At 39.8% G+C, this 72,089-nt stretch overlaps 3 protein-coding genes, 1 long non-coding RNA gene and 1 pseudogene across 4 annotated transcripts in view; all 5 read right to left on the bottom strand.

Annotated features, from left to right (window-relative positions):
* Positions 1-1,115, bottom strand: part of LOC117487469 (GTPase IMAP family member 4-like) — a 1,472-nt gene extending 357 nt beyond the window's left edge. The window contains exons 1-2 of the mRNA XM_034136091.1: positions 1,055-1,115; positions 1-482 (exon numbers count right to left, since the gene is read on the bottom strand). The exon at positions 1-482 is cut by the window's left edge and continues 357 nt beyond it. Of these exons, the coding sequence (XP_033991982.1) occupies positions 1-482; positions 1,055-1,115 (543 nt within the window). The remainder of the gene's footprint in view (positions 483-1,054) is intronic.
* A 26,462-nt stretch (positions 1,116-27,577) lies between these two features.
* LOC117487468 lies at positions 27,578-51,694 on the bottom strand (annotated as a pseudogene).
* On the bottom strand, positions 28,440-34,919 carry LOC117487455. Its single transcript, XR_004556366.1, has 3 exons — positions 34,859-34,919; positions 29,281-29,382; positions 28,440-28,597 (listed from the first exon to the last, which is right to left on the bottom strand). It is a non-coding gene; the product is annotated as an uncharacterized LOC117487455 (long non-coding RNA).
* Positions 51,695-53,602: 1,908 nt separating the features above from the next.
* LOC117487448 (zinc finger protein 622-like) lies at positions 53,603-61,299 on the bottom strand. The gene is made up of 4 exons (XM_034136071.1): positions 61,137-61,299; positions 59,852-60,124; positions 59,072-59,366; positions 53,603-54,054 (listed from the first exon to the last, which is right to left on the bottom strand). Exons 2-4 carry the CDS (start codon positions 60,116-60,118, stop codon positions 53,750-53,752), a joined length of 867 nt encoding a protein of 288 aa, XP_033991962.1. The 5' UTR covers positions 60,119-60,124; positions 61,137-61,299; the 3' UTR covers positions 53,603-53,749.
* Positions 61,300-66,145: 4,846 nt separating this feature from the next.
* LOC117487467 (GTPase IMAP family member 4-like) lies at positions 66,146-70,591 on the bottom strand. The gene is made up of 3 exons (XM_034136090.1): positions 70,559-70,591; positions 69,603-69,684; positions 66,146-67,825 (listed from the first exon to the last, which is right to left on the bottom strand). Exons 1-3 carry the CDS (start codon positions 70,589-70,591, stop codon positions 66,852-66,854), a joined length of 1,089 nt encoding a protein of 362 aa, XP_033991981.1. The 3' UTR covers positions 66,146-66,851.
* Between the last annotated feature and the right edge of the window lie 1,498 nt (positions 70,592-72,089).

The following is a 72,089-nucleotide window of genomic DNA, read 5'->3' as shown; positions in this document are numbered from 1 at the left end:
GGCCCTCTCTGCCTCCTGGAACATTTCATTGGTGTAATGGCTTCCTCCGTTCTTCTCTGTTATGTTTCTGATCTTGTCGAGCAGCTCTCTGACCTGAGAACGATCCTTCACCTTATTATTGAAGACGTGGTACTGGCCGTTACATCTGTCCACAAGTTCCTGCACCGCTTCACTTTCCTTCAAGAACTCTTCGATAGTTTGGTCTTCGAGCAGATCACGGTGGGTAAAAAGGACCATGCTGTATCTGTCTGCTTCCTCTCCAAAGATTTCCTGAATCTTCTGAACCGACTGCTTTTCTTCCTCTGTGAATCTGCCCAGTCTGATGACGACCAGGAAGACATGGGGTCCAGGAGAAGCAAAAACAATGCTCTGAACAATATATTTTCTGATCTTCTTTTCTTCAGTTCTGGTGTCAAACAGACCTGGAGTGTCAATGACAGCAACTCTTTGTCCATCCACTTCACCAAAGGCCTTAGCACAGTCTTTAGTCAGAGATTTAGGAGAAAATGCTGATTTAAAGTAATTATCCGTCTTAGGTGCCTTACAAATAATGGACGTCCGCTCTCGGGAGCGTCGGAGTGGTGCGGTTACCCTAAGTGACAGACCTAAAGTATCCGGGATTCAGGCACCTTCCCTGGCTTGTACATTTTGGTGATGCGCCCTGGAGGTATCAGACTATTTTAAACAACTTTTCCCCGCTTTCAAACACTTATTCCTGGGTTTTAGCCAGTCATTTTGCACGATATCATTTAACATTGACGCTCTCCTGAAAATGCACATATTCTGTGCATTTTCAGGAGAGCGTCAATGTTAAATGATATCGTGTAAAATGACTGGCTAAAACTCTCTTCCAGACATTTAAAAATACTTTCCCCGACCATTTAAACATTATTTCTGGCTTGTAAAGTGCAGTTATGCGCCCTGGAGGTATTATACTATTTCAAACAACTTTTCCCCGCCTTTCAAACACTTATTCCTGGGTACAAGTGTTATCTTTTCCCCCTGGGTGTGTGCTAAAAGTGAAGCCGAGGTCCTAGATATTCGGCGATGGTACCGTTGGATGCGGGGTACGTGGAAATGGGGGGGCACAGAAAAGCCTGAACCAAACAGAGCATGTTATCAAAAGTTATGAATTAGTAGCAATATTTCACAATTCTCCCTGGAGCTCTCCGGGGTGCTGGAGAGTCATTTTCAGGCTTCTCTCTGCACCTATTCCTGGGTAAATCTGTTATCTTTTCCCCCTGGGTGTGTGTGTGTGTGAGACAAGTGAACTGAGTCAGCCTGCCAACAAGCAGCAGTCTGCTGTCATTTGAAACATGTTCCCCGACTTTTTAACACACTTTTACCCACGTTTTGAGCACTCATTCCTGGGTCAATGTGTCATCTCTTCACCCTGGTCCTGCATTAAAACAATTCCCCCGACTTTAAACACTAATATGCCCATGATTCAGACACTTATTCCTGGCTAAATCGGTTATCTTTCCCCCCCTGGGTGTGTGTGAGACAAGTGAACTGAGTCAGCCTGCTAACAACCACCAGTCTGCTGTCATTTTAAACAGTTCCCCCGACCTTTTAACACACTTTTACCCACGTTTTGAGCACTCATTCCTGGGTCAATGTGTCATCTCTTCACCCTGGTCCTGAATTAAAACAGTTCCCCGACTTTTTAACACACTTTTATCCACGTTTTGAGCACTTATTCCTGGGTCAATGTGTCATCTCTTCACCCTGGTCCTGAATTAAAACAGTTCCCCGACTTTTTAACACACTTTTACCCACGTTTTGAGCACTTATTCCTGGGTCAATGTGTCATCTCTTCACCCTGGTCCTGAATTAAAACAGTTCCCCGACTTTTTAACACACTTTTACCCACGTTTTGAGCACTTATTCCTGGGTCAATGTGTCATCTCTTCACCCTGGTCCTGAATTAAAACAGTTCCCCCGACTTTAAGCACTAATGTGCCCATGATTCAGACACTTATTCCTGGCTAAATGTGTTCTCTTTTCCCCCCTGGGTGTGTGTGAGACAAGTGAACTGAGTCAGCCTGCCAACAAGCAGCAGTCTGCTGTCATTTGAAACATGTTCCCCCACTTTTTAACACACTTTTACCCACGTTTTGAGCACTCTTTCCTGCGTCAATGTGTTCTCTTTCCCCCCTGGTTGTGTGTGTGAGACAAGTGAACTGAGTCAGCCTGCCAACAAGCAGCAGTCTGCTGTCATTTGAAACATGTTCCCCCACTTTTTAACACACTTTTACCCACGTTTAGAGCACTCTTTCCTGGGTCAATGTGTTCTCTTTCCCACCTGGTTGTGTGTGTGAGACAAGTGAACTGAGTCAGCCTGCCAACAAGCAGCAGTCTGCTGTAATTTGAAACATGTTCCCCCACTTTTTAACACTGTTTAAACCACTTCATGGGGTACATGTCTGAGTCAAAGCCCCGGGGGTGCAGGCTCACCCAGTCTGATATGACCCACATAATGAGAGAGGTGAAAGCCAACATGAAACACTTGAATAAGGCAGTCACTCTCCACCAGTTTAAGGTGAAGAGGGACAAACTGGATCGCCAGGCGGAGCTTCTCGCCGCCATGGCGGCCGCTGAGAAGCGCACCCCGGAGCTCCTCGACCTGATGGCCGGCAAGCCGACCTCAACCACCCAGAAGCTTCTCTATGGCTATCTCACCCTCCATTGGAGCCTCCTGTATGGCCACCGTCCGGGCGTGTACGCAAACATGAACTCCCAAAAGGGGAACTGCTGAGGGCTACATCATCCATGTGCAGGATCACAAGACCGCCAAGACATATGGCGAAGCACAGCTGGCGCTTACAGTAGAGGAGTTTAGCTGGGTCATGCGGTGGATGGAGATTAAAGAGGCATTGCTGGGTCCTCAGAATGAATTCTTCCTTTTCACAACGGGGATTTGGGCCTCCAAGAACCTGAACGCTCACTTGAAGAGGGCTAGAAACAGCCGTCACCTTCACAATCCTGCGCACTGCCCTGGCTGACAATATCAAGCATCACCAAGATCCAGAAAGCCGGTTGATTCTCGCCAGGTTTATGTGTCACGACGTAACCACGGCGGACCGGTTCTACGCAAATGCGCCTGGAATAAAGGAGGCATTGAAATTCCGCTCCATGTTCAGGGCATCATCGGTTGCGTCAGCAGCTGCATCAGCATCAGAAGGATGTCTACCGCTCTCAGATGGGGAGACCTCCGAAGAGGGCTCCGGGGCTGAGAGCAGCAGACAAGACCCCAACGATACCTCTTCTTCAGAGCACGAGCAACCTGATGGGTCATTGGAGCGGCAGCAGCAGCGGAAGCGGAAGCGGGAGGGAAAGAGGCCAATGAAGTCGGGACCGGGGCTGGTTGACACTCCTGATGATGGGGCAGGGGCCGTGGACTCAACCTGTTTGCCCTGGTGCACCGTACGAATTAGACGCCTAATATGGTCCCCGGAACCCCGCTAAACATTGTGAATATGTATACCGTGTATATAGTTTTTGTTCAAATAAATTGTTATAATTATTATTTTAATCCTGGGTATACATTTTTTAAATAGTACAATACCTCCAAGGTCATAACTGCGCTTTACAAGCCAGGGAAGGTGCCTGAATCCTGGGTATACATTTTGTTAATAGTGCAACACCTCCAGGGCGCATAACTGCACTTTACAAGCCAGGGAAGGTGCCTGAATCCTGGGGTAAACAGTGTAGTAGTACTAGTAATAGTAGTAGTGCAACGTGTAAATAGTTCATGTTTTTGGCTGTGTGTACTGTTTTTGTTCAAATAAAAAAAAAAAAAACAGTAACCTTGATGGTTCCCAGGGGCAGATAAAGTGCCACTTTCCATCAGCACCGGGGAGGAACTCTCCTTGGTGCTGAACCCTGTGATGAGCGCTCAAGTGTTGGCGGAGGAGGTGTAAGCCAGAGGAGGGTGAAAAAAAGTTAAAGTGTTTGAACCTCCAGCCCAGAAGGGGGGTGGTGGTGCCAATAAGAAGGCCGAATTTGGATGCTGATGGGCGGACATAAAAGCACCACAAAATCCACCCCCCTTTAGGGTCACCAGGGGCACGAGGTTCTGGTGGGTGTGAATACCTGGGTTTAGTCCGTGGGGGAGTGCTTAACTGCGGGGGCCCGGGGACTCACGGTGTGCAAGGTTATGGAGGTGCCACTGTTATGGGGACATGTGGGGGTCATTAGTCCGTCCTTTGGGGGTCTGTGAGCGGGCAAAGAGAGGTGATTTTCCGGTCTCTGTCCTGGAGGTCTGAAATAAACAGAGTGCCACTGTTAGGGACTCGTGCTGGAGGTCTCTAGGCCGTCCTTTGGGGGTCTGTGAGCGGGAAAAGAGAGGGGATTTCCCCCTTGTCTCTCTTGGAAGTGTGAAATAAACAGAGTCCCACTGTTAGGGACTGGTGCTGGAGGTTTCTAGGCCGTCCTTTGGGGGTCTGTGAGCGGGCAAAGAGAGGGGATTTCCCCCTTGTCTCTCCTGGAAGTATGAAATAAACAGAGTCCCACTGTTAGGGACTGGTGCTGGAGGTCTCTAGGCCGTCCTTTGGGGGTCTGTGAGCGGGCAGAGAGAGGGGACTTTCCTGTTGTCTCTCCTGGAAGTGTGAAATAAACTAAGTCCCCAGACCTCTTGTTTACCGGACCCGGGGAACCCCCCCGAGACCCCCGATGCGTCCCCCTATTTTAGAAACCCGAGTAAGGTTGTGTAACTCACCACAGTAAATGTATGTATAAATGCATAACATATACAGCCGGTGGCTGTATATTATATGCGGAGAGGGATCTGGGGGCTAACTATTGGGTAGCAGCATGACTTTCTAAACATCCCACTTCCCACCACTTCCCTTCAGCGCTGTCCGTGGTGCTGAAGTGTGAAATAAACAGAGTGCTACATTTTGTAAATAGCAGAATACCTCCATGGCGCATAACTGCACTTTACAAGCCAGGGAAGGTGCCTGAATCCTGGGTATACATTTTGTAAATAGTACAATACCTCCAGGGGGCATAACTGCACTTTACAAGCCAGGGAAGGTGACTGAATCCTGGGTCTACATTTTGTAAATAGTGCAATACCTCCAGGGCGCATAACTGCACTTTACAAGCCAGGGAAGGTGCCTGAATCCTGGGTATACATTTTGTAAATAGCAGAGGTGGGAGTAAGTCCTACATGTGCAAGTCATGAGCAAGTCTCAAGTCTTGACCTACAAGTATCAAGCAAGTCCCAAGTCACTGTGGTGAGAGTCAAGCAAGTCAAGTCAAGTCATTGCTCACGACAAGCAAGTCAAATCAAGTCATACGAAATTCTGATGAATAAGCCCAGTTTCCCCATTTAAATCAGTTAAAAGACAGTGGTTATGAAAATGGATTTAACCCACACTATGATCTTCATTACATACACAGTTAATCATTTGAAATCTAATTTAGATAGATGACAATCATATTAGATTAATATTAACCCTAGAACTGCAGACAATACAGCTAGGACTCAATCAGTCTGTTCAAAAAGGCAGAATTCCAGATAAGAAAATCATATATGGCATTTGCCATTACACATATTTAATTTAAATGTATGTTAACACTAGAACCGCCAACAGCGTCAGCACCTACATAGATATCATTTTCAAATCATTTAATTTGTTCCTCTTCATAATTTCCTTATAAACTAAGTAGGACGATTTAAAACTCAGTTAATTGGGTTAATTTAGAAATTGCTTCAGTTTATCATCATAACAGATCAAAAAGTTCAGATTCATTTTACAATAAATCAAGAAATTATGCACTTCTACAAACAAAAACAACATAATTAAAACATTTAAACAAACTACTAAAAGTAGATGAACTACATTATTCAACAGTTTACAGTAACTTCTGATAATAACACAGGGGAAATAAACGAGGCATCTCTTTTCCTCTCTCTCTCTCTCTCTCTCCCTCTCCTGACAGCCCGTCAGTATCGGGGTTAGTCAAAATGAATCCCTTGGCGGTTCTAGTGTTCATTTACCGTTTTGTCTTCTCTTTGCAATGCTTAATCGATTTTGTTGAATTATGAAATGTAATATATGAATTCTGTTTATTTAGTACTCTTATACTAATCACTTCCTGTATTCCCGTGATAAAAGGGACATGCGCAATAAAACGTGTCACTTCCGTTTGAAGCACAGCTGATGGTGTACGTGTGTATTTATTCCTCTGTCACGTTAAACTATGTTCACGGTATTCCTGCCCTAAGATCATGGCATCGCTAACAGGTTATGGGCCCAGGAGGGACCATGGAAGCCGGTGGAACCGTTTGTGTTTCGACGGAGATGAGAAGAACTACGAGTTATGGGAGACAAAGTTTTTGGGTCACCTGCGACTGCTAGGATTGAAGGCTGCCATCCTAGAGGAGCCAGGTGTAGAGGATGAGGCTGATGATGAGAAAAACGAAGAAGCCTATGCGGAATTGATCCAGGTACTGGACGATAAAAGCCTTTCACTGATCATGAGAGAAGCAGCGGACAACGGAAGAAAAGCGTTACAAATACTGAGGGACCACTACGCTGGGAAAGGGAAACCACGGGTGATCAGCCTCTACACTGAACTAACGTCGCTGCAGAAAGCCGCTAATGAGAGCGTCACTGACTATATTATTCGTGCCGAAACGGCAATTACAGCACTGAGAAATGCTGAAGAGACTCTTAGCGACGGGCTGCTGATAGCCATGATTTTAAAGGGACTGCCAATCTGTTTTAGGCCGTTTGCCATCCACATTACACAAGGGGATGAGAAGCTAACTTTTGGTGAGTTCAAAACAAAGTTGAGGAGCTATGAAAGCACAGAAAAATACAATGCCAACTTGAGTGAGGAATCTGATAATATTATGAAAGCGAGTGGCTGGGTGAAGTGGAGAGATGGCCCCAATATCACCTGCTACAACTGCGGTCAGAAAGGACACCAGGCTCGTGAGTGTCGAAGTGCGAGTAGCAGCAACAGCAAAGACCAGAGACGGTGGTGCAGTTTTTGCAAAACTTCCACACATATAGATGCAAACTGCAGACGCAAAGAGAGAGACAATGCTAAACAAGCAACTGACGTTGAGGACCACTCATTTGTTTTTAAAGTACGTGACAGTCCAGTAACCGGAGTTACACATAAAGGGCTGATGGTCGACACCGGAGCAACGTCACACATAATAACGAACATCGACAAGTTTAAAAGGTTCGATGAGACTTTTCAACCGAAAGACCACTTTGTTGAATTGGCTGACGGGACAAGAACAAGTGGTGTCGCTTTGAAGAAAGGAGAGGCGGAGGTCTGCCTGCAAGACACGGAGGGACGACGAGTGACAGCGATACTGAAGGACGCGCTCTATATACCGTCCTATCCACAAGACATTTTCTCTGTTAAAGCAGCGACAGCCAACGGAGCATCAGTGAACTTTCGTCAGGGTTGTAACCAGCTGATTCACCAGAGAGGTAAAATATTTGACATCAAGGAATATGATAGACTTTATTTTTTAAACACTGTGGACTGTGAAGCTGAGGACGATGCATGTTATGGATGTTATGACATTCAAACATGGCATGAAATACTTGGTCACTGTAACTATGATGATGTGTCACAACTGGAAAAAGTCACTGAGGGGATGAAAATTAAGGGTGGGATTGATAAATCTAACCTTAACTGTGAAGTGTGTACTCGAGGTAAATTTGCTCAGAGTAGGAACAGACAACCAGATGCAAGAGCTAAAGCAGCGCTCAATCTGCACACTGATTTAGCAGGTCCCATTGAGCCAGAGGCTAAGGAGGGATTCAGATACACATTGGCTTTTACAGATGACTTTTCAGGGGCAGTATTTGTGTATTTCCTAAAAGCTAAAAGTGATACTTTCAAAGCCACAGAGAAATTCATTGCTGATGTCGCACCTTATGGTAAAATCAAATGTATAAGGTCTGATAACGGTACAGAATTCACCGGGACAAACTTTCAATCGCTCCTTAGACAACATGCAATACGACATGAAACTTCAGCACCTTACTCACCCCATCAAAATGGGACAGCTGAGAGAAACTGGAGAACACTTTTTGAAATGGCAAGATGCATGCTTCTTGAGAGCAATTTACCAAAGAAGCTATGGACATATGCCGTCATGACTGCAGCTGTAATACGTAACAGATGTTACAACAGACGTGTAGGACAGACACCTTATTATATGCTGACAGGACGTAAGCCGAACCTCTCGAAAATGCATATATTTGGATCTGTATGCTATGCATACAAGCAGGAAAAGAAAAAGTTAGACTCGAGGTGTGAGAAGGGTATTTTTGTAGGGTATGATAAAAACAGCCCAGCATACCTAGTCTACAACCCAGACACTGGTAGTGTTCGAAAACACAGGCAAGTGAAGTTTGTCACAAAAAGTATAGTCGAGCGACATACACAGACTGATTTTGAGGCAAGTGATGACGATTTTTATGAGAAAAGGTTTGTATCCACCAAGCCAGAAACCCAGGGGACTGACTCGTGTCCAAAAGAGACACAGGAGGCTCGAACTGAGACAGATGACACAAACACTCAGACAGGAAAGGGAGCAGAAGGTCAAAATAGAAGCTATCCCCAAAGAGAAAGGAGGAGACCTCAGTATTTAGAGGACTATGAATGTAAAGTACAGTGTGACGACCAGAAGTATGTAAATATTGACTACTGCTACAGAGTAATGTGTAATATACCAAACACCTTTAAAGAGGCCATGAATTCAGCAGAGTCAAAACTCTGGACTGATGCTATGCAGGAGGAAATGAATTCTCTTAAAGAAAATGACACATTCACATTGACCACACTACCAGAGGGCAAAAATGCAGTGGGGGGTAGATGGGTCTATACAATCAAAGAAAACACAGAAAAGACTGAGATATATAAAGCCAGATATGTTGCAAAGGGATATAGTCAAGTGGCAGGAATAGACTATAAGGAGACATTTTCCCCGACTGCAAACATGACATCAGTACGAAGCTTGATGCAATTGGCAGCTCAACATGACTCACACCTACATCAGATGGATGTTAAAACTGCATATTTACACGCTCCAATTGATTGTGAGCTCTATGTACAGCAACCTGAAGGTTTTGAGGTCAAGTCAGACACAGATGAAAAGCTAGTCTGCAAGCTGAATAAATCACTGTATGGGTTAAAACAATCTGGAAGAAACTGGAATAAAATGTTGCATGATCATCTCTGTGAGAACGGTTTTGCACAAAACCCAGCTGATCACTGTGTCTACAGTAAAGGAATAGAAAATGAGAGGATCATTCTGATTATTTGGGTGGATGACTTAGTTATCGCAGCTAATGATATTCACACAATTAATACTGTGAAAGAAATGTTGAGCACAAAATTCAAAATGAAGGATCTTGGGAAACTTAAACATTTCCTAGGCATTGACTTTACTCAGGAAAAAGGAGAAATAAAGATGGGTCAAAAGAAATTCATTACAAAAATACTGGAAAAGTTTGGTATGAATGACTGTAAGCCAAGGTCCACCCCATGTGAACAGAAACACAACTTTGATGATGATGGTGAAGCTGTTGATGCAACACAATATCGTGAAGTGGTAGGCAGCTTAATATATTTAATGACATCTACATGGCCTGATCTAAGTTGGATAGTCAGTAAACTGTCACAGCATTTTTCAGAGCCAAAAGAACAACACTGGTTAACTGCTAAACATGTATTGAGGTACTTAAAGGGCACAATTAATCAGGAGCTATTGGGTTGGGCAACAGACCAAAATGACAGACGGAGTATAACAGGGTACTGTTTTAGTCTAACTAGCAATGGGCCTGTTATTTCTTGGAGATCAAAGAAACAGCAAACCGTAGCTTTGTCGACATGTGAGGCAGAGTACATGGCACTGGCTGCCACAGCACAAGAGAGTTTGTATCTTGTGCAGCTAATAGAGAGCATGGATAGTGAGGGTCAATATACTCCTGTGAAAATCTTTGAAGATAACCAGGGTGCAATTGCTCTATCCAAGAACCCAGTATGTCGTCAACGATGTAAACATGTGGATGTCAAGTATCATTTTGTTCGAACTGTACTGAGTGATAACACGATAACCATTGACTATTGCCCTACAGCTGATATGATTGCTGATATTTTCACTAAGCCTGCAACAAAGGTTAAAAGTGAGAAATTTGTAAAGTATTTGTTTGGAATGTAAATAACCCCAGAAGTTTCAAACACTGTGTTATTGTGAAGGTGTATAAGGTGTTTACATTTGAATTCATGTTGAGAAATTGTGCAGTATAAGAGTAAGTGGGGGTGTTGAATTATGAAATGTAATATATGAATTCTGTTTATTTAGTACTCTTATACTAATCACTTCCTGTATTCCCGTGATAAAAGGGACATGCGCAATAAAACGTGTCACTTCCGTTTGAAGCACAGCTGATGGTGTACGTGTGTATTTATTCCTCTGTCACGTTAAACTATGTTCACGGTATTCCTGCCCTAAGATCATGGCATCGCTAACAGATTTGAAACCAAGTCTAACGTAGCTTAAACTTAACGTTAGCTTTCTAGCTAACACAACACATTCACGCACCTTTCTCTGTGGGTTTTTTTGTAGTGACGAATGAAGTTGGATGTTGTGGTGGTCGTGTCACCGATCTTTATGCTGCAGACCCTGCATACCGCTGTTCTCTTCTTATTAGCGTAATCAACAACATAATCCTTGAATCCAAACTTCACTATTTTTGGAGTAACGCTTGCCGCTGCCATGTTAACTGACGCTCCTGCCGAGTGGGTTGCCAGGTTTGCGCGCACGGCGCTATAATCACCCAATCACATTTTTCGAAAAAACTAAACGTAATATCTCACTACAAAAACAAACGCAAATATTTCATTTTAAACAGACAAGTCCTTTCAAGTCATCCGTCTCAAGCTTAAGTCAAGTCTCATGTCATGAATACCAAGTCAAAGTCAAGTCAAGTCTTTTATCAATGTTAGTCAAGCAAGTCTCAAGTCCAAAAATACGCGACTCGAGTCTGACTCGAGTCCCCACCTCTGGTAAATAGTGCAATACCTCCAGGGCGCATAACTGCACTTTACAAGCCAGGAGACGAATGCCTGAATCCTGGGGTAAACATTGTTTAATTGTTTAAGTGTTTTTAAATGTATGGAACAGTGTTATGTCTCTTTCAAAACTCTCCCGTCATTGGCCGGATACATGGGGACGATTTTATACTGGCAGGACAGAAAGCGGCACGCCCGTTCTAAGCCGTGTCCATCACTCCTCACATCCCAAGCTGCATCCCCAAAAAGTGTATTATGTTGTTACATCGTTTCAGATGTTATGTTTCAGTTGTGCTCTTGATAAACCATTAAAACAGTAAAAACACGTTCAGTTTCCTTTTGCTTTTTGTGTCTCCTGTTCACCAAAACATACCCATCTCTGATGGATAAAGGAAGTAATCCAAAAGTAATCTAAAAGTAATCTGATTACGTTACTTTTTTAAGACACGTAACTGTAACTGTATTCGGATTACTTTCAGAGCCATGTATTCAGTAATCAGTAACTGATTACATTTACAAAGTAACCCTCCCAACCCTGTTCATATCGCAATATATTCCAGAAGTCTGAAATGCAAAACATTTCCCACATTAGGGCAATTCACCTATACTTAACCCCAAATAAAAGAACCCAATAAAAACAGTTGTTAAATAATAGTGAAGTCACGTTGTAATAACAATAACTCATCTCTCGGTTTGAGTGTTCTTTTTCTGCTTTGCCAAAAGCCACTGTGTCAAGTGTCTAGTGACTATTTCTCTTAGCGGATGCATGTCAATTTAAATCAATACATACAACTATTTTTTAAATCAATAAAACATTTTCTAAATCCATAAAAACATTTCAATTAAGATTGGGAATCATGTCGTTACTTTGTTGAGAATGTGGCCATGTAATAAGCGGGATCATTTGCAGCGACTTGGTCATTGTGGGCTACGCGTCGGGATCCTGATCGTTTTAATGAAGTTGAATACAGAATATTCATATTTGTCAGTGATTTCATGTAAATTTGGCAAACATAAACATAAATGATCGTGGTGAAGATGATGATTAAATTAGGATTAAAAATAAATCGAGAGCCGGCTGCATTTCCTCTCGTTCGTTTTTTTCGACTAAACAACATTATTTTGTTAAATAACAACATGGTGATATTTTGTAAATGATTACATGTCTTATTTAGCACAGACTATGATCCTATCCGTGACATATGGATCTTAACAAAGATCCGCTATACAGTAGTACCAGACATACTGTACATCCAGCTTACTGTATCGAAGTTGATTTCACATGAGCTCCAGTGTGGAACCTCACTGTACCCCCTGGTGGATCAATGATCCATTGCAGCTGGCTTCACAATAATTACATTTATTTATCACGGGGGTGGTCTCAAGTCAGACTGGGGGCAGGATCTTCATCACGGGCCTTTCACGGGCCATTCACGGGCCGTTCACGGGCCGACCACGACCCTCGCGTTTCAAACTGTCCTAAATAAGCTGCTACATCTGTAAAGTTCTCATGAACTATTGTGGGAAAAGTACTTGGTGTGAACGCGCCAAATGACACTTTACTGTGTTTAAGAAACAGCTGCATTTAATACATTTCCATTCATAAATCTCAATTTACTGTCAGGTCACCACAACGTTCTCAACTATGTCAGTCAGCAGTTGGAGACAGGAAGGAGGAGCCAGCAGACTGAGGGAGAGAGAAAGAAACGTTTAGTGTGAGTTCATAAAAACAACAACCTCACAGCGCATTGCAATCCTATCTAATGTTAAAAGCTGCTGATGTACTTTCATGTTGCTTTCCACTCCTTATTACTGAATCACATGCATGTTACAACACAGGACCGTTATTAAAGGCAAATACAAATATATTTTATTTTATTTATTAGTTATCTTTTTGAATAAAGAAAGTACAAATATAATGAAGGTTTAATAAGTTTTTGTATTGTTATATCAATCTTGGACCTAGTCATAGTAACTAGGTATGTTATTGAATTACAGTTTCCATAGAATCGTCTCTTTGCTAATTATTACGTTAAGTGAGCTGACGCCGAGCTCAGAGGAAATACAAAGAGGCTACATTTAGATATAATACAGTTAAGTGTTAGTTAATGAAAGAAATGTATGTGCGTTCATGTGCAGACGTATATATAGTTTGTTAATTGGATAATTCATATCCTGCAAGACTCCTAAAGAAGTCATGAGATGATGACCTTTCGACATCTGGAACATGTCCAAGTTTAGGAGAACTGACAATGTGTGTGCGTTAAACATGTTTAGGGAACATGTTCGTGTGTCATTTAGGAAACCTATATTTGCCCTGTGTTTTCTTGTGTTCGTGGGGGCATTTCTGCGATTGGTTGCTGTTGAAGCATGGTAATGTTTCCCCATTGTTGTTTGGTGGTGCGCAACTAAATAATAATGATTAATCTCAACTATTTCTGTGTTTGTGTTTCATTGATTCCTCTCTGTTTCATTCTTTCCTGTTGTGAGTACTGGATCTCCCCAACAGTATCACAGGATAATTCAATCTCAATCAAAAAATGTGTAGGACATATATTGTTGGTTATTACATTGATTGTGAATTACTGCAATGGAAATAGTTTGATGTCTGAACACAGCAAGGTGGCTATTTGTATTAGCAGAAGCAATATCATTTATTAAATCAATATTTTGAATCTAATTATTCATTTAAAAAATGGGGATAATATATAGAGTCAACCTGAATAATGACCACCTCACAGTGTATTATTCCATACAAATGCAATGTATGGATGCCATTACTGTTGACACAACTTATTTTAGGATGGGAATCTATTGTTAACTGTAAACCAATCAAATATAAGTTGATTGATTGCAAAAATACAATGAATTTGCTTACTTACACTATAGTCTGCAAGGAGTCACCAACAGTGATGGTCTGCAGTTACAAAAGGGAAAGAGAAGGGGAGGAAGTGGCTTAGATTAGGTGGTCTATTGTCAATGATATTGTTATACTTTTCTTGTCCAAAACAAAGATTTTATAAAAGTGTCAAATAACATGTAATCATATGTTAAGCGTCTTTGAGCCCCTTGAGAAGCACTATAAAAACTATTATTATTAAACACAATATCAATGAGAATAGATTAATGTTAATTAAGCAGGATCTGAAAATAGATGAAACGTGGCTGCTTATCAAAAGCACATAGAATAGTAAATATATAGTTCAGGTTCATGGGTTTCAAAACGGTTCATTCATAATTATTCTCCAAAGGACTTAACTGTGGCCCAACCAGTGGCGTCGCCTGGCCTGGGCATCCGGGGCTTTAGCCCCGAATGTTTTTTCTGTAGCCCAGACAATTCTCCCTCAATAATATAATACATTAACCGTGCTTTACGTGAACCTCATCATGACACAAGAGAGGACGGCAGCACTGTAATTTCCCGTGTTCAGTGAATGCAACAGAGGCATGACACCAGACCAATCAGAGAGTTGCATGGAAATAAACGTGTGTCATTCAAGCTCGGCTCTGTGTGTATGTGGCAATAGCGCATGTGAGAGAGAGAGAGAGGGGGAGAGAGGGAGAGAGGGGGAGAGAGGGAGAGACCGGTGTCAGCATGGACCGTGTTGTTAGCATCTGGTTAGCTAGCTGCACTAACGGACATAAGGAGCTGTTTGTTCCACAAGAAGCTGGAGGAGAGTCCTCTCCTCTCAGACTGAGAGACTCAGGTGAGCTAAAGGACTCTCTGAGTGTTTAGATAGTTAACTTTAGTCTAAGTTATCTCAGTGGGTCTCAAACGGTTTGGTCACAAATTATTCAAAAGATTATTTCCGCGGCACACCTTCATATGATCATTATAGTTATTAAAAAAAAGAGAATAAAGGAAAAACAGTTATGAAATACTATATGGCAGTAAAACAAGAATAGAGTTTAAAAGGGGAGTGATTAGTAAAATATCCATAAAGAAAAAGTACATCTGTTTACAGTTCTGCTTCATATGGGTGTTGAGAGAGGTATCCATAGATCTCTTCATTTTGCTCTCAAAGTGCACCAGATTGATGCATTTAACTTCAATATTTAAAAAATAAATCTTCCCGGGGAGCATCCCCCCGGACCCCCCACGAGGAGGTGAGCCCCCCACTCATAAAAAATACCACTTTACCCCTGCCTATATGCCGTGAGCTGATTATCGAGCCTTCATTGTAACAGTCGCGGGTGTACTGTGTGTGTGCATGTGGGGAGTGTTGCAGTAAAAAATGCCACTGAGGTGCCGCCGCCACTGTGGGCTAAGCCCCGAATGTTTTCAGGTCCAGGCGACGCCCCTGGGCCCAACAAATGTTTTCCCATTAAATCCTTGCAAACAGTTGCAATTATATACTGTATATAAGGTATCAAAGTGTAATGTATTAGTTCTGTAATATGACTTTACTGAGAAACTTTAGTATGTGTATATTCTGTTACATACAATGACTTTAATTTCAAATGCAGTCAGACCAACCTCAAATACATTTCTTAAAGCATTTAAATATAATATGGTTTATATTTAGATATTAGAATCACATATTACAGTTGGTCGTTTTATTGCAGAATGTTGTATTTATTATGTTTTTGTGTACTTACACTTCAGGTCTGCAAAGTCACCAACAGTAATAGTCTGCAGTTAGAGACAGGGAGAAGATGAGGGGGGAAAGGGATGGGGGGGAAAGGGGGGGAGGGAGAGACAGATTATAAATGTCACCTCAATAAAACAATTTTACACACCATTTGAATTATAAGTGCTTTTCAGGTGCACAGTATATTTCCTTATTTACCATCAAAGTCTTATTCAAAATGTTGAATTTCCCAGGGACTTAACTTATTCTTAAATAAATGTTAATAAATCATACAAACAATCACATAATAAATAAATCATGTGTTAATCTAGGTCTAAGATTTAAGGCAGAATATACACGTTAACCAAACCTACTTCCCCAGGGATTGATACATTCGTTATTTAGTCTTGTTTGGGGTCAAGAGGATGTATGTCAATGTCCTCATTGTCTAAAATAAATTATCGTCTGTGCGTATGTGCAAAATTTGAACAACAAAATATAACATTAGTTACATGGAGGGGAAATTGCTGTTATCTCAGCTCTCTGTGGGGGCTTGTGGCATGTATACATTTACTAATGTTACTGTATATGAATACACAAGTATTTATATTAGGAACGTGACTGACTCCCACCCCACCTACCGGTGACTTAGCAACAGCTGTAAATGCTTTTAAAACTAAGTTTAACAGTACTTTAGTTCTTCATAATAACTCTGACAACATTTTGACAAATTAAAGTTCCCACATTAGTGTCAGGAGAGTCACTTGAGATGCTGAAAAATACGTTGTTCGAAAAAACCTGTTTAGAAGTAGCTTTTTGATAATTGACCGGCAAACGTTTGTAGCTGCTATGCTAGCGTTAGCACGTAGCTAACATTAGCTCCCGTTATCAAGCAATACAAGTTTTATTGTGGTTGACCATGAAAACGTTTTCCCTCCTCGTTTAGCTGCCAACTTCAATGTTCATGTAAAACGCCACACCTGTACTTCTACTGTTAAAATGTTGCGGAACCCATTTATACTTGTATGGAATAAACGTAATGTGAAGTACACACCAGTGAAGACACGGAGCAGAGTGACGCAGCACAATTCGTCTCAAACAGAAGATCAGGTGATGCTTCAAAGGAACTCGGAAAATCGCACGTCGAGGTTCCACTGCTATAGAGATAACTAAACGCTTTATAAGCAGGACTTAGTATAACATATTTTGAAAGAGTTGAAAGTTTCCCATTATGTGCTGCAAAGGCTGAATAGTTTGATATTTGAATGGTAGGCTGAAGGAGTTAAATAAAGATATTAAATGTAAGTAGTAGTGAAGGAATGTTTACAAACACCTGTGTGTGTAAGCCCAGAGATCAAAGGTTACCATGGTGACGACGTTATCAAAACACCTGTTTACGTCTGTCTGTCTGTCTGTCTGTGGGCGTGTCTGCGGGCGTGTCTGTGGGTGTGTCTGCTCTGATTAGATGTTGTCACTCAGGTGTGTGGCTCCAATCTGCCCAGCAACACCATGGCAACCAACTGCAGCACTGAGTCCCATTAAGAATGCATTGAGGATTATATCTGACAATTTTGCCAGCTGTTCAAAAACTATGGCTCCTATAAAAAAAATACCAGAACATGAGCATCAGGGAACCCCAATGAACTGATATATGTTGTTTTTTTTTGTTTTGTGTGGTAAATGTGAAGATGGGAGCAGTGTGTATAAAGTGTACTTCTCTCTGTTCAAAAGAAAGATCCGGATTTGTTCATTTTTGAATTTTTTTTAAATTTTCCAACCTAGGGGAGGTTTTCCTACATTTTTCATGAAAATGTATGTCTCAGGAGTGTAGGGTTTGGGAATTATGGCAGGTTTAAAAAAAATGTGGGGAGAATTTCAAGCACCCCTCCACTCTGTTTTGAGATCAAAGCACTCAAGCCTGTTTTTCATGTTTCAGGCTCGAAAATGACATGCCCAAAACAAATGACTACAACTTAACTTCTAAAAGGGTTGTATGAATAATTTCTTTAATCAAAGCAAGGTTACATCTGTGGGATGTAGAAGTGTCAGAATCAATATAGATGTATTTTAAAGAAAATTCAGATTTTACATAGTAAAAAACTGTAAATTATAGTGTCCGTCCAAATATTCTTTTTTACAGATAGTGAAAACTACCCTTGGTTGATTTGTAAATACAGACAATACTAAAGAGAAAATCATACAAAATGGTTAGTTTATCTGGTTTTACTTTTTTATTATTCTTTTGATGAAACAATAAATAATAAACTGTAATCTATGAACTTCTACCAACATATCTCCCATATTTCAAGTACATTTCAAATATGGTAATTTAGACCGTTTCTTTGTAAAAGAAGGACAACTGGTCAAAATCACGAAATGATTAATAGAAAACGTGTTCATATTCAGATTTAAACAACACAAAACGTATCTTTTAACGTAGTAATAGTTTAGGAATCAATAGTTGGTGGACAATTTACATCAATGGTGGCACAAGATAACCCAGCAGCAATGATGTCTTGTGGAGAGGATGCCAACAAGCATGGAACCTCTGATTGGAAATATAATATATATTCCACCAAGATTTTGATCTCTAAACTCTGCCTAAGTTCAAACATAATAATTATGTTGTTAAGAAAAGAATATGAAAACGTTTTCTTGGCATTATTCGAGGTCTGAAACAACTGCACCCTTTTTGTTACTCGATTTCTTAATACATCTAAATGACATTTGTATAACAGAGAGAATAGTAAAGGGTTCCTTCAGTAGATCTAACAGGACATTGTTTTCTGATCCAGCTGAACTCCTTTCTGTGCCAACGTACACTTCTGTAGCAACACCTTTTGTGTTTCACTTCCTTAAAAAATAAACTGATCTGATGAATGATCCGATGATAAATCTCCTCGCCACATAATCAGAATCTGGCCCGTCAGGTTTTTGGCAGAGGAAGTAATATCATCTCTTAAAAAAATGCAAAACACTTGAAAATATTTTTTATCAAACCCACACCATGTTTAAAACAAAAGATAAATAGTTCCTAGATAACTAATCTCTTTGGATGAATGTTTTAATGCAAACAGCTTGGCAGTGTTTTCAGAAGAATTGTCATGCTACAAACAAATGTATTTACCAGATTAAGGATATAAAAAGGTTTCCAAAAGGGGGTTCAGGGGGGCCTCTAGAGCAGGGGTATTCAACTAAAATTCAACTAGGTCCAGTTAGAGAAAATGTCCCCATGCAAAGGTCCGGAACATCAAAATGTCTAAGTTGCTTTATGAATTAGTGTGATATATATTGAAGTAGCCTGTAGCTTTATCAACGTCTGCATGTAATCAACAACTGACTGCCAATCAAATAAAGAAAGTACAATTAAAAAACAACAATATTTATTGTCAATTAACATTGAACTATACAGATATACAGTAAATACTGTGGATATGTGTAATGTTCCTCTCGGGCTGCATTTAAAAATAAAATAGAGAAAATAAATAAAATAGCTTTTGAAAATATGTGCATCTTAAAAGTGCTTAATTTTAGATAAATAAAATAAAGTGTAGCAGCAGCTTGCGTTTCCCTTTTTCTTTGTTAACCGTTTCACATCATGACTTAACAGTTTCAGCCGATTATAGAACAATATCAGTCTTTACACATCATAACAATTGAACAGTTTTAAAGTTTCTCTTTCTTTCCCTCTTATATTGCAGTCCCTCACTCACTTTTTATTAATTCAGTGCGAGAATTGAGCTTGAGCTTGTCCTGCCAGGAGTTTAAATCTGGGCTGAAATGGTGTCAGGGCCATTCTCATACACACATGCAGGTGCTCATTGGTTAGCCTCGGTTAGCCTGCCCTGGAACGATATTTAGTTTTAAGTTTTATCCTGGTGGACTGATCATATTGGGCTCTGAGACTGCTTATTTTTTGTGACCTCAGTCCTGACTTGAGAGGGAATGTTTGGTCAAACACTTTGTGTTTTGTCTCATAGTGGCATTTTGGCACTTTTAATGAGCGCCACGGTCTCTGAACAAATGAGACACACTGGCTCTGTGCTCCCAGTGGGCAGGATGAACATGAATGAGTCCACTCATGGTTAAAAGCTCTGTTCTCACTTTCCTCTTCTTGGAGAGCGCCATATGTCATTATTTGTCTCTCCCTGTCTGCCGCTAACACGCCTGTTCACTCTCCTCTCCGTCTTCTCTCCCTGTATCGCTAATTATTCTCTTCACTCACTTTCCTCTCCGCTTCTCTCTGCCGCGCTCTCATCTCTTCTTCTGTGTTTCTCTCCCTGCCTGTATCGCTCACTCGTCTCTTTCGCCCCCTGTCGGCGGCAGTTAAAATAGAATCGCCCCGTCAAAATTGAAATCCCCTATTAATGTATTGATTATAGGTCCGGGTCCGTATAGGTCGGCGTCTGGGTCCGGATCCGGACCGCGGTCCGCCTGTTGCCGACCCCTGCTCGAGAGGGTTGGGGGAAATGTGAAGCATTAAGAGTACAGGAAAGGATACACAAAAAAAAAATGTACTACACAATGTTGTATATTTGTAATCCTTCTATTGGTGTAGCTCTGAATACAGCAATGATTGAGTCCACCACTGTTCCAACACACTCTCACTCCCTAAGCGTCCAGGAGCGACGCTTGGTCAGGGTCCCGTGGCGTCCAGTTGTGACGCGCCAAGGCTCCTTCAGCTTCATAAACGGGCGCAAAGAGCTTTCAACTGATTGCAATGTATTCCCATCTGCGGCGGTATTTGACGCTCATGGGAGCACGGCATTCGTTTGTGTCGGAGGCTGTTAAAGGCAATGTGAGCGTCCATTCCCATTGGATAATGGAGAATTGTACACCCGGAAGTAAGTATTCCCCTTACTGTCGATTGATTTGACAGTGATATCTCCACTACTCATCAACTCAAAGTCTATTTATAGACTGATGACAAGACTTCTAGACAAACAGGAACTGCCGCCAAAACTGAAAACTTGACGTGGATCTTAAATATATAAGCAATGAAACAACATCTTACATTTCTTTTCACACAATACGTCTCCTTGCAGTATCAACACTAATTCGGCTGACTTTTATATTTGATCCAATTGGTAGATAGGCTGTATTTACGCCATAACGGTGCACAGCTGATAGAAAGGGACACCTACTGGTTAAAGCACGTTATTGCATTTTATAATTTTATTATTAGATATTATTATTGAGATCATTAATGAGTTTGGGGTATTTTCTGGATATAAAGGTCAATAATGGAAAATCCTTGAGACCCAGATCCAAAATAGTTGAGACCCAGTGGTGATTAATACTGTGATTTCTATTACGATAGACCCTAAAAAAATATTTGAGATCCTTTATTAAACAACAGAAGCACATAACACACTCGATGTGAACTCAACAGTCTTTTATTATGGGACATTATTGATAACTAGATGTTTGTCTTTACAGATTAATTTCTGTTCCAACCTTTTCATATTGAATTACACAATTCATTGCATACATACATTTTAACCTTTCATTTTACAAAAGCCAACATTGACATTATGCCTTCAGTTATTGTGGAAAGTCCAAGAAAATATATCCATATAACATTTTAAAAGCATTAATTCACGATGTATATAGTTTTCTTTTTTCTTGTAAAAGTAAAAGCTATCAAAGAACAAATTAGTTTACAGTACATTACTATAGTTTAGAATTTTAACATCTTGGTTGTTGACGATCTGTCACCCTGTATTTAATTGTAACTATCCACTGAAATCACTTATATTACTATAAATCACAACAAACAACAACATCAAAAAGGTGACTGTGAAGATTAACAAGGAGGTATTCCAGAGGGTCAGACTGTATCATGAAAACCAGTGCAACTGTTTGTTTATCCAAAAAAACAACCCAAAATATTTTCCACAACGGTACAAATGTTGTCCATTTTTGGAGGTCTGTCCTCAGCATCCCTCCTGGCCCTCCTTTCCTCCTCTGCTCTTATTCTCCTCCTCTCCTCCACCTCCATTTCTCTTTTGATAGCTGCTTTTAGCCTTTCCTCCTCTGCCGGCGTGGGGCAATCGGGCTTAAGTGGTTATATGCCAAAGGTACTGTATAAATGTTTAGCAAAAAATCACTGTTGTCGAAGGTATGATATGAGAGTTGAAATGTGTGACCTAATTAAGCTCAGATGCTGTGAAACAGAGAAAGGTGAACTTTGATTTCAAACCTTGAGATACAGCACCCTCATGTGGCTGGTAAACAGTGGTGGAAGAAGAAAGGGAACATATTACTGTAAGGCCTACATTTATCATTTTTATTCAATAAATATTAAAATAGCATTATCAGCTAAATGTACTAGAAGTACCAAAAACGCCCATTAGGTGACATGATGACCCTCTGAGTGTTATATTATGTTTTTTTTAGCTGTTATTGTGTGCTAGTAGTATAAGTATTATTGTAATGCTGCCAAGGATTTACATTGTAAAGATTTTAATTTTGCACCCAAACAAAAGGTAAGTCCCCACAAGTGACTGTAAACTCATGGACCCCACAACATCACTAATACAGGTACACAAACTGATTTTGAATAAATGAAGCCACAGATTGAGTTACAACATTTTATTCTTGAATTTAATTACATAAAAGTACATTTTGTCAATGCATTTTGGTTCTCGCATGTCTTTGAACTAAGTTTAAAGATGTTTTCACTTTTAATTAATTGCATGGAAACCACCGAGATACAACTTGAAGATAAATGAAAAACACTAATATTTTGATCAGTTTACTAAATATTAAAAAAGGTATTTTAGATAATGAAGCGTGAACCTTCCTGAACTCTTATTCAGAGTTTTGCACATTTATTTTTTGTATACAGCTATCACATGTGAGCTAGAAATAAACTGCAGCCACTACAAAGTCCTCTTACGCACTGATAAACAAACATGTCTATAGTCATATTATGCTAATACAAGGCATTGCATGAATCCTTCAAGAGGATACATTATACATTGATGTGTCTTCATTATGAAATCAACGTATTTTAATGTACAAGGCATGATAAATAAACCATTTTTCATCTTTTGATGCTCAGTACAGCAGACTGCCCTACATAGGTGCATCATTAAATAATACTTAAAGGTAGGGTAGGTAAGTTTGAGAAACCGGCTCGAGATCGCTAGAATTTGAAAATACACAACCGGAGAAAATCTGCCACTTCTTTACAGAGCCCCTCCTCCAACACACACGAACGCGCACATGACCAATGAGGGCACGAGATAAGTTTGTGCACAGATGGAAGGCTGACAGGTAGGCCATCCAGTTATTTTAGCCGGGCCGGCTAAAATGATTGGTCGTGCTTTTTACAGTATTACGGCTTCCACAGATGACATGTTTTTATGGATTTTTTGTCAAAGCACTTAAGATATTCATTGCTTTCGGGATGTTAAGGGCATTCCATGGAATATAACAAAAAGTGTATCTCGAGCCGGTTTCTCAAACTTACCTACCTTTAAGGTGCAAATACAAATAATCCATCTCATCTATTTTTGGATCATCCTATGATGTGAGAGCACTTCATTGGTGAGCCAAGACTTTTGAGGCATGCTGTATGATTTTACATGAGAAAAGTTGCTCGACTACTTTTCTTAAACGTACATATTAAATCAAAAAAGTAAAAAAATAAAATTGAACATGGATGTCGAGTTAATCAGAGTGGTGTCATCATTTGTTAAAAGCTTTAACGAAAAGGTGAGTTTTAAGAAGTGATTTAAAAGATTTCACTGATTTTGCCAGCCTCAGATCCTCGGGCTCGAGCTCTGGCGCAGAAAGCTCTGTCACCCTTTGTTTTTAGCCTGGATTTGGGAAACCAGTACTACAAAATCATCTTTGAAAATTTGAGTAAATGTTCTTTCAATCAAATTTAACTTCAAAGACTAAGTGTGTGTTGCCAGAGACATAACACAAAAATAAACAGTGCAGTGGCTCAGTCTCTTGGCATTGGGACAGAAGGGTCGTCGGTTCACTTCCTGCACAAGTGCCCATGAGCAAGCCACTAAATGAGTTACAACATTTAATTGACATTCCTGAGTTTAATTACATAACGTTTTGTTAATACATTTTGGTTCTGACATGTTTCTGAAATAAGTTGAAAATACTTTTCACCTTTAGATACATGCTCTTCTTTAAAGAGTTAAACATTTTTGTTTAAAACAAAGATAAATAGTTCCAAGATAACTTATCCCTTTAGATACATGTGTTGATGCAAACTGCTTGGCTGTGTTTTCAGAAGAATTGTCATGCTACAAACAAATGTATTTACCAGATTTTCCCTAAAGTTCCTCTCCAAAGCTGTAGGGATTGGCTGTCCAAACCAATTAAAAAGTTCAGCTATTATTGAGATAATTAATGAGTTTAAGGTATTTTCTGGATATAAAGGTCAATAATGGAAAATCCTTAAAGGTACCACAATTTAAAACGCTCAGATTTAGCACACATTCATTTCCAGTTTGTTTTTTATGGGTTCAGGCATTATTTCTTCTTTTTCAATTCAACAACAAAATCACATAACACCTTCAATGTGTCTTTTATTATTGGAAATGTTTGATTATTACATTTTTGTCTTTACACATTAATTTGTGTTGTGCCCAGAGCCCGACTGGTGCTGCGTCATGAAGTCACCGTTCATGTCGCTGATTTTCTCCCCAACGGCGCTCACAACAACAACAATGGGGCACTGCGTCGGGTCGATGGTCGTGTTGCTTTTAATCATACAAAGCCAGATTAAATTAAATAACTACTTCTCAACCCTTATACTTTTCTCCAGAGTGCCGTGGTTCATTATTTATTAATGTGTTTCAGCGGCATTTACTGACCGCTGCAGTGCTGCCCACTGTTTGGCATCACAACGCTGTTATGAAAGTTTATCTGGTATAAAATGGGTGATGTTAGCATAGCAACCAAAGCTAAACTGACTATTTTGACTACTTGTTGCTATCCTATTGTGGCATAAGCCGTTTTCTACAGGCACATACAGTATTACTGGCGTATTTTTAATTGTGATTCTACTTGTGATAGACGGACATGTATTGATTCCATCCGATAACTGCTATAATACAAAAAAAAAAAACGTCTGCCTGCTCTCCACAATGATCAATAACAGCGAACGGATGGTCAAAGTAAGGGACAAATAAACAGAATCACACTGAGCCTGGCAGTGGTTAGTGTTGCCTGACTTTATAGAGTGTGTTTTTTTTAGAAAGTGTGTGCTTGCGTTCTAGTCACTTTGCTCAGCGCTACTGCTTGATACAACTTTTATTTGCCGTTCTCGCCATAAACTGTTGCTCAGGTTGATCTCGCCCCCCTCCGACGTAAGCGTGACGTATGCGGTTCTTGATTGTAGACCGAGAATTTTTTGGTGCTTGTTAAGAACCGGTTTTCGGGGAAAAGAGCCGGCTCCTCTGCGGTGTGAACAGGAAAAAATGGTGCTTATCAGGCTCTAGCTCCGAACCGGCCCTGGAACCGCTTTGGTGCATGTGTGAGTGGTATATTATGTTTTTTTAGTTGTTATTGTGTGCTAGTAGTATAAGTAGCATTGTCATTTTTTTTATTTTGCCCCCAAACTAAAGGCAAGTGACTGTATACTAATGGGCCCCACAGCCAGTGCTTGAATTGGGCCGGTACTCACCGGCACGCAGTACCGGCACTTCTGATTTTTACCCATGTGGTACCAGCACTTCTTACTGTAAGATGCCGGTACTCAGCCGCCGGCACGTCATGGCGCATGTCAACAAATATGCCCAGCGTACCTCAACACGTTCTCACTCCCAACCCGTCACATGTTGACGGACGGTCAGGGCCCCTCCCCGTCACTCTATTACGGACAGGGTACCCCTTGAGAGTCAGTTTTCAACGGGCAGGGCGTCCCATAGACCTTCACAGACCTCCCATAGCGTTGATAATAGACGCCATGAGAACGCTCCCCGAAGGTCGGTTGTTATTGTCAATATTAATATAATAATTTTTTTTTTTTTAATAGTCACCCTCGATTTCGCCGATTTTCTTGTTGCCCCAGCTGGTTGACATGGAATTAATGGACGTGCCGTTGTGCGATTGCGTTGCCAGGCAAACTCTTCAAATACAACCCTAATTATATTTAAAAACATTTTAGAAGGCCTCACGAAATACTTTAACCTGTTAAGCCCGAGAGACCCCGGTACCGGGGCACTGCCGCAACATCTTGCAGGAAACAGTGTCTGAGAGCATGTTCATTTAATAAACTATGAATGTTTTATATCCATGTAACGGGAAGAAACTCATCCCAACTGCACGCCTCGGGACCCTGACCAAGCGTCGCTCCTGGACGTTTATGGAGTGAGAGTGTGTTGGTAACAAATGTAATTTCCCCTCCGTGGGAAGAATAAATTGTCTCACTGATTTGTATATTAGTGACAAACTTAAGGATGGAGTGTTAACGCCTTCTTATATCAACCTTTTCCTGCACTATCAGACGTCAGAAAACCTTTCGTCATACCACTGTGGGGAATTTTACACCTTTTCTTTAGGATTAATTGTATTTTTACACATATACCTCGAATGATGTCAGTAAAGCATTACTCATTTATTATCAGCTTTATTTCATGATCACTGAGCAACACATTATTCACAATCTCTACATAATTATCATTGTCTGTGGTGCAGTCACAGTGATTACCTGAAAAACATGCATGCACTCCACACGTTTCTTACATCACTGAGATAAATGACCCATTAAACCACAACACCCAGATTCCAGAAAGATGCCATATATGGACTTTATGTTCTATGGTAAACAAAACAAGTATTAATATCACATATGTTGAATGGAGTGTGATTGGCTGGAAGTTACAGATATTGCACACCTTGCACCACTTTATATGTCCACTATGTGGTGCTGGAGAAACACTATTAACAAACAGAATGTCACTAAACATCAATTGTAGACCACACATTGTTATTATCATGATGTTTGTCACATGGGACTGACTACCTGTTGCCTTTAGGTGGTGCTATGACTTATCAAGCACTCAACATTGGTAGTTTGGAGACTGTACAATGAAGTTACAACAACTTCCTGTTTCATGGTGAGTCTATGGCTCTCATAGTTATGGAGTTAAAAAGGTACTGGACAATAGTTAAGTTAAATATACCTGTTAATACCTGATAGATATTGTACATCTACAGGTGAAATGAAGCGCAAGAGCTTTGTTAAAGTTGTGTAGAGGGAGCTATCAAGCCACCTTGCCTAACTGACAAAATATAACCATATCAGTTAACTGAGTGTATGCATGTGCCACGTTTTGTGGGTCTAAATGCAACCCTTAGCCCTAAAAAAGTAATAATAATTGAAAAGCGCTATATAAGTCCCATGTATTATTATTTTTAATAATAATAATAGCTTGGATTTATATAGCGCCTTTCATGAGACCCAAGGGCGCTTAACAAAGAAGAACAGGGCAAAACAAACAAACAAAACAAAAGGCAGTCAGACAACCAGTCAGACAGACAAAACAACAAATAGATTAGGGGCCAAAGGCCTTAGTAAACAGATGGTTCTTGAGGGCCCTTTTGAAGGCATCACGCGTGGGGATGTTGCGGATCTCCGCAGGGAGAGCGTTCCAGAAGTACTATCTGTTCAAGCCGGTGAACGCAGACACACAACTTTCACTATCCAGCTTTCCCCATGTCTTACGGCTTTACTACATTTCAGAGAGATCTGCATAACCTAGGGGGAGCAGGAAGTTAAAGTACAAAACCTTAATACCTTCTTTTTACTATCTAGTAAAAGCAAAAGCAATCAAACAAAGAAAACACAACATCTGAAAACATTGTTCAGTTGATATCAGATTAATAACACCACTTTACCATATTAACATCTTTGTTCTTGACATTCTGTGACACTGTTTAGGATTTGGTCACAACTCACCCCTGATAGAAAACTATAAATCACACAACGAAATTCAAAAAGGGGGACGGTGAAGATTAACAAGGAGTCAGACAGTCAAAGGTTTGCTAAATCTGCTGCCGTCCAGCATCAAGCCTGACTGTCTAACACAAACCGGCTGTTATTTAAAAAAGGATTTAAATGCTTTAATTACGCCATTTATAAACCTCATTATGAAAGAGCTCTTCTCAGCTTCCTGTCTGGCCTTCCTTTCCTGCTCCATGTCTCTTTTAAGAGTTTCAATTACCATTTTCATTTCAAAGATAGTTTGTTGTTCATACTTCGCAAATATTTTCTTCTCCATTTTCTCCCACTCTAAGCGTATTTCCTCCTCTCTCTCTTTACGGATTCTCTGTTTCTCCTCTTCTAGCTCCCTCTCTGCCTCCTGGAACATTTCATTGGTGTAATGGCTTCCTCCGTTCTTCTCTGCTATATTTCTGATCTTGTCGAGCAGCTCTCTGACCTGAGAACGATCCTTCACCTTATTATTGAAGACGTGGTACTGCCCGTTACATCTAGCCACAAGTTCCTGCAGATCTTCACTTTCCTTCAAGAACTCTTCGATAGGTTTCGCTTTGAGCACATCACCGTGGGTAAAGAGGACCATGCTGTATCAGTCTGCATCTTTTCCAAAGATTTGCTGAATCTTCTGAACTGACTGCTTTTCTTCCTCTGTGAATCTGCCCAGTTTGATGACGATCAGGAAGATATGGGGTCCAGGAGAAGCAAAAACAATGCTCTGAACAATATATTTTCTGATCTTCTTTTCTTCAGTTCTGGTGTCAAACAGACCTGGAGTGTCAATGACAGCAACCTTTTGTCCATCCACTTCCCCAAAGGCCTTAGCACAGAGATTTAGGAGAAATCTCTGATTTAAAGTACTGTTTTCCCAGAATGGTGTTTCCTGTGGCGCTCTTCCCAGCTCCAGTTTTCCCAACGATGACAATCCGGACAGCCTTATCATTGTGGCCCGAGAATGTGTTGTGGCAGTTTGTAGAAGGTTGAGACGAACAGACTGAAAAACAGAAAGAAATTATTTATTGCTGTGTTCATACATTTTTGTTCTTTGCAGTACCACAAAATACCTTTGAGGTTCCAAATAGAACCTTTTATGGTTATAAAAATAAACCACAAGGACTGCCTGTCAGACCCTCTAACATCTGATATCCCCTCTCTTTGAAAATTAACACATTTACATTAAACCAAACAATATAATCTAAAATCACAACACATTAAATCAGAAGGATACCCAACTTGTGCAGGAGCATTGGCAGGAACACAGGGAATCACACAAGGGAAACATAAAACCACACATCAGGAACCAGAGGGGATCATAGACGACGTATCGAAAGCGAACAGACAAAGAAAACACAAAGACAGGAAGTAAAAACAGACATCACACACGGAGGTAAATGGACTGTACTTATAAATCTCTTTATCAGGTCTTCAGGACCCCTCAAATCTCTTAACACACTGCGAGTCATTCACCCATTCACACCTCATTCATGCAGAGCAGCACCACTTGCTCTAGGGAAGCTTGCACTCACACACACACACACACACACACACACACACACACACGCACACGCACACGCACATGCACATGCACACGCACACGCACACGCACACGCACACCCACACACACACACACACACACACCGTTGGCAATCAGGAGTAACTCAGGGATCAGTATCTTACCAGAGGAATCGTCGACATGTTGACTGTACGGGCTGGGCTCTAACCCACAACCTCCTGGTTGAAAGACGACCGCACTCCCAAGCAGCCAAAGTCGCAGGAACACTTTTCAAAAGCATACATGAGACGTGAAACACAAAAAACCAACAAGTCCTCCAACTAATACGACCAAATAGGCCGATTGTTCCGACCTATAATACGACCCACAGGAGCGATACGTTACGTTTGTTATGAACGTATCTCAAATACGTTTATTTTCTACATATCTTCTAGAAACATATTTTCTCCCACGTTACGTTTGTTATCAACGTATCTTAAATACGGTTATTTTCTACATATCTTTGCCATTTATTGTCTTGCTTATAATAATGATAATAGTAATTTAACAAATATCATTTTAGATTAAAATCAGTAGGCGAGGCTGTAATTTCGCCAGCTGTTACTCTCCTGAGCGAGGCAGAAAATAATAGTTGTATCATGCCAAAAAGCTGCTGTGTCGTTTATTGCACCTCAAACATTAAAACAAATCCAGAGTTACGTGTTTCTGTACTTCCTCTAAGAAGAAAGGACAGTAAAAGAAGAGCTCTGTGGCTTCAGGCTTGATCGCCGTTCAAATGACAGCGTTGGTTTCCCCAAAAGTGGGCGGGGCTGTAAAGTGACGTAGATTTCACTCTCATCTATTATTCAAAACCATTCTATTTATTCTAACGTAAATTACATGCCAGTGTTTTATCTTTTTATTTAGCGATTTGTTTATGTTTAACTGGGAATGTTTTTACAGGAACAATACCGGAAACAGACAAGATCCTCAGCTCGTGATTGGATTGTTTAGCCGCAATGCACATTGGGAGATGGTGTTTATGCGATGTGAAATCCGAAAACATTAAAAAAAATAATAATAATACTTTATTCCGAGTGTTCTTGCTTTTCTCTTTGGAGGTCATCACATAACGGCATTGTAATACACGGTTCGGCTGCATTAAATATTACATATCTGCCGTAGATATTTATTTATAGAGCCCTGATCAGAAGACCTTTGGACAAACAGGAAGCACTGCCGCCAAAACTGAAAACGTGACGTGGATCATAAATATATTAGCAATTAAACAACATCTTACATTTCTTTTCACACAATACGTCTCCTTGCAGTATCAACACTAATTCGGCTGACTTTTATATTTGATCCAATTGGTAGATAGGCTGTATTTACACCATAACGGTGCACAGCTGATAGAAAGGGATTTTTTTTGTAGTTTTTTAAAGATATTATTTACTGAAACTACCTTTCCAACTCCTCATGCAGTTGACTGTTACAGGTCTATACAGGTTCATGGTACAATGCATAAGCTTCAAATCGAGAGACTGAAACTGTATTTTCCTTTAGCGTTCTGTTTTAATTTCACAATAAAGTTAATAGTCATATTATGTTTGATATTATTATGTTTTATTAACTACACCACTGTTTTTTTAACCTGCACCACCTAGTGGTTAAAGCACGTTATTGAATTTTGATGTTGAATAAGTTTTATTTTATGAAAACATTTAAATATTAAGAGTAGCCTACATACAAAATTGGGGGAAAGTAGAAGGCATGATAGAAATATAGAATAGATCATATCAAGAAGATACTGTAGTGATCTCTACAATAAAACAGTTTAGTGCAGGATGTCCAAAGATATTAACAGGAGGATGTGCAAAACAGACAAACTAATAAGGCTTTATTTAAACATTAAAGAATACTTTAAGTTAAGGGCTTCTTTTGAATAAGAAAAAAACGTTGGGGTTATCAACAGATTAATATGAAGTCTGACAAAGTACTTAACCTCTTAAGCCCTGAGCCTGTTTTTCAGGTCTCAGGCTCGAAAATGACATTCCCAGAACAAATGACCATATCTTCCCTTCTAAAAGGGTTAAATTAATAATCTTTGTTCTCAAAGTAATGATAAACCAGTGAGTTGGATGTAGAAAAGTCAGAATCAATATAGATGTTTTTTATTTTAAAGAAAATTCAGATTTTACATAGTAAAAAACTGTAAATTATAGTGTCCGTCCAAAAATAATTTTTTACTTATAGTGAAAACTACCCTTGGATGATGGGTTAGTAGACTAAAAGCTTTAGGAATCCAAAGTACAACATATAATAAGTACCCTGTATCAAGATTGATGCAAAACAAGTGAAATTTGACCTTTTTAGAGAGATTTAGCCAAAAACCCCCACTTCTGGTGTCATTTGGGTGGATTTGACCTATCTCTGGCCCCCCTTGCTCGATTTTGATGAATGAAATCTCTTTATAACCGCTAGAGCCAATGGAATCGAGGGAAAGTTATATACACACCAAAACGTTAACAAATAAGGAGTGAGAGTGACGCGTTACCAAAACCGGAAGCTGCATACACTCTGGTGGCTACCATTAGCAGCTAACTTTTCCGCTCCGATTTTTACATAAAAAATGGAATTATGGATTATAAATAATTTTTTAAAAGGTACAGGTACATTATCAACCTATGGATCAACAGTTGTAGATATTTTTTTTTTCGTTTTAATGCCATTGAACATGTCTTTTGACCTAATTGACAGCTACGGTGAGACGATCTGCCGTAAAAGCTCCGTAAAGGTACGTGTTGTGATGTCTGTGTTTGCTTCCCCTGTCGCAGGTTCGGATCGCTCAGTGATGATACTATACCTAAATAATCAGTGGAGTCTCAGCTTTAATATGCTATATTGTATGTGCAGCTACGATAAGTAATAAGGGTATCTTTATCTTGAATTGTGTGCCGCAGTGCGTTAGAATTTTTTCGCTCAGGGGTCATTTAGACCCTTCTTATGAGACTTGTGTTTTGTTTTGGTAAAAATGGTTCATATCTTCAGTTAGCTGAGATTCTTCCCGTTAATCTGGTGCTACACATTAATAGTTTCATAAATGTTAAGAAGCCCTGAGACATTATCTCGAAAACAAAAAGGTGGGAGGGGTCCAATGGGGGGACCGCCGTGCTTAAGAGGTTAACGTCTAATATATTGCATAGTTTATTTTGGCACTTGACAATCACCTTTCCTGAATTTGACTCAGGTGTAACTAAAGTCTGATTTAAGGGTTGTTTATATTTCACATCATTAATCAGAATCTGCAAAATAACTCAAATAAATGTAGTGGAGTCAAAATACCAGGTTAACCTCTGAATTGTAGTGGAGTAGAACAAAGTAGTATGCTGCTGTAACAAAAACATTTCCCAACTTGGGATCAATAAAGTATATCTTATCTTATCTTTTCTTAAGATGATCGATGGCTACTGCCATATTTGCAAAATTTGCCTCTGAACCTTGACAAGTGCATGTTTCAGGCTTATCAATGAACAACAGGAGGGGTCACAGACATAAGACCAGCTGTTAAATAAAGCTCTTCTGACCTTAGGTGTCATGTGGGTATATTAATTCATCCATTTATTAATTATATGTTTTAAATTTGATAACACCACTGTGTTTCGTATCCCCTAAACCTCCAGGGTGTACACAGTTTAATACTGGCCACTTCTAATTGTGGGAAATACGAAAACGTCTTATAAAGAAACGCGAGGGGGGGGGGAGGCTGGACCCGGGGGCTGGACCCGACCAATTCCAGTTTGGATAGTCTGCCGTGGTTCCATTCCATTTCATAGAGCTGTTTGACGCTCAGCGTAACCTTGTCGCACTGCCACTCCAACATCCAATCACAGGGCTTGATGACTAATCACGGGGTTGTAAAGCAAGGCGGATGTTGTAGTCCCAAACGATAGCTGGGGATTCTGGGTCGTGTAGTGTCTTCGGAAACTGTAGTGTCTAAACTCCGAAAAAACTATTTGTTTCTCTGAATCGAAGGTTAAAAACTCAAAAGCATTGTACACAATTTAAACCAATCAATATTGTGTAATTAACAAGGATAAACTGATGTGTTTTAGTGGATGAGTAATGCAGTTATCACTGTGTAATCATTTGACAGTGAGGGGAATATATCCGGTTTTATTATGAAAACTTCGAGACCGGAAAAACTGTTTTCACCCACGCTAACTTTACATGGAAGCTGCATACACGTTATCCTGGCGAGACCTCAAATTATCTTCGTAATATCTATCAAACTATAGATCCTACACATCGACTGGACGTGGATTCTAAGAGTACAATATACACTTCTCGCCAGAAATCGAATCAAAAAGCATTTTAACCTGTTAAGCACCAAGCCTGTTTTTCATGTTTCAGGCTCGAAAATGACATGCCCAAAACAAATGACTACAACTTAACTTCTAAAAGGGTTATATGAATAATTTCTTTTATCAAAGCAAGGTTACATCTGTGAGTTGGATGTAGAAGTGTCAGAATCAATATAAATGTTTTTTATTTTAAAGAAATTCAGATTTTACATAGTAAAAAACTGTAAATTATAGTGTCCGTCCAAAAATAATTTTTTACAGATAGTGAAAACCACCCTTGGATGATGGGTTAGTAGACTAAAAGCTTTAGGAATCCAAAGTACAACATATAATAAGTACCCTGTATCAAGATTGATGCAAAACAAGTGACATTTGACCTTTTTAGAGAGGTTTAGCCAAAACCACCCCACCTCTGAGGTGATTTGGGTGAAAATGGTTTTTTTTCTATATCTCTGGCCCCCCTTGCTCGATTTTGATGGTTGACACCTCTTTCTGACCATTAGAGCCAATAGAATCGAAGGGGGAGGCCCACACACACACTCATTGTGAAGAGAAAAGGTGGGGGCTGCGCGCATGTAAATGTAAAGCAGAGTGGAGCTACATTCTAGCTCTGGCATTTGGAAACAAAAAAGCAGTTTTATTGCTTATGGATTATCAGAAATCATTTCAAAGAGGACACAGACACATAGGATGAACCTATGGATTAACTGCAGCATCGTTTTTTTTATGTTTTAATTGCCATTGAAGACCAGTTTTGACCAAGGTAAGCCATGTTAGCGTTTCTAGCTACTTAGCTCCACATGTTATGATGTACGCTTTCGTTTATAGCGTCGCAAATGTTTATCACTGAGTGTTGAGGTGGGCACCCACAGATTCAGTGTCTCCAGGACACCAAAAACGAGTGGTTGGCTGTGCATCTAGGATAAGTAATAAGGGAGTTATTGTGAGTTTAAGTGCCGTTTTACGGGTTATTTGTGAATAAACGTCCCTCCGGAGCGTTTGCAATGAACGGGCCGGGAGCATGTTGTTTCTTACACGACCACTAGAGGTGCTCTCGTGTAAGAAACAACATACACTTTAAAACGTGTTTCTGAGTCAAGAAAATCTATGAAGACAAATTATGATACTAACCCCATTTTAAGGCCATGTGTCTTGCAAAATCACACATACACAAATTAAAGATCAATTTATATTAATATAATTATGAACTGATGACACATTTTGACCAAATAAGAAGGGAAATGAAAGTAAGCACACTAAAGAACAATAATAGTTTACAAATAAGTCCTTGATCATCAAATTACTGATGAAAAACAATGCAAAAAGTGAATGCACAAATATTCAAAAAGTCACCTGTGTCACCGATAGATAAAGGATATAAAAACATGTTGATCCTGACCTACCGTCTTTGGTAATAAAGCCTTCCATTATTGGATTGTAGAGAGCAGATGTGCTGGTTTACAGTGAGGTAAGGACAGAAAGTTAAGAGACTGTTTGAAACAATTCCTTTTGTATGAGCTACATGCAGCAAACCACACCCAATACAGACTGGGTGTGTACGTGTTATTTTACAGGCTGTTTTATCCTTTGAGACTAAATCAAAAAGGTTGAGCAAACTTAGTCTTTGAGTGATGTTCTTTAATTAGTTTTAAATGCAGTACTGTCTTTATATGTACAAGAGAAATTACATGTTTTGCTGAATGTATTCTTCAGTGTTTTTAGTCATGTCAAGTATTTTTTATTCGTATATCCCATCAAATTCCCCAAAAAACCTTAATGGGGTGACAAAGTTATACATAGCAAACACTAATAACTTTTCTACATGTTGATATGTCGCTTTATTCAAAATGGTTTTAATGTAACGTACAACAGATCTACACAGTCTACACATAAAACACAAGAAAACCATTATTTTCGGATAGAGACACCTACATAAAGTAGCATAACAAATTGAAGTGTTGCATTTAATCTGCATTTCACTTTACAATCTTTTACATGTGTTGTGTTTTTTCTCAGCTCTTCAATGATCGTTGGAATTTGTTGATTCACGCCCTTTATTGTTCTGTTTTTAGCACAGCTTGAATATCCAGTCCACCTGCATGTACATTCTTCATTTAGAGAACTATAGACAGCGAACCCAGTTCACCCTCCCTTCAGCATTTACAAGAAATGCCACCTGTTCTTTTAAAAGCCACAACAAAAAAATGCATGTACAGAGTGGAGCCAGCTCTTTGGATGTTTGCTCTTAGTTTCTCTTCACGACAAGATGGCAAATTTACATGTGTACATATTATTCTGTAGTATTACAAGATTGTAAACCATCAAAACATTTCTAAATTGGACCTTCAACAGGACTGCTGTAGCCTCATATAAACTTGAGCTGAAAGATAGTAACACTTTAGCTTGTATTGAACATTGTAATACACATTGTAATGGGTTGCTTCTGGTTAATTAAGATGCCGATGGAATGATTATGGTGACTTATTACTCTCTGAATGCATATGGCGTGTGAGTGTTGCATTAAGATAGACTTTTATAAAACATTGGACTACATCTTTCGTATTTAGTATTATGGTATTAAAATCACCCATATAAATATTTATTTAATTTGATGGGATATTTATTTTAAGGTTATTTGGGTAGAAAAGAAAGCTTCTACACACATTGGCCTACACGTTGAAAGAAAAAAATCAAACAATAAAATTGAATCACTCATGCATTAAGTTACTGCTAGTATTACAAATGAGACCCAATGAGAAAACCAAAGAACAGGAATTTATGAATATTAATAAGTCATAACATTGGTTGGATACCGTACAGTTAAGCATCACAAGGCCAAATTGTTTATTTGAAAAACATTTGAAATACCACTTTCACAAATTCAATAAGCTGTTGGATTAATGCAGTGTTGCTTTTCCTTTTCTCCTCCTTTTCTTTTTCCTGAGTTACTACTATAGTTACTATAACCCTGATCACCATCTCCCTCTCTGCCCTCTGGAACATTTCTGTGGTGTGATGGCTTCCTCCGTTCTTCTCTGCTATGTTTCTGATCTCCACCTTTCCTCCGTCACTTTTAAGAGTTTCAATTACCTTTTTCAACCCCTGTATTTCATCTTTCATTTCCTTTTCTTTTTCCTGAGTTGCTATAACCCTGATCAACCTCTCTCTGTCTGCCTTTGCTTCCCGGAGTTGTTGCACGTACTTCTCCTCTCTTTTCTTCTCCAGTTCCTCCACCTGTTTGGGCATGTCATGCATCTCTTCTCTAAATCTCCTCATCTCCTCCATTTCTCTTCCACGAGTTTCAAGTAGCTTTTTCGACCTCTCTCTGTCATCTTTCACTTCCTTCATTTGTTGCTCATACTTTTCCGATATTTTCTTCTCCATTTCCTCCTTCTCTTTGCGCATTTCCTCTTCTCTCTCTTTAAGGATTCTCTGTTTTGCCTCTTCTAGCTCCCTCTCTGCCCTCTGGAACATTTCATTAGTGTAATGGCTTCCTCCGTTCTTCTCTGCTATATTTCTGATCTTGTCGAGCAGCTCTCTGACCTGAGAACGATCCTTCACCTCATTATTGAAGACGTGGTACTGCCCGTTACATCTGGCCACAAGTTCCTGCAGATCTTCACTTTCCTTCAATAACTCTTCGATAGTTTGGTCTTCGAGCAGATCACCGTGGGTAAAGAGGACCATGCTGTATCTGTCTGCTTGCTCTCCAAAGATTTCCTGAATCTTCTGAACCGACTGCCTTTCTTCATCTGTGAATCTGCTCAGTTTGATGACGATCAGGAAGATATGGGGTCCAGGAGAAGCATAAGCAATGCTCTGGCCAACATCGTTTCTGGTCTTGTTTTCATCAGTGCTAGTGTCAAACAGACCTGGAGTGTCAATGACAGCAACCTTTTGTCCATCCACTTCCCCAAAGGCCTTAGCACAGTGTACGGTCAGAGATTTAAAAGAAAAATCTGATTTAAACCACTTATGTCCCAGAATGGTGTTTCCTGTGGCGCTCTTCCCAACTTTAGTTTTCCCAACCATCACAATCCGGAGTGCCTTATCATTGTGGTAGTATGTATCGCCCGAGTATGTGTTGTGGCAGTTTGTAAAAGGTTGAGACGAACAGACTGAAATAAAGAAAAAAACGATTTATTGATGTCTTCATACGTTTGTTACAAACACAATTGTTTACCTTTGAGGTTCCAAATAGAACCTTTTATGGTTATACAAATAAACCACAAGGACTGCCTGTCAGACCCTCAAGCATCTGATATCCCCTCTCTTATTAATTAACATATTTACATCAAACCAAACAATATAATATAAAATCACATCACATTAAATCAGAAGGAAACCCAACTTGTGCAGGAGCATTGGCAGGAACACAGGGAATCACACAAGGAACAAATAAAACCACACATCAGGAACCAGAGGGGATCATAGACAGAGATGGGGTCGTTACTAAAAAAAAGTAATATATTACATATTACATATTACTTTAAAAAAAAGTAATATATTACACTACTTCGTTACTCTCTACATAAAGTAACTCGTTACTTTACTCGTTACTTTACTCATTACTTTACTCGCAGGGCCGGCCCGCCCCTCCCTACAGGCAGATCACGCAGACTGCTAAAGTTTCAAATGTTCTCTTTAGTTCAGTTTCCATTGTCGCATAAGACTGATCCAGATAGCTCTGACTATGGCTGTCCTCTGTCTCCTGCTATCTGTATTTTGCGCAGTATATCTCTGAACGATGCGATGGTGATTCCACTGTGCAAATGGGCAACATTACCTCTACTATGAAGGATGCTACAAGCCTGTCCATCTCTGCTTTGGTTACCGGTCCTCCAAATTCTAATTTGTGCTGCTTCGGAGTCGGCGGCGGCGCACTCACAACATCCTCACTCTGGGTTCGGGGGTCCGGTCCTTAGCTATTAGCTTCACCTTAGCATGTGTTCTTTGCAGGTGTTTGTTGAGGTTTGACGTGGTGTTTGCAGCAGTGGATAACAGCTTCTGGCCTGGACACAGTTTGCACCTCACCGTCACATTCCTGTCTATTCTTCGGACGAACTCAAAATAATGGGCATACCTCCACCCCTCGAAAGTTATCGCTGACTCAGCCATGTTTATGCAGCACTGCACGTGGAGATGTGGACGCGCAAGTCGCGCAGATTACGTACATATAAACCTGCGGCGGAAACCCCTCTTGTCTGTCAGTGTGATTATAACTGATTTTATAAAAGTAACGAAGTAACGCGTGTCGGGGCAATGTTAGTAACTGTAGTGTGATTACTGAATTATAAAAGTAACGCGTTACACTACTCCGTTACCGACAAAAGTAATATTATTACTTTTGTATTATACACCCAACTCTGATCATAGACGACGTATAGAAAGCGCACAAGGGAAGACATATATCAGACAAACAGGCGGGAAAACACAAAGACAGGAAGTAAAAACAGACATCACACACGGAGGTAAATGGACTGTAGTTATAAATCTCTTTATCAGGTCTTCTGGACCAATCAAAAAAGCTCAAAGCTCTTTACACACTGCGAGTCATTCACCCATTCACACCTCATTCATGCAGAGCAGCACTACATGCTCTAGGGAAGCTAATACTCACATACTCACACACACACACACACACACACACACACACACACACACACACACACACACACACACACACACACACACACACACACACACACACACACACACACACTCACACACCGTTGGCAATCGGGAGCAACTCAGGGTTCAGTATCTTACCCAAGGAAACGTTGACATGTTGAAAGACGACCGCACTCCCAAGCAGCCAAAGTCGCAGGAACACTTTTCAAAAGCAAAGAAGACACGTGAAACACAAAAAACATAATCATGACAGACACATGCATGATTCCAGACGTCCCTGATAATACGGTCAAAATAGTCCAGCAGGGTGGTTGGAGGGGGGGGGAATGACCATGACATATAGGAGAGTAGCTGGAAAGGGGCATAGGAACTCGGGCAGACAGCCTTAGATTGAAACCGTTGTGGAGCAAATGCCGTAAAAAGAGGAAGGCAGGTATATACACAAACAGCACGTTTTTATTTAAGAAAATCTGATAACAAATAAAGTTTAACACCAAAACAGGGGAACCCGGCAAGGTCAAACAGAACAAATTAAAACAAATGATGATACTAACCCCATTTTAAGGCCATGTGTCTTGAAAAATCACACACACAAGTTAAAGATACATTTGTATTAATATAATTATGAACTGATGACACATCTTGACCAAATAAGAAGGGAAATGAAAGTAAGCACACTAAAGACCAATAATAGTTTACAAATAAGTCCTTGATCATCACATTACTGATGAAAAACAATGCAAAAAGTGAATGCACAAATATTCAAAAAGTCACCTGTGTCACCGATAGATAAAGGATATAAAAACATGTTGATCCTGACCTACCGTATTTGGTAATAAAGCCTCCCATTATTGGATTGTAGCAGTGTTGTAGTCAAGTCACCAATTCACGAGTCCAAGTCACTCTCGAGTCACCACTCTTCGAGTCCGAGTCCAAGTCCGAGTCACCAAGGGAGAGTCGTAGTCGAGTCCGAGTCCAAGTCCGAGTCACCCAAGGAGTGTCCGAGTCGAGTCCGAGTCCGAGTCATCATTACCTGTGTTCGAGTCCGAGTCCAAGTCCGAGTCACCCAAGGAGTGTCCGAGTCAAGTCCGAGTCCGAGTCATCATTACCTGTGTTCGAGTCCGAGTCCAAGTCCGAGTCACCTAAGAAGAGTCCAAGTCAAGTCCGAGTCACAAGTCTTCATGTATTAATCTTCGTGGATATATGTGTTGAAATGTAGCTGCTCCTCTACATTGCTTTTATCCTGTCATGTTATACTAATCTGTCTATTGAACTGCTGTGAAGCCAGTTTGGCTACAATTCTTGTAATAGGTGCTATACAAATATAAAGCTTATTACTAATATTAATATTATTATTATTATTATATATAAATAAACTATGTTTAAAATGAGTTACCTTTTAGAGAAGTGATTATATTTGTATGCCAATATTTTCTATGGTAAAGTTTTCGTTTTGCACTTTTATTTTGATAGTAATAAGATCGGGACTCTTATTTTGAAGGAACTTTTACCGGTTAAATCGGTTTACTGATAAAGATTTAGCCCCAGAAAGCACATGGCTACTTAGCATGCAAAATGAGTCATTCTGCATGTTAAGTAGCCGTGTGCTTTCGTGTTATCGGCTGAATCTTTATTTATTGATTAGATCACGTTACTCTGATGATAGTGTTCAAGACAGCCTATATGTCTGAACTCGATGTTTAGAGTAATGTGTTACGGAGCCTTCTCTTCAATATTGTTTCCACATAGAGCATTTTGCGCTGCTCTTTTCCAATGTGGAAGCAGAATGTGTGAAAGCATACAGCACGATGCGGGGTGTGTCTCTAGACATCTTTAGACTGGAATAGCGGGGCCCAGTACGTGAACTCGCCTCGCAGGTGCACACGCCAGGATAGAGGACATCAGACTCCATAGAAAACTTGCTCGAGTCCGAGTCCAAGTCGGAGCGTCAATGTACAAGTCGAGTCCGAGTCATCGTGGGGGGAAAAATGCACGAGTCCGAGTCCGAGTCCAAGTCAGCGTACGCGATAATTCACGAGTCCGAGTCCGAGTCCAAGTCATCGTGTGCGAGAATTCACGAGTCCAAGTCCGAGTCGCGTCAATCAGTGCGCGAGTCCGAGTCGAGTCACGAGTCCCGAAAATCGGCACTCGAGTCCGACTCGAGTCCGAGTCCAGGACTCGAGTACTCCATCTCTGGATTGTAGAGAGCAGATGTGCTGGTTTACAGAGAGGTAAGGACAGAGAGTTAAGAGACTGTTTGAAACAATTCCTTTTAGCTACATGCAGCAAACCACACCCAATACAGACTGGGTGTGTACGTGTTATTTTACAGGCTGTTTTATCCATTGAGACTAAATCAAAAAGGTTTAGCAAACTTTGTCTTTGAGTGATGTTTTTTAATTAGTTTTAAATGCAGTACTGTCTTTATATGTACAAGAGAAATGACATGTTTTGATGAATGTAGTCTTCAGTGTTTCTAGTCATGTCAAGTCTTTTTTATTCGTATATCCCATCATCTAAAATCACAAACTCTACAACAAACAGAACCTTTTATTCTCAGACCCTAGATTTTTATGAGTAAAAAGGGGACCTTAAAGGGGACCTATCATGCAAAATGCACTTTTGTACGTCTTTTATACATGAATATGTGTCTCCGGTGTTCCAGGGAACTCACCAAGTGTCAGAAAACACAACCCTCTCTATTTTCCTCCATACCCAAATCTCTAAAAAAGGGGCTGCAACGGATCTGATAAAAACTGATCCAGATTTGAACACTGTCCTGACGTCAGGACGGTGGTGCTACGGCTATTGGGCCAACTCCACCAATCAGGAGGAGACAGCCACGGCCATTGCCGTTCGAAAGCGCTGGAGATGCTGTAGTACATATGCCAGGCCTGTAGGTGGTGCTGTTCTCACTGAATCTGCCCAGAGCTAGAAATGGTCAAATTGAACAAAATGAGGCATGGCTAAAATGCATGATCTGTAAAAAGTATAAATATGCCTTATATAGGTATGGTCCTACACTATATTATTCAAATATAGCATGATAGGTCCACTTTAAATGGTAAAAGAAATGTGTAGAAACTTTGATGTGTTTAGAGAAAGACCAACAATACAAAATTCCATTATGGACAATCAGGATGACAAAGTTATACATAGCAAACATAAAGAACTGTTCTACATGTTGATATGTCGCTTTATTCAAAATTATGTAACCTACAACAGATCTACACAGTCTACACATAACACACAAGAAAAGTACTGTAAACTGTATACATGTAACTGTTGCATTTAGTCTGCATTTCACTTTACAATCTTTTACTTGTGTCGTGTTTTTTCTCAGCTCTTCAATGATCGATGATGATCGATTAACAAAAATAATCAAATTCAATAACGTGCTTTAACCACTAGGTGTCCCTTTCTATCAGCTGTGCACCGTTATGGTGTAAATACAGCCTATCTACCAATTGGATCAAATATAAAAGTCAGCCGAATTAACGTTGATATTGCAAGGAGACGTATTGTGTGAAAAGAAATCTAAGATGTTGTTTAATTGCTGATATATTTATGATCACGTCACGTTTTCAGGTTTGGCGGCAGTTGTTCCTGTTTGTCTAGAAGTCTTCTCATCAGGGCTCTATAAATAGAGAACTACGGCAGATATGTAATATTTAATGCAGCAGAAGCGTGTATTACAATGCCATTATGTGATGACTTTCAAAGAGAAAAGCAAGCACACTCGGAATAAAGTATTATTATTTTTTTTTTAAATGTTTTCGGATTTCACATGGCATAAACACCATATCCCAACGTGCATTGCGACTAAACCATCGAATCACCGAGCTGAGGATCTTGCCTACGTCTGTTTCCGGTATTGTTCATGACTGATGTATTTAGTTATACACACATTCCTTCACATTTAAATTTAAATTTACATTAAAGTATTTCGTGAGGCCTTCTAATTTAAAAAAAATATATAACTACGGTTCTAGTTGAACAGTTTGTAAATTAACATGAACCCAAGTTGTTGCCTGGCAACGCAATCGCACAACGTCACGTCCGTTAATTCCACAACCGCACACATGGATTAACATTGATTTAATACATTAATGTAGCCTTTGTTTCTGCTAAAAAAGGTGTCGACCAGCTGGGGCAACAAGAAAATCTGCGAAATCGAGTGTGACTATAAAAAAACAACCGACCGTCGTGGTACAGCATTTGCTTGGCATTTCCGGGTATTTCTCCACTGGTTGGGCCATGTTAACAATACCGTGTAACTGTCACGTTTGAAGGGACAAAATCGTGACATCTTCACGTCTCCCAGCATGGTAAATCGTCACATGTTCACGTCTTGCCGTGATACTGGGTTGACCGTAATGAGACTTTCAAAGGCAACATTAAGGAGTCAGATTCCTTTAGGTTTCAATGATTGAAAGGTTGCTTGCATTAATCTGACTAATGACTATCTTTTTAGCTGCTTGTTTAATTTGTTTCTTTTAATTTCTGCCCCTTTCTTTGTTTTTCTGTCTGTAACTATTTGTTTTTGCTTATGCAGATTGTTGCTAACTAGCTAGCTGGCAACGTTATCGTTTGGTGTACCAAATCATTATCAACTGCTCAATAAACCCATTAAAATAAACAGCAGCTTATTTTATTGGGGTGCGTCCCCATTGGCTACTCAGTTTTTGAGTGACAGCCCAGTCCTCCGGCGATTGTACAGTGCAGCTGCGGTAGCTGAGCACGGACAGAAGACCCCCAGAAGAACCAGCATTTCAATTATTATAATACTACAAGTGAACATATATGTAAGCATTGATCATTCTTGCTGTTTGTGCTGTACTATACGGTCTGTTTCTTTATTGTGTTAAGTGAGAAGTAAAGCAACGCTTTGCAATGAAAGTTAGCTAACTTAGCTACCAGTGCGTGAGCTTTCAGACACCGGCAGACACACTCAAACAGACTCGTGTGCCCGACTCTACCAACAGGCTTTCATGATTCTGTTTAGATATGCAAGTATAAGCCATGATAGCTTATTTTATTAACACGCTAATTTGATATGAAAATCAATGGAGGCTGAGTTTACTTCTTCTCTTTGTAGGAAAACCTACCGTCCATGATGCCCCTGAGCTGAGTTTTATTTGTCATACAAATGTTGATCTTTGGCTTCTCTTCTATGCATTGCAAAATGCTACACATAGGCTACTCGTATTAAGTATCAGATTTGAGCTCTCTTCCTATTCATTTCCAATTCCATTTTAAAATAAAAGTTGAGTTAATGGCGCAATTAATTAATTTGTTTCTATATGGAGACCTGTTGATAGTTAACTTCATATTTTTCCTTTCCTAAAACATTTATTTTCCTCTCATATTAACAGTGTGGATCATTGAGACAGCGTGGTCTCCAGAGGTCTTCTCCCGTGTCCAACCTCCTCTGAGGGGACAGCACGGAGGGGGGGCATGAAGAAAGACCTGCACCAGCTTCATCCACGCTGGGCGTTGCTGTTATCACTTGCTCAGTGTCATTTAATTTGACCAAATGTCTTTACATATGCATTTAATATATTTTATTATTATCCACCTTTTTGTTTTATGTCCTTTTATTTAAAACATTCTTTGAGACTTCATCTTCTGGTTCAAATGTCAATAAATGTAATTTGTATAATCACTCTTTTGTCTTTATTCTACATGAAAATGTTAGAGATTCCATTCAAATCTGTTGATTATTCATATCTTCCTCAGGCTAGTATCTTCAGTTTTTAATGCTAAATGTATATCATTTTCTCACAGGATATAGAATGAGACAACACAGTTTGTATCCATTGTGTATGAATGCTTCAGCTCTTCAGACCAACATAGTAAGATGTGAGCATGTTCCTAATTGTGTTGGTATTCAACCTAGGTCTGGTCTGTTTAATAAAGCAAATCTGCTACTTTTATATTGTAGAATTTGTTAAATTAAAGCAGTCTTTAATTGTTTGTCCTAAACATAGCCATATATGCTTTTGAAATGTCTTTAAAAAATAATAGTATACAGCAGCGACGTGCAGTCAGTGGAGGCAGGGGAGGCAGAGCCTCACCTGTCATACTCCAATGTAACGGAAAAACAATTAAAGAAAAACTAAATAATAATAATAATAAAATGTCTCCACTGATCTTGTGTAAATGTGATATCTGTATGATTCCAATCGCATTTTATTGTCAAAATCAGCAAATTTGCCGAGCTCCGCTACGGGAGCGATGACAAGTGAGGCAGGGGCGTGCTCTGCCTCTCGTAAGCCCACAGTAACTTGCTGGAGCGCGGGCACTAATGTAGCGCGGGCACTTATTTTGTGAGCGCGCTCAAGCCATTTACTGTGGGGTGAGGTGAGGCACAGATGAGCTCTGCCTCACCTCAGAATGCGTCACCCCACAGAAACTGGCTGGAAAGCGAGCCCTAAGCGCATGCCTGTTCCCATCTCACTGTAGGTCACCAATGTAATGTTTGTAGATCCCTTTATGACATTTATCCTCGCCATCCATAGTCTCTAAATAACTTATTTCACGTATATATGATATTTAGGCTCGCTACACATATACAACGGCAATGAAAAAATCACAAGGGGAGGCAGCCATAACCTCTGCCGCACTGAAGGGGGCGCACGTGAGCCCACAGGTTCTTGTTGCTACTGTTATTCTACCGCAAACAACAAACTCGACTTTTGAAACTACAGGAAGATAAGGACAACTTTTACAAAACAGTAATAGAGATTGTTGTCCAGAAGGATAGCATGGACTTCTATTCATCTTCAAGTCAAGGTAAGACCATAACTGTAATGAAAATGGGATCTTACTTAGAAAGAACAATCCAATATTTAGATTTTGGGTATCCTTTTGTTGATCGGTCTGTTTAAAATTAATCATAGCATCAGACTAAAAAAGCTTTTGAAAATAACAGAATATTTCGATTAAGGTCAAAATAGGCTATAATATTTGTAAATCTGCCTCACCAGCCATGAACCTCACCGCACGTCACTGGTATACAGTTTATATTGTTATCACCTTTAACTTGAAAATACATAGATGTGTTTTTTATCTATAAAATAAATAGACAGACAGACACTTTATCAATCCCACATTGGGAAATTATTTTACAGCAGCAGTGTGTTCAGGTGTTCAGGTATTAAAATATTTAAAGTTGGAATAAAGTATAAACTACACAACACAAGTCTAATGCACAGCAATCCATAAGATGAGTCAGATATTTTATTTTCATGAAAACTCCCCAGGAGGCACCAACACAAACGTGGCCGAGTGGACTCCGGAGTTTGCTGCATGAGTTGCACTGTATGATCTGTGGTGTAGTGGGCTGTCACTCAAAAACTGAGTAGCCAATGGGGACGCACCCATAAAAGTCCCGCCCACCTGGGAGGTTTGTGTCAGAATCGAAAACAAAAAATGAGGGAGCGCAAAGGAGAAGAGCTGCAGCGAGAGCAAAAGTCTGATCATTGAGAAAGAAGCAAAGAGAACTGCAAACAAAAACCTATGTTAAAACAAAGAAAAAATACTTATATGATTACATGATTACACAAATGATTTGTTTGCAACTTATAGTTTTATTTTAGAAGTGAATTTTATTTTGCTTGACTCAGTTTTTTTTTCTCTTAAACTCTTAGTTTTGCTTGATTCTGAGAAAGTGTTCCTTTATCTTTTTGACACAAAACTAATCCCATAGAGTTCATGTACTCACCATGTTTGGCTTCCTTTGCATCGCAGGCCATGTTTAAGTTGTGGAGGACGGAGCACATGTGGAGCACTGAATGTTTTCAAGTCTGCAACCACACCTCTCCATGAAAGCTTCATCCAGCAAACCACACCCATATCACCATGTTGACAGCAAAGCAAAGTGAAGATGAGGTTTGTATAGTTCTTCATCTGCAGAGTGTTTTCTTGGTCTGAACGCTCATGAGAAGAAGCATTTTATTCTAAAAGTAAAATAGTACTTACTTAATGTACCATTCATGTATTTGAAAGCTAAAGTCAATCCACCATAATGGTAATTAGTTTATAAAAATGACTTCAGATGTACTCAAACATATTGGAGTATATTGTCCATCAGTTTTGGGGCATTTTGTTAATTTGAAGTGTGCTCGATATTGGTTTTCTTTGTAGCTCTAGTGTACAGTATTCATATTCTAATATATGTGAGAATAAAATGGATATATTTGTAAATACAGACAATACTAAAGAGAAAATCATGCAAAATGATTAGTTTATCTGGTTTTACTTTTTTATTATTCTTTTGATGAAACAATTAATAAATAAATAAATGGAATCTATGAACTTCTACCAACATATCTCCCATACTGTATTTCAATTACAAAATATGGTAATTTAGTGCATTTCTTTGTAAAAGAAGGACAACTGGTCAAAATCACGAACTGATTAATAGAAAACGTGTTCATATTCAGATTTAAACACAAAACGTATCTTTTAACGTAGTAATAGTTTAGGAATCAATAGTTGGTGGAAAATGTGCATCAATGGGGGCACAAGATAACCCAGCAGCAATGATGTCTTGTGGAGAGGATGCCAACAAGCATGGAACCTCTGATTGGAAATATATATCTATAATATTCCACCAAGATTTTGATCTCTAAACTCTGCCTAAGTTCAAACATAATAATTATGTTGTTAAGAAAAGAATATGAACAAGTTTTCTTGGCATTATTCGAGGTCTGAAACAACTGCACCCTTTTTTTGTTATTCGATTGTTAATACATCTAAATGACATTTGTATAATAGAGAGAATAGTCAAGGGTTCCTTCAGTAGATCTAACAGGACATTGTTTTCTGGTCCAGCTGAACTCCTTTCTGTGCCATACACTTCTGTAGCAACACCTTTTGTGTTTCACTTCCTTAGAAAAGAAACTGATCTGATGAATGATTCGATGATGAATCTCCTCACCACTTAATCAGAATCTGGCCCGTCAGGTTTTTGGCACAGGAAATAATATCATCCCTTAAAAAAATGCAAAACACTTGAAAATATGTTGTATCAATCCCACACCATGTTTAAAACAAAGGATAGGATAGTTCCAAGAAAACTTATCTCTTTGGATGAATGTTTTGATGCAAACAGCTTGGCAATGTATTTACCAGATTAAGGATATTTCCAAAAGGGGGTTCAGGGCCCTCTAGAGGGTTGGGGGAAATGTGAAGCATTAAGGATACAAACAAAATAAATGTACTACACAATGTTGTATATTTGTAATCCTTCTATTGGTGTAGCTCTGAATACAGCAATGATTGAGTCCACCACTGTTCACATCAACTGCAGCAGTTTATCAAATGCCAAATATATGAATGTTTCCAAAAGATCAATGCTGTCTGAGATATCATATGTGAGTGGAAATGTGTGACCTAATGTAGGCCAGGTGCTGTGAAATGGAGAAAGATCATGTTTGAGTTACAGCACCCCCATGTGTCCAGCGAATAAAAGACTTCTGTGCTAGATCTGATCATTTCTACCAAAGGCTCCATTACTAATGCAAATGATGAAGGAGATAAAGGGCATCCTTATGTTATACTTTTACTTATTAAAAAATGAGAAGACATTGACCCATTAATGGAACCTGATGCTTAGTGTATAGAATATTGTAAATGTACCCTATTCATAAGTTCATAGTTGCCAGCTGTAGTGATTGGTGACTGTTGTCCAAACCAAGGAAAACGTTCAGCTATTATTGAGATCATTAATGAGTTTGAGGTATTTTCTGGATATAAAGGTCAATAATGGAAAATCCTTGAGACCCAGATCCAAAATACTTGAGACCCAGTGGTGATTAATACTGTGATTTCTATTAAGATAGACCCTAAACAAATATTTTAGATCCTTTATTAAACAACAGAAGCACATAATACACTCGATGTGAACTCAACAGTCTTTTATTATGGGACATTATTTATAACTAGATGTTTGTCTTTACAGATTCATTTCTGTTCCAACCTTTTCATATTGAATTACACAATTCATTGCATACCTACATTTTAACCTTTCATTTTACAAAAGCCAACATTGACATTACGCCTTCAGTTATTGTGGAAAGCCAAAGAAAACATATCCGTATAACATTTTAAAAGCTTTAATTCATGATGTATACAGTTTTATTTTTTCTTGTAAAAGTAAAAGCTATCAAAGAACAAATTAGTTTACAGTTCATTACTATAGTTTAGAATTTTAACATCTTGGTTGTTGACGATCTGTCACCCTGTATTTAATTGTAACAATCCACTGAAATCACTTATATTACTATAAATCACAACAAACAACATCAAAAAGGTGACTGTGAAGATTAACAAGGAGGTATTCCAGAGGGTCAGACTGTATCATGAAAACCCGTGCAACTGTTTGTTTATCCAAAAAACCAACCCCAAATATTTTCCACAACGGTACAAATGTTGTCAATTTTTGAAGGTCTGTCCTCAGCATCCCTCCTGGCCCTCCTTTCCTCCTCTGCTCTTATTCTCCTCCTCTCCTCCTCCTCCATTTCTCTTTTGATAGCTGCTTTTAGCCTTTCCTCCTCTGCCGGCAGGGGCAATCGGGCTTAAGTGGTTATATGTCAAAGGTACTGTATAAATGTTTAGCAAAAAATCACTGTTGTCGAAGGTATGATATGAGAGTTGAAATGTGTGACCTAATTAAGCTCAGATGCTGTGAAACAGAGAAAGGTGAACTTTGATTTCAAACCTTGAGATACAGCACCCTCATGTGGCTGGTAAACAGTGGTGGAAGAAGAAAGGGAAAATATTACTGCAAGGCCTACATTTATCATTTTTATTCAATAAATATTAAAATAGCATTATCAGCTAAATGTACTAGAAGTACCAAAAACGCTTGGGTGACATAATGACCCTGTGTGAGTGTTACATTATGTTTGTTTAGCTGTTATTGTGTGCTAGTAGTATAAGTATTATTGTAATGATGCCAAGGATTTACATTGTAAAGATTTTAATTTTGCCGCCAAACAAAAGGTAAGTCCCCACAAGTGACTGTATACTCATGGACCCCACAACATCACTAATACAGGTACACAAACTGATTTTGAATAAATGAAGCCACAGATTGAGTTACAACATTTTATTGACATTCTTGAATTTAATTACATAAAAGCACATTTTGTTAATGCATTTTGGTTCTGGCATGTCTTTGAACTAAGTTTAACCTGTTGAACCCCATCGACCCGGAAAAACGCATCATCTTCAGGAAACAGTGTCTGAGGGCTTCTTAATATTTAATAAACTATGAATGTTTTATATCCATGTAACGGGAAGAAACTCAGCTAACTGATCATTTTTTCACTGATAAACAAACATGTCTATAGTCATATTATGCTAATACAAGGCATTACATGAATCATTCAAGAGGATACATTATACATTGCTGTGTGTCTTCATTATGAAATCAATGTATTTGAATGTTCAAGGCATGTTAAAGAAACGGTTTCTCCTTTTTTGATGCTCAATACAGCAGACTGCCCTACGTAGGTGCATCATTAAATAATACTTAAGGTGCAAATAAAAATCCTCCATCTCATAACATTTTATTTTCAGTGCACTAACACAACATTTTACCTTATCCTGAGTCTAATTTTGGAACATCCTATGATGTGAGAGCCCTTCATTGGTGAGTCAAGGCTTTTGAGGCCTGCTGTATGATTGTATGTAATAAAAGTAGCTCGACCTCTTTTCTTAAATGAAGAAAAAAACGTATATACGCTTAAAAGTCTTCCCTTAGTTTTTAGCCTGGATTTGGGCAACAAGTACTACAAAATCATCTTTGAATATTTGAGTAAATGGACTTAAAAATATAACTTTGTGTGTTTCCAGAGACATAACACAAACATACACACACACATTTGTTTTCATTACTCAAGGGGACATTGTGTTGAATAATGTATTCCCGTTCCAAAGCCTAATCTTTACCTGAAATGGGCAGCAGTGGCTCAGTCTGTAGTGCCTTGACATTGGGACAGAAGGGTTGCTGGTTCACTTCCAGGGTACTGCACAAGTGCCCATGAGCAAGCCACTAAATGAGTTACAACACATTCTTGAGTTTAATTACATACAGTTTTGTTAATACATTTTGGTTCTGACATGTTTCTGAAATAAGTTGAACATATTTTTCACCTTTAGATAAATGCTATTCTCTAAAAAGTAAAACTCACCACAGAAATAACTGATATTACTATAAATCACATCAAACAACAAAATCAAAAAGGGGACTGTGAAGATTAACAAGTAGGTATTCCAGAGGGTCAGACTGTATCATGGAAACAAAGAAAACACAGATCTCACACCTTGCTCCACAGTGTTCCAACCTTTTTTCAAGATGGTGCCTGTGTCGGCTCGCCGCTCGCTGAGCTCTCTACCTTTAGCTATCCTGTTTTTGTTTTATGTTTGTCAGAATGTCTCTGCTCTGCTCGTTTATGATCGCCAAGCTCTCCTCCACCTCAGACCCTCACTGGAGTTGATATTGCTGCCCAAACCGACATCTGGCAACCATAAATCGTCCCCCCCCCCCTCTACTGTCGGATATCCCCACTTACCTGCGCCGGTCGCCCTGCATCCTGCCTCGCCGAAAGCGCTTTAGATGACGGGGAAAGCGTGGTGGTGCACTGGTCCATCTGAAGGCATACCGGAAAAAAAGAAATCCTTCGTGCTTGCCTTTCTGACTACCAGACGGCAGTCAAAGCAGCCAAAACAGAGCACATTTCTCTGTTAATCTCCAAAAAACAGCCATAAACCTCAGGTTCTTTTTAATGTCCTCAACTCGATCATTAATCCCTGTGATGTTTCTTCTATTGTCCCATCGACTACTCTCTGTGATAAATTTTTATATATATCTGTTGTAATTTATTGTCGTTTACTGTGTTTGTAGTGATGTGTTTTTATTACATGTACAGCACTTTGGCTCGACCAAAAATCGCTTTTAAATGTGCTTTATAAATAAAACCTGATTTGATTTTCACAGAACTACGGCTTCCACAGATGATATTTTTTTATGGATTTTTTTTGTCAAAGCACTTCAGATATTCATTGCTATCAGGATGTTAAGAGCATTCCATGGAATATAACAAAAAGTGTATCTCGAGCCGGTTTCTCAAACTTACCTACCCCACCTTTAATATGATAATATAAAAGTAACAAGGACATTTGAACAAGGACAAGAACTACATTTATAGAAATGAACAAATATGGTTTGTCTTTTTAAAACTAGCAGATGTTCAATAAATAATCAATAAACTAAGAAAAAGGCTTTTCTCACAGGACTAGAAATAAAAGGCAATAAAACATTTAAAATGTGATTTAAATTGAGAGGATGTCTTTTTAAAACAACTAAGGACATTTTACACGGGACAAAACAATTAAATAATTAAAGTTAATCTAAAAAATAAACAAACTGAGGTTAGAACAGGATGTTATTAAAGGTAGGGTAGGTAAGTTTGAGAAACCGGAATAGTGGGCGGTGACGCTCCGCCTACATGGGCCACGCTCCACCTATCAGGGGAATGAGAGTTTGCCGTGGCATGGTAACGGCATGGTAACAGCATGGTAACATGACGCTCGTGCCTCGCCCCCCTCCTTTGCAGGGCGGCGTGGTCAGCTGCAGCTCATTTGCCACAGAATCAGCCCTTGCAAAAACAGGGCTGGAATACAGCAAATAGAGCGAAATGAGGCATGGCTAAAATGCATGATCTGTTTGGTATTTTGAAAAAAAAAACTCACAGACATGTTTTATATAGGTATGGCCCTACAATATATTATTCAAATATAGCATGATAGGTTCACTTTAAGTGCTTTGACAAAAAATCCATAAAGAAATATCATCTGTGGAAGCTGTAGTACTGTAAAAAGCACAACCAATCATCTGAGCCGGCCCGGCTAAAATAACTGGATGGCCTACCTGCCTGTCAGCCTTCCATCTGTGCACAAACTTATCTCGTGCCCTCATTGGTCATGTGCGCGTTCGTGTGTGTTGGAGGAGGGGCTCTGTAAGGGAGTGGCAGATTTTTTCCGGCTGTGTATTTTCAAATTCTAGCGCACTCGAGCCGGTTTCTCCAAAATGACCTACCCCACCTTTAAGTCTTAAAAACTGTATTACAAGTTAAGAAAAAGCTTTGAATAAATAAAGGGAAATTGTAAAACCAGTCAAAGGAATGAACTGTAAATCACTTTGAATAAACTGAAAAGATAGTTTTGTTTAACTGAGATAAGACTAACATGCCCAGACTTTAAGTCAACTAAAACTATATGATAATATAAAAGTTACAAGGACATTTGAACGAGGACAAGGAAATTGGTAGAGGTTCAATTAATAATAAAAAAAAAAAAAGGCATTTCTCACAGGACTAGAAATAAATGCAATAAAAAAAATTAAATTCAGTACAAAATATATACATGTGTATTTTTTTTTTAACATCTAAAAGGCCATTTGGCGCAGGACTAAGACTAGATTAAAAAAAATAATCAAGCTGAGGTTAAAACACTAATAAGGATGTGATTAAATCTTAAAAACTGTATTAAAAATTAAGAAAAAGCTTTGAATTGTAAAAACCAGTCAAAAGATTGAACCGTAAATCAGCTTGTTTTAGCCATTGTGCAGCTTCCACCTGGAGTTCATTCACCTCCACAACTCACCGAGGTACCGCATGAGGCCCTTGAGGTCGACGAGGAACTCGAGGTCGGGGATGAAGAAGCTGTGGACTCGCGTCATGTGGGCCACGTTCTTCATCAGAGACTTGGAGTGGTGTGAGCAGAACAGGCAGTCTGTGACGGGGATGGATCCCGGCAGAGCAGCTGGACGTGGGGCGGAGACGGCAGCAGCAGCCCCTTCCTCCTGGTCCATCGTCTCCTCTTCCTCCTCATCATCCTCCTCCTCCTCTTCCTCCATATCATCATCCTCCCCCTCAACGTCTTCCCACTCTTCTGGAAGATTGTTAAGGGAAAATATTGGAGTCAGAAGCTTTATTTCTTTTAGCCCTGTTTCCAAAGTGCTGATTCTCTGTCTGTTACTTTAGATGAAAATAAGGAGCCCCTCCCCACGCCCCTCTGAGAGAGATTTGGTTACAAAGAACTCAATGGTGCTCTAGGAGGAGATTCAGGTGATAAGGGGGGGGGGGGGGGGTTACCTTGGTTGCTGATTGGCTAATGGTTACACAAGACAAAACATCGTTATGACATCATCAAGTGACCAAAATCTGATCAGCTCATTTTCAGACAGGTTTTTATAGAAATGGATCAAAAAGAGAGAGAATCTTTGTTCCTGAGACTTTCAGAGTCTCTTTAGACAGAGGGGACACATGTTGATGAAGAAGAGACATGAAGAAGAGGGGACACATGTTGATGAAGAAGAGACATGAAGAAGAGGGGACACATGTTGATGTAGAAGAGACATGAAGAAGAGGGGACACATGTTGATGTAGTAGAGACATGAAGAAGAGGGGACACATGTTGATGAAGAAGAGACATGAAGAAGAGGGGACACATGTTGATGAAGAAGAGACATGAAGAAGAGGGGACACATGTTGATGTAGAAGAGACATGAAGAAGAGGGGACACATGTTGATGAAGAAGAGACATGAAGAAGAGGGGACACATGTTGATGTAGAAGAGACATGAAGAAGAGGAGACACATGTTGATGAAGAAGAGGGGACACATGTTGATGTAGAAGAGACATGAAGAAGAGGGGACACATGTTGATGTAGAAGAGACATGAAGAAGAGGGGGACACATGTTGATGTAGAAAGAGACATGAAGAAGAGGGGACACATGTTGATGTAGAAGAGACATGAAGAAGAGGGGACACATGTTGATGTAGAAGAGACATGAAGAAGAGGGGACACATGTTGATGAAGAAGAGACATGAAGAAGAGGGGACACATGTTGATGTAGAAGAGACATGAATAAGAGGGGACACATGGTGATGTAGAAGAGACATGAAGAAGAGGGGACACATGTTGATGAAGAAGAGACATGAAGAGAGGGGGACACATGGTGGATTGTAGAAGAGACATGAGGAAGAGGGAACACATGTTGATGTAGAAGAGACATGAAGAAGAGGGGACACATGTTGATGTAGAAGAGACATGAAGAAGAGGGGACACATTGGTGATGTAGAAGAGACATGAGGAAGAGGGGAACACATGTTGATGTAGAAGAGACAATGAAGAAGAGGGGAACACATGTTTGATGTAGAAGAGACATGAAGAAGAGGGGACACATGTTGATGTAGAAGAGACATGAAGAAGAGGGGACACATGGTGATGTAGAAGAGACATGAAGAAGAGGGGACACATGTTGATGAAGAAGAGACATGAAGAAGAGGGGGACACATGGTGATGTAGAAGAGACATGAGGAAGAGGGAACACATGTTGATGTAGAAGAGACCTGAAGAAGAGGGGACACATGGTTGATGTAGAAGAGACATGAGAAGAGGGGGACACATGTATGATGAAGAAGAGACATGAAGAAGAGGGGACACATGGTGATGTATGTAGAAGAGACATGAAGAAGAGGGGACACATGTTGATGTAGAAGAGACATGAGGAAGAGGGGACACATGTTGATGAAGAAGAGACATGAAGAAGAGGGGAACATGTTGATGTAGAAGAGACATGAAGAAGAGGGGACACATGGTGATGAAGAAGAGACATGAAGAAGAGGGGACACATGGTGATGTAGAAGAGACATGAAGAAGAGGGGACACATGTTGATGTAGAAGAGACATGAGGAAGAGGGGACACATGTTGATGAAGAAGAGACATGAAGAAGAGGGGACACATGGTGATGTAGAAGAGACATGAGGAAGAGGGGACACATGTTGATGTAGAAGAGACATGAAGAAGAGGGGACACATGTTGATGAAGAAGAGACATGAAGAAGAGGGACAACATGTTGATGAAGAAGAGACATGAAGAAGAGGGGACACATGTTGATGTAGAAGAGACATGAAGAAGAGGGGACACATGTTGATGAAGAAGAGACATGAAGAAGATGGGACACATGTTGATGTAGAAGAGACATGAAGAAGAGGGGACACATGTTGATGAAGAAGAGACATGAAGAAGAGGGGACACATGTTGATGTAGAAGAGACATGAAGAAGAGGGGACACATGTTGATGAAGAGACATGAAGAAGAGGGGACACATGTTGATGTAGAAGAGACATGAAGAAGAGGGGACACATGTTGATGTAGAAGAGACATGAAGAAGAGGGGACACATGTTGATGTAGAAGAGACATGAAGAAGAGGGGACACATGTTGATGTAGAAGAGACATGAAGAAGAGGGGACACATGTTGATGTAGAAGAGACATGAAGAAGAGGGGACACATGTTGATGTAGAAGAGACATGAAGAAGAGGGGACACATGTTGATGTAGAAGAGACATGAAGAAGAGGGGACACATGTTGATGAAGAAGAGACATGAAGAAGAGGGGACACATGTTGATGTAGAAGAGACATGAAGAAGAGGAGACACATGTTGATGAAGAAGAGGGGACACATGTTGATGTAGAAGAGACATGAAGAAGAGGGGACACATGTTGATGTAGAAGAGACATGAAGAAGAGGGGACACATGTTGATGTAGAAGAGACATGAAGAAGAGGGGACACATGTTGATGTAGAAGAGACATGAAGAAGAGGGGACACATGTTGATGTAGAAGAGACATGAAGAAGAGGGGACACATGTTGATGAAGAAGAGACATGAAGAAGAGGGGACACATGTTGATGTAGAAGAGACATGAAGAAGAGGGGACACATGGTGATGTAGAAGAGACATGAAGAAGAGGGGACACATGTTGATGAAGAAGAGACATGAAGAAGAGGGGACACATGGTGATGTAGAAGAGACATGAGGAAGAGGGAACACATGTTGATGTAGAAGAGACATGAAGAAGAGGGGACACATGTTGATGTAGAAGAGACATGAAGAAGAGGGGACACATGGTGATGTAGAAGAGACATGAGGAAGAGGGAACACATGTTGATGTAGAAGAGACATGAAGAAGAGGGGACACATGTTGATGTAGAAGAGACATGAAGAAGAGGGGACACATGTTGATGTAGAAGAGACATGAAGAAGAGGGGACACATGGTGATGTAGAAGAGACATGAAGAAGAGGGGACACATGTTGATGAAGAAGAGACATGAAGAAGAGGGGACACATGGTGATGTAGAAGAGACATGAGGAAGAGGGAACACATGTTGATGTAGAAGAGACATGAAGAAGAGGGGACACATGGTGATGTAGAAGAGACATGAGGAAGAGGGGACACATGTTGATGAAGAAGAGGGGACACATGAAGAAGAGGGGACACATGTGGATGTAGAAGAGACATGAAGAAGAGGGGACACATGTGGATGTAGAAGAGACATGAAGAAGAGGGGACACATGTTGATGTAGAAGAGACATGAAGAAGAGGGGACTCATGTTGATGAAGAAGAGACATGAAGAAGAGGGGACACATGTTGATGAAGAAGAGACATGAAGAAGAGGGGACACATGTTGATGTAGAAGAGACATGAAGAAGAGGGGACACATGTTGATGTAGAAGAGACATGAAGAAGAGGGGACACATGGTGATGTAGAAGAGACATGAAGAAGAGGGGACACATGTTGATGTAGAAGAGACATGAAGAAGAGGGGACACATGTTGATGTAGAAGAGACATGAAGAAGAGGGGACACATGTTGATGTAGAAGAGACATGAAGAAGAGGGGACACATGTTGATGTAGAAGAGACATGAAGAAGAGGGGACACATGTTGATGTAGAAGAGACATGAAGAAGAGGGGACACGTGTTGATGTAGAAGAGACATGAAGAAGAGGGGACACATGTTGATGAAGAAGAGACATGAAGAAGAGGGGACACATGTTGATGAAGAAGAGACATGAAGAAGAGGGGACACATGTTGATGTAGAAGAGACATGAAGAGGAGGGGACACATGTTGATGTAGAAGAGACATGAAGAAGAGGGGACACATGTTGATGTAGAAGAGACATGAAGAGGAGGGGACACATGTTGATGAAGAAGAGACATGAAGAAGAGGGGACACATGTTGATGTAGAAGAGACATGAAGAAGAGGGGACACATGTTGATGTAGAAGAGACATGAAGAAGAGGGGACACATGTTGATGCAGAAGAGACATGAAGAAGAGGGGACACATGTTGATGTAGAAGAGACATGAAGAAGAGGGGACACATGTTGATGTAGAAGAGACATGAAGAAGAGGGGACACATGTTGATGCAGAAGAGACATGAAGAAGAGGGGACACATGTTGATGTAGAAGAGACATGAAGAAGAGGGGACACATGTTGATGTAGAAGAGACATGAAGAAGAGGGGACACATGTTGATGTAGAAGAGACATGAAGAAGAGGGGACACATGTTGATGAAGAAGAGACATGAATTAGAGGGGACACATGTTGATGTAGAAGAGACATGAAGAAGAGGGGACACATGTTGATGTAGAAGAGACATGAAGAAGAGGGGACACATGTTGATGTAGAAGAGACATGAAGAAGAGGGGACACATGGTGATGTAGAAGAGACATGAGGAAGAGGGAACACATGTTGATGTAGAAGAGACATGAAGAAGAGGGGACACATGTTGATGTAGAAGAGACATGAAGAAGAGGGGACACATGTTGATGTAGAAGAGACATGAAGAAGAGGGGACACATGTTGATGTAGAAGAGACATGAAGAAGTGGATTTTGTATAGTAGGTGACCCTTAAGTATTCCAGTCATGTTTGTTGCATGTTTCTATTTGATTGTATTTACTTGTTTAAAATGAAATGTGTCTTTAGGTTGAAATACAAAATCTGTCCAGGGACGACAGATGAAAAATAGCTTCTTGGCTAACTGCTTTCTTTCTTCATAAATCAAAAAGTTAGAATTCTGAAACCCTCCCTCGTCTCTCTTCCTTACCTTCCACAGCTGCTGTCGCTCCAGTGTCCTTCTCCCTCCTCTTGGCTTGCTCCTCCAGCCACATCATCCTCGGAGGACACTCCAGCTGCTCCGCTGTCCTCGGCTTCTTCTCTGCCTGAGCCGCTGGACCGGGTCGTTGCTGCTCCTTCAGCACCTGCTGCAGCGCCTCGTTTCTTGCGTCTCGATCCTCCTTCTCCTCGCCGAGTCCCTTCTCCAGGTTCTTCTCGTTCATCTTGTCCACCTTCTTCTGGGCGGCGAGCAGCGCCTGCTTCTCCGCCTGCAGGTGTTTGTGGGACTGCAGATTCAAGATTTTAAGTTTCAAGGCTTTTATTGTCATTTGCACTTTAGCTACAGTGGAGATATGTATATGAACATCTGACGTCACAGGCTCCTCCAACAGAGCAACATAATACAATTGTGCAAGTAAAACTAAATTAATTTGTATTTGTAATAAGATTGATGTGTTCAAGGTTCCTGCCGGTTTCACCAACTCAAATTGAAGACTTATAATATGTGTGTGAGTTGCAAACAGATGAATGAGGTGGTTTTAGACCTGATACTATATAATATGTGTGTGAGTTGCAAACAGATGGATGAGGTGGTTTTAGACCTGATACTATATAATATGTTCATAAGTTGCAAACAGATGGATGAGGTGGTTTTAGACCTGATACTATATAATATGTGTGTGAGTTGCAAACAGATGGATGAGGTGGTTTTAGACCTGATACTATATAATATGTTCATAAGTTGCAAACAGATGGATGAGGTGTTTTGGACCTGCAGGTGGTTCTGGTAGGCGTTGATGCTGGAGAACTTCTTGCTGCAGACGGCACAGCCCTCGGTGGCCGCCGTATCGCTCAGCTGTTTCTCCGCGGCCACTCGCTGAGACAGGACTCGCTCCTGGAAGTTTTCCGCGGTGACCGGCGGCATGTCGGCGACTTTACGCTTCAGGTTGTAGCGATGCCAGTCGGTTTTATAATGCGCCCGCTGCACCTCGCCATCTGTGAACGCCACTCTGCAGCTGATGCAGGTGTAGGAGGACATGGCAACCTGAGGGAAACAAGGGGGATGTTGAAATAAGATTGTTTACTGTTGGGAAAATACTGAATGTCATAGTAAATAGTAATATGAGAGTACACATGATAACAAAAGGTATCCCAACTGTAGCTGTGTACATGACAGGATGTCTGATTACCTAGAAGAGCATCAGGACTGTTTTAGGCATATGATAGCTATGTGATTAACATGATAATACTTTTCTACATTTTACTCAAGTAAAAGTATAAAAGTATTATCATCAAAATATAGTTAAAGTAGCGACAGTAAAAGTAGTCTTTGTGCAGATTGGTCCATTTCAGAATAATATATATGATATGTTTTATAATGATTGATCATTAAAGTGTTCTCAAAGCTGGTAAAGGTGCAGCTAGTTTGAATGACTTTGTATACTGCAGGGTAGCTTGTGGATTTACTCCAGGTGGAACTAAAGTCTGATTTAACACTTGATTATATTTCACATCATTCATCCACATCTGTGAAGTAACTAAAGGTATTAAATACATCTAATGGAGGAAAAGTACATGATTTACCTAAGTCGTAGTAAAAAATGTACCTCGAAATTGTGCTCGAGTACAGAACTTGAGTAAATACACTTAGTTACTTTACACCACTGGTATTTAGTGTCTCTCCTGTAACTTGTTTCTATGCTTTAAATGTTATTTATTTGTCCCATACTGCCTGTGTGTAACTCCTTTAAGATGAAGTCTGGTCAGTTGTCGGTTAGCCTACCTAGCTAAACAACAGCTAGCGCTCTGATAAAAGCACTAAATTACGTAATAAAATGAACTGAAATAGATCCCTAACGCCACCAACTACAACTAAACACACGTACAAATAATAAAAACACGAACTATTCAATTGTATTGGTGATTTTTAGACAAGCTAAGCTAACATCGACTAGCAACCAACACTTTAGGCTAAGTAAACATCCGTTAAAAACCGTTAGAATCTGCGACATTCAAAATACTCAAACCAACCGACAGTTTAAAACATGTCTACTCACCTGTTTAGTGAACTGTCTCCTCTGAAGAAAGTGTTTTAATCTCTTGTTTGGATAAATTAGCTCCTGTCTTGCTTTCTACAGCACAATACGCATGGAGAAATGAAGGAAACACGTGAGGCTCTCTTCACAGGGTGAACTTCTCCTCTTCTTGATTTACCGCCACCTACTGTATTGGAGTGTGGACCAAGCCCCCAGGAAGTGCGCCGGACTCTGATGAAAATATTCGTGCTGGCCACACGGCGGTACTACACTTCCTTTTGGTTGCCAGGCCCGGAAACACTTTTTCCCATTGACTTACATGGGGAAAGAGTGGTCTGTAAATCGTTGGATAATTTTTTTTAAACTAAATAAACTACCCAGTATGAACACTTGTATAGCCCTTATTAAAAACATTCGTTCCTCAAGTTGTAAAATGTGCTAATAACGTTATTCTGAGAGTTATTTCCCTCTGCATTATGAACGCGCATCTAACCCACGGGACCGCGCCTCCCGGCACGTTCATGTTACGTGTTCAGCACTACATGCGTTTATCTTTACCCATGGATGCACAATAAGAACGGACCCATATGGCCTTACTGTCAGCCCACGGAGCTGTAATAATGGATATATTGCACATGTTTACTGTAATTCATCATTTGTAAAATATTATACTACATGGGCTGTATTATTAAATCTTGTACCGTAAATGTTGTATTAAATAAAGTTAATATTACCGACGTAGATTAACGTCCCTGTAGCTTCTTATTGCACTGTGTATATATATATATATATATATATATATATATATATATATATATATATATATATATATATATACAGTGCAATAATTCTTTCATGCTAAATGAAGCTCTGTTGCTTGGATATCACTAGATCCTGTTACAGCGTAATATAAAAGTACATAACGATTGATGTGTAAATTAGCATAATTACTAGCTAACCGCTAGCTGCTAACTGCCGCCTCGTTAATATCAAATCTATCATAACAAACATTACCATGCTGTCATGAACGTGCGGTGCTGTTACGTGTACGCAAATTGACGTGTTTGATGTGAACGAGCATTTTGGGGGGCATGGTTAAAGTTGCGCATGCGCTATGAGCGCACATACGGGTACTTCTCAGGCATGCCGGGTAATCTGTGACGTTTCGCTCTCTCAAAAGTTGGGCCATTTTATCATCATGCGCGAATGAGCAACTCTCATAGGAATGAATGAGGCCCCGCCTCCCACGCTGTATCCAGTTCTTATTATACATCCATGGTGTGGACCAGAACCATCTATCTTCTTCTTCTTCTTTAGATTTTATTGGCGGTTGGCAAACCAATTTATAGGTGCATTACCGCCACCAACTGGACTGGAGTGTGGACAAGAGACTATCCAGAAAACAATAAACAAAAGAAATAAAACACAACAAAACAAACAAAAACAAAACAAACAAACAAACCAAACAAAACAAAACAAAAAATAACCAAAACTCTAGATTATTTTAAATGTATCAGTTTCTCTTAAAAACTTAATAATCTCACAATAAATATTGCCTGATGTTTTCCCCAACAGCCCCGACATCGACAAGTCACTGAATCCTGCCCTCTTCAGTGTCTGGAAAAACACACCTCTCTGAACACTATATTTCCCACAAATCATTAAAACATGTTCCACAGTTTCTGGCTGGCTACAGTGTATACACTTTCCGGTTGGATGCTTTCCTATTCTACTCAATGTATGATTGAGACCTGTATGACCTATTCTCATCCGAGAAATGACATTTTCCTCCCTTCTTTTAAACCCCACCTTCCTTCCATCCCCCACATACCTTTGAATTGTATAAAGATGTCTTCCTGTATGACTAAGGTCCCAATGTTCTTGCCATGTTGTTTGTGCATATTTATGTATGAATGTTTTAACCTCCGCTTTGCTAAGTGGAACTTCTATGTCTATGTTCATAATTCTGAGTGTTTGTTTGGCCAGAATATCCACCTGTTCATTACCCTCCACACCAACATGAGCAGGAACCCAGATGAAACTAGTTGCTATGCCTTTGATTTGCATTTTATATAAAATTAGAAATATTTCATTTATTATGTCCATTCTAAATGAAGATCTGCCTGATCGTATACTCGATAATGCTGAAAAACTGTCCGATGCAATTACACTATTATGTATTTCTTTCCCCTCTATCCATTTCAATGCCAACACCAATGCCCACAACTCTGTCGTGTATACTGACACATGGTCTGTTACCCTTTTCTTTATATGTGTATTACTCACTGGGATATAAACTGCTGCCCCTGCACGCCCTGTCTCTGGATCTTTGGAGCCATCTGTAAATATGATTGTTGAGTCTGAGTAATTACTTGCAAAATAATTCTGGACTATGCGCCATACTGGTAGTAGTTCTTTCTTTTCCTTCAACTCCCTTTGTATATTGAGGTCTACCCTTGGCAATGGGAATAACCAGGGTGGAATGGACGAGATTGGAACTGTGGGGCAATACTGTATTTTATTCAAACCTATACTTGCTGCTTTAACATCACCAATCCATCCAAAACTTGTTAAATGTGACTCATTGTGCTCCCAGCAGTCTTTCAAAATACTTTTCGCAGGATGACTATCACAATGCCCCTGAAGGTTTACCCAGTATGCCAACATTAACTTAACTCTTCTTATCCTTAAAGGCATTTCTCCCATTTCCACCTGTATTGCTGATACTGGAGATGTTTTAAAAGCTCCACTACATATTCTCAGGGCCTGAGCTTGTAGGACATCCAGTTTTTTAAGGTTTGATTCTGCTGCTGCCATGAACGCTATACACCCATAATCTACTACAGGTCTCATGAGTGCCCAATATATATTCAGAAGTGATGATCTACTCGCTCCCCACTCCTGTCCCGCCAAACACCGAAGTACATTGTTGACCTTTTTACATTTATTTTGAACTTTGCCTATATGATTGCTCCATGTTAGCTTTCCGTCAAACCAAACACCAAGAAATCTTATTGTATTAACCTGTTCAAGAGGTTGCTCATACAATTTTAACGATATAGGAGCAATTTTATGCCGTTTTGTAAAACAAATGACCTGCGTTTTAGCTACTGACAGTTTGAATCCCCATTTATTTGTCCATTTCTCCACTTCAACTATTGCAGCTTGTATTTTCTTTCCAACATGTGCTACATTGCGACCTTTTGCCCACAAAGCCCCATCATCTGCATACAAAGATTTTCCCACACTTGGATGAACTTGATTAAAAATGTCATGTATCATTATATTGAACAGCAACGGACTACATACACTACCTTGCGGAGTACCATTCTCCACATCATAAACACTTGAGTACTCTGCACCTACTCTTACTTGTATTTTCCTGTCCAGTAAAAAATTCATAACCCAATTATATGCTTTACCACCAATTCCCAATGATTTTAACTTGATTAGTAGTCCTTCCTTCCAGAGCATGTCATAAGCCTTTTCAATATCAAAGAAGACTGCAATCACTACTTCCTTGTTGGTCTGTGCTTTCCTGATGTCTGATTCTAAGCACAATATAGAATCCATTGTATTCCGACCCCTACGAAACCCACTTTGATATGGGGACAACAGAGCTTTACTTTCTAAGATATATGTTAACCTTTCTGTAACCATTCTTTCCATAATTTTGCATAAATGAGATGTCAGGGCAATAGGTCTGTAGCTAGATGGATCTGAAGGGTCTTTCCCTGGCTTTCGGATGGGCACTATTATCGCTTCTTTCCACACTGAAGGAAGTTGGCCAGAATCCCACACCCTATTAAACAACCTTAACACAATGATTCTCCTCTTCTTGATTTACCGCCACCTACTGTATTGGAGTGTGGACCAGAACCATCTATGCTGAGAGATGTATCCATAGATCTCAATTTTACCATCAAAGAGGACCAGTTTGATGCATTTAACTTCAAAATCTTAAATATGTCATGCCCCGGACTCCCCTAAAGGATGTGAGATACCCCCCCTCACTTAACAATGTTTCACATGGATAGGAAACTAAATACATTTGCACACTTGTTATAGTAACCATGTTTTGGTAGTACATTGGTCGATTGTAGAGTTTTAATTCAGTATTTACATTTCATACTGTGTATTCTTTTGATACTCGATTGATATATATTGACAAAGGATAGTCTTTTTTTCTGTAGTCATCAGGCTGAACGACCAAGGGTTAACAATCTAACCCAGCGGTGTCAAACTCAAATAGTGGGCCAAAATAAAATAATGGGTACTAGTCGAGGGCCGGACTGGTTCAATGTTTATTGCAAAACGTATTGAAATGAACTTATTGCACATATGAAACCTGGAACTAACAAAGCTTAAATGATTGCCTATAAAAACAACGTTAAACATTAAATAATCAGTTGCATTAATTTCTTATGGCTCTATCTGCAGAGTCATTTCTTATGATTACATTTTTCCACAGGCCAACAACAGTTTCAAAAAAACGATTTCCCTCAAAGAAAAAACCAAACATGCCCTGTTGTCTCAAGAAAGAAAGTGCAGAAGGAAACATCCATTGAAACTCAGTGTGCTGCTCTGTGATGCTAGCTCAAGCCAGATATCTCATCTTGGGTGCAAGTTCATCAATGTTTGGGCTCAGGCTCTGAGCTGAGGAGACCCTCAGGATTGAGTGAAGGTGTGTGTGCAATATACCGGCGGGCCAGATCTAATAGTAATTAGAAATTATCCTGCGGGCCGAAATTAAATCTACCACGGGCCGGATTTGTCCCCCGGGCCTTGAGTTTGACACATGTGCCTTAGCGTATTAACATCTTGCTTTTATTGCTTTTAAATTGTCTATTGTTTTTACATGTACTTGTTTTATGGTGTGTGTGAGCTGTGCTGTGTTATGTTGTGTATGTTTTGTTTTGTTTATTTGACTGTACAGCACTTTGTTCTGGAGGTTTAAAGTGCTCTATAAATAAAGTATTGTATTGTATTCTTTAGGATTCATTGTATTTTTACACATATACCTCGAATGATGTCAGTAAAGCATTACTCATTTATTATCAGCTTTATTTCATGATCACTGAGCAACACATTATTCACGATCTCTACATAATTATCATTGTCTGTGGTGCAGTCACAGTGATTACCTGAAAAACATGCATGCACTCCACACGTTTCTTACATCACTGAGATAAATGACCCATTAAACCACAAAACCCAGAGTCCAGAAAGATGCCATATATGGACTTTATGTTCTATGGTAAACAAAAAAAGTATTAATATCACATATGTTGCATGGAGTATGATTTGCTGGAAGTTAGAGATATTGCACACCTTGCACCACTTTATATGTCCACTATGTGGTGCTGGAGAAACACTATTAACAAACAGAATGTCACTAAACATCAATTGTAGACCACACATTGTTATTTTCATGATGTTTGTCACATGAGGCTGACTACCTGTTGCCTTTAAGTGGTGCTATGACTTATCAAGCACTCAACATTGGTAGTTTGGAGACTGTACAATGAAGTTACAACAACTTCCTGTTTCATGGCGAGTGTCTATGGCTGCCATCGTTATGGAATTAAAAAGGTACTGGACAAAAGTTTAGTTATATAATTAAATATACCTGTTAATACCTGATAGATATTGTGCATCTACGGTGAAGATTAACAAGGAGTCAGACAGCCAAAGGTTTGCTAAATCTGCTGCCGTCCAGCATCAGGCCTGACTGTCTCACGCAAACCGGCTGTCATCACAACCTGTAACGAATTTAATAAAGCCCTTTATAAGCCTAATTATGAAAGGGGTGTTCTCAGCTTTCTGTCTGGCCCTCCTTTCCTGCTCTTCTCTTAATCTCCTCCTTTCCTCCTCCATTTCTCTTTCACGAGTTTCAAGTAGCTTTTTCATCCTCTCTTTGTCATCTTTCACTTCCTTCATTTGTTGCTCATACTTTTCCGATATTTCCTTCTCCATTTCCTCCTTCTCTTTGCGCATTTCCTCTTCTCTCTCTTCAAGGATCCGTCGTTTTTCCTCTTCTATGGCCCTCTCTGCCTCCTGGAACATTTCATTGGTGTAATGGCTTCCTCCGTTCTTCTCTGTTATCTTTCTGATCTTGTCGAGCAGCTCTCTGACCTGAGAACGATCCTTCTCCTCATTATTGAAGACGTGGTACTGCCCGTTACATCTGGCCACAAGTTCCTGCAGCTCTTCGCTTTCCTTCAAGGACTCTTCGATAGTTTGGTCTTCGAGCAGATCACCGTGGGTAAAGAGGACCATGCTGTATCTGTCGGCTTCCTCTCCAAAGATTTCCTGAATCTTCTTCACTGACTGCCTTTCTTCATCTGTGAATCTGCCCAGTTTGATGACGACCAGGAAGACATGGGGTCCAGGAGAAGCATAAGCAATGCTCTGGCCAACATCGTTTCTGGTCTTGTTTTCATCAGTGCTGGTGTCAAACAGACCTGGAGTGTCAATGACAGCAACCTTTTGTCCATCCACTTCCCCAAAGGCCTTAGCACAGTGTACGGTCAGAGATTTAAAAGAAAAATCTGATTTAAAGTACTTATGTCCCAGAATGGTGTTTCCCGTGGCGCTCTTCCCAACTCCAGTTTTCCCAACCATCACAATCCGGAGTGCCTTATCATTGTGGTAGTATGCATCGCCTGAGTATGTGTTGTGGCAGTTTGTAGAATGTTGAGACGAACAGACTGAAAAACAGAAAAAAACTATTTATTGCTGTCTTCATACATTTTTGTTCTTTGCAGTACCACAAAATCCATTTGAGGTTCCAAATAGAACCTTTTATGGTTATAAAAATAAACCACACGGACTGCCTGTCAGACCCTCTAACATCTGATATCCTCTCTCTTTGAAAACTAACACATTTACATCAAACCAAACAATATAATCTAAAATCACATTAAATCAGAAGGAAACCCAACTTGTGCAGGAGCATTGGCAGGAACACAGGGAATAACACAAGGAACAAATAAAACCACACATCAGGAACCAGAGACGACGTATAGAAAGTGAACACAAGGGAAGACATATATCAGACAAACAGGCGGGAAAACAGAAAGTAAAAACAGACATCACACACGGAGGTAAATGGACTGTACTTATAAAGCTCTTTATCAGGTCTTCTGGACCACAAACACACACACACACACACACACACACACACACACACACACACACACACACACACACACACACACACACACACACACACACACACACACACACACACACACACACACACACACACACACACACACACACACACACACACACACACACACACACACACACGGAGGAGTTGAAACACATGATTTTCCAACACACGACTGTAATCATTTACTATTGTCAGAATAATTGGGGATTTTATGTATTTTTAATCAAAAACAAGGTAAGAGTTCATGTAAATGAGGTCTAATTTTCCTTAAATTCCAAATGGAATAAATAAATGGTTTTCAATGTGTTTGAATGAAGTTGGCATTAAATGTGTAACACAGAAATGCGTGAGGTTTCCACTTTAAATTCTTAAAATAACAGTCAAGCCAGACAGGGTCAAAAATGACCCCAGAGGGCACAAGGTGTGATTATGTGTTGTCATTAAAAAAATATAAATTATTCAAAAAGGGCATCCTTACTAAACTTTGACATATACCAGTCTGTGATAAGACAAATAGTCACAATACAATATGGTCAAATTCATTCATTGTTTCACTTTTTTTTAAATCAGAAAATGGTATAATTTCATATAAATAAGGGTCTATCGGCCCTAAATTCCAAAACTAAGGGAAAAATGTGTGGCTATGGGTTGTACTGAAGTAGAACTAAAGGTGTAACGCAAAATGTATTCACATTTTATACTTTATGCGTTAAATAACAGACAAGCCAGATGGGGTCATTTTTGACCCCAGAGGGCACAAGGTGCATAGTAATCGGGAGGACATTACGAGGGATTTAAATAAAACGACACTAGAATACAGAGTAGCTTAATAATCTGAAGAGAAGCTAAACAAGAAAACACTGTACCGCCTCCGGCCAACTTTTTGGAGGCCACTGTAGAGAGGGCCTTCAGATCAGAAAATGCTAGAGAGGACAATTACAAACATCTATTATTACGGCAGTGGTTCAGCCTGTAGGGACTTGGACTTGGAAACAGTACCAGTTCACCTCCTGGGTCACTGCTGAGGTGTCCTTGAGCAAGGCGACAAACCCCCAACTGCTCCCTGCTGCCGGCTAGAATGGCTGCCTCTCAATATAACTGTGTGTATGTGTAACTGTATAACACACAGTACTGTAAACTGTACAAACAACTGAGTGGAAACTGAATTTCGGACCTTGATGCCGGTGGTCCCGCCGGCTCCTCTTCCGCAAGTAAGAACTTCAACAACCCTGATTTTTCTGTTGCCTTCTGGTGCGCCTCTGCCAGAGCAGCCCCTTTCTGCTCAACACTGGACGCTCCCCTGCACTTACCATAGCAGAGAGCCAACGTATAGGTAAGTGAATATAACTCCACTTCAAAATCTCCATCTGGTCCATTCTCGGTTTGGTCGTTCTGTCAGGGTTGGGGAGAATCAGGACCCAAACGCAGAATGAGGAGAAGGGGTACAAAGTATAACAAAAAGTGAGCTTTATTCAACAAAATCCGATGACAATGAAAAAACCTTAAATCCATAAACTGGTAACACAAGGAAGCATCCGGACAAAAAAACAACAGGGATGAACATGGAGGTGCAAGGAAGACGACGACCGAACATGGAGCAAAGGGGAAGACAAGACTAAATACACAGAAGGGTAATCACAGGACAAGACACAGCTGGGCAGGGGAGGCAGAAACACAACAGGTGAACACAATCAGACAATCAGACACAGGAGGGTAAACACAGGAAGGAAGTCCAGACACAGGGGGAAGAGAATTTCTAAATAAAACCATGACTAAACACACAAATCTAAGATCATGAGAGAATTTACACGTTTTGCTGAATGTTTCCTCCTATCCAGTCTTCATTGTTTCTAGTCTGTCAAGTATTTTTTATTCATACATCCCAACATCTAAAACCACAAACTCTACGACAAACAGAACCTTTCATTCTTAGACCCTAGATTGTTATGAGTAAAAACTGCCCCAAAAAACCTTAAATGGTAAAAGAAATGTTTAGAAACGTGGATGTGTTTACAGAAAGACCAACAATGCAAAATAACATTATGGACAATCGGGATGACAAAGTTATACATAGCAAACAAATAACTTTTCTACATGTTGATATGTCACTTTATTCAAAATGGTTTTAATGTAAATACAACAGATCTACACAGTCTACACATAACACACAAGAAAAGCATTATTTTTGGATAGAGACACCTACATAAAGTAGCATACAAAATGTAACTGTTGCATTTAATCTGCATTTCACTTTACAATCTTTTACTTGTGTCGTGTTTTTTCTCAGCTCTTCAATCATCGTTGGAACTTGTTGATTCACGCCCTTTATTGTTCTGTTTTTAGCCAACCTGGTCTCACCAGAATGCGTGACTCCACCACGACTCCTTAACACCGCATTGCGTGGTGGAGTCACGAACTTTGCTACATTTACGTGTCTGCACCACGCAAACAACCCCAATGTAAAGTGAATGAGGCTCCTTTGTCGTGGTGCACACACGCATTTCTACAACGTCCAGCAGTGAGCTTTTATTCTATAAAATGTTTTTAAAATCTACTTTATAGCTTGTAGTAACTCACAGGAGGCTTCTTTTATTTTATTTGTATTCATAATAATTTTTATTTTTCGTCAGAATGTATTATGGTGCATTATTCACCAATGTTTGTTCTCAAAAAACAATGCATTGTGTGTAATACAACTGTGATTTTTATTAAATTAGTTCGTTTTTAAGGAAGGCCAGAGCTTCAGCTGTGTCAAAGAGATTGTTCCCTTTAGTTAACGTTATTTAAAAGATAATTATATTCCTATTTGATTAAGTACCCTTTATTGTATTACGGACCCAAAGAGCTGAGCGTCCATTCCCATTGGATAACGGAGCATTTTACACCCGGAAGTAAGTGAAGTAAGTATTCTCCTTACTGTCCATTGATTTTATTTACAGTGATATCTGCACTGCTCATCAACTCAAAAACACCAGATTATCCTTGTTAATTACACAACATTGATTGGTTTCAATTGTGTACAATGCTTTTGTATTTTCCCCTTTCGATTCGGAGAAACAAATATGTTTTCGGAGTGTGTGGATGGTAGAAGACACTACACTACCCAGAATCCTCAGCTATTGTTCCGCTTTGCCTCAAGCTCTGTGATTGGTTGACCTCCAACTGCATTACAATGAAAAAAACGTTTCGTAAAAGATCAAATCATACTTTATTCAGAAGTGCTTGCTTTACTCTTTGAAAGTCATCACATGAATGCATTGTAATGAATGGTTCGGCTGCATTAAACATTACACATCTGTCGTAGTTCTTTATTTATCTACAGAGATCGGGCCTCAGAATAGACCGGAAACTATTCTTTTACCGTTCTATTTTAATTTCACAATAAAGTTAGTAGTAATAATTTGTTTTGATATTATTGTTTTTTATTAACTACTAGACCGCTGGGTCATGTTAAGACCATCTTTTCTGTGTTACTGTGGGTTTTTTACATCGCTTTTGTGTTACAAATATCAAAACAATAACAGAATATATCCGTCGTAAACTAAACCAGAAACAGCAGTATATTTTATTTTGTTAACACTGTAAACTTGACAGCTTTTTAACCCAAACCACCTACTGGTTAAAGCACGTTATTACACGTTTAGAGTAATTGCAATGCAGGTAGATTGGGTTGCTTTTTAATGACTGTTTTAAAATGCCTTTTTCTTAATGTCTTTCATTTTTGTAAAGCACTTTTGAATGTGTTATATTTGATGAAAACATTTAAATATTAAGAGTACATACTCTTAATATAGTGG

The sequence above is a fragment of the Trematomus bernacchii genome, unplaced genomic scaffold, assembly GCF_902827165.1.
Source record: "Trematomus bernacchii unplaced genomic scaffold, fTreBer1.1, whole genome shotgun sequence".
Lineage (NCBI taxonomy): Eukaryota > Metazoa > Chordata > Actinopteri > Perciformes > Nototheniidae > Trematomus > Trematomus bernacchii.
The sequence above is the reverse complement of the archived record's forward strand: the minus strand, read 5'-3'. Positions and strand labels throughout refer to the sequence as shown.

What these genes read in the sequence shown, in the direction of transcription:
- LOC117487448 (XM_034136071.1), bottom strand. Translation starts at nt 60,118, where the DNA reads ATGTCCTCCTACACCTGCATCAGCTGCAGAGTGGCGTTCACAGATGGC. An exon ending in CCTACCAGAACCACCTGCAG is followed by an intron (nt 59,367 to 59,851) that starts GTCCAAAACACC and finishes TTGAATCTGCAG; the next exon opens with TCCCACAAACACCTGCAGGC. An exon ending in AGCGACAGCAGCTGTGGAAG is followed by an intron (nt 54,055 to 59,071) that starts GTAAGGAAGAGA and finishes ACAATCTTCCAG; the next exon opens with AAGAGTGGGAAGACGTTGAG.
- LOC117487467 (XM_034136090.1), bottom strand. Translation starts at nt 70,591, where the DNA reads ATGATTGAAGAGCTGAGAAAAAACACGACACAA. An exon ending in TGAGAAAAAACACGACACAA is followed by an intron (nt 69,685 to 70,558) that starts GTAAAAGATTGT and finishes CAACCCTGACAG; the next exon opens with AACGACCAAACCGAGAATGG. An exon ending in TACGTTGGCTCTCTGCTATG is followed by an intron (nt 67,826 to 69,602) that starts GTAAGTGCAGGG and finishes TCTGTTTTTCAG; the next exon opens with TCTGTTCGTCTCAACATTCT.